Source organism: Ornithodoros turicata, chromosome 5 (genome assembly GCF_037126465.1).
Source record: "Ornithodoros turicata isolate Travis chromosome 5, ASM3712646v1, whole genome shotgun sequence".
NCBI classification, from domain to species: domain Eukaryota; kingdom Metazoa; phylum Arthropoda; class Arachnida; order Ixodida; family Argasidae; genus Ornithodoros; species Ornithodoros turicata.
This window is the reverse complement of record NC_088205.1, coordinates 24,716,235-24,788,323: the sequence shown is the minus strand read 5'-3', so window position 1 is coordinate 24,788,323 and position 72,089 is coordinate 24,716,235. Positions and strand designations below refer to the sequence as shown.

General features: G+C 47.9%; 2 long non-coding RNA genes across 2 annotated transcripts; one reads left to right on the top strand and one right to left on the bottom strand.

The window, feature by feature from the left end:
- Positions 1-27,339: 27,339 nt before the first annotated feature.
- LOC135395400 (uncharacterized) lies at positions 27,340-28,753 on the bottom strand. Its single transcript, XR_010423059.1, has 3 exons — positions 28,404-28,753; positions 27,837-27,928; positions 27,340-27,411 (listed from the first exon to the last, which is right to left on the bottom strand). It is a non-coding gene; the product is annotated as an uncharacterized LOC135395400 (long non-coding RNA).
- Positions 28,754-28,909: 156 nt separating this feature from the next.
- Positions 28,910-30,254, top strand: LOC135395399 (uncharacterized). Its single transcript, XR_010423058.1, has 3 exons — positions 28,910-28,949; positions 29,266-29,381; positions 29,968-30,254. It is a non-coding gene; the product is annotated as an uncharacterized LOC135395399 (long non-coding RNA).
- The last annotated feature ends 41,835 nt before the right edge of the window (positions 30,255-72,089 follow it).

The window sequence follows — 72,089 nt, the reverse complement described above, 5'->3', positions numbered from 1 at the left end:
TACAAAATGAACAATCTCTTGACAAGGTTTTTAAGAACACGTCCACACGCGCCAACGATGCCGACGCCCCTTAACAACACAACATACGAAGTCCAAAACAACAGGGAGATGAAGATCTTCGATTCAGCTAACTAAAACCACGTTGCCGCTTAGTTACGCAAACTAAGGAAGCTGAAGTCGCCGGTGTCGGGCACGCGAACGACGGTGACGCGAAGCGCCATCTATGGAGAGGGTCTAGAACTTTTCTCTGAAGTTTGCCGCTAGGTTACGCTGACCAAACGAAAAGCAGTCGCAAGCATGTTGTCACATCTACAGATTTGTATGGAAATCTAGATTTTCGTCATCTACATCTGCATATCTACAGATTATTTCTCAAATCTATAGATTCTTTTTTAAACTCTTGACATGAGCTACACACACATACATAAAGGAGGAGGAGTGTCGTTGGGAGGAACCCGAGAGGTCTGCCTGCCTGAATAGGCGGCATGTTTCTCGGGAAGGGAAAGGTGGTGGAGAGGAGGAGAGGAAAGGGTGAAGTGGAAGACCGAGCGGAATCCGCTCGGGGGGAGGATAGCTGCGTCCATGGGCCGACTTCAGGGGAACTGTGCCGGCATACGCCTATTACACATCTGAGGGAAACCCAGGAAAAACCCCAGACGGCACAGCCGGCCCGCGGATTCTAACCGCGGACCTCCCAGTCTCCAAGCGCACGCGTTACCGCTGCGCCACCGGAGCTGGTACATACATAAAGATAGTTCTGAATGATTTTTCATTTATTCTCGCTGCATCCACTGGAAGCAAGTTGGCCTCGTGCATTGGCAAGGACATACACGTGACGGTGGTGTGTATTTCCGAGAGATCTGCGAGCCGGCACGTTGCGCGCGGGGACCCTGCGTCCTGGACCGGCTTCAAAGGGAACTACATTTGCGTTAAAGTGTCTGCGGAGAACTGGACAGGACAGTCGGCGCCCAGACTCGTACACGGGTCACCTCCCAGGATCGGCGTGGGACACCATCACCGTAGCCAGACGAACGCGTCTAGTAGCCGTAGTGCGTAGTCGACGCCAACCTATACCCACAAGTGGTAGTAGTGACGAACTGCTTGCCGCAGTCGGCCACGCTTAGGACGGCAACGTCACAACTGTCGCAGGGTCAGATCGCTATCGCAACGTCAAAACTATGCAGGCGCTGGAAGTTCTGCATGAGTGTTTTCCCTCGGTTTTAGACAAATGTCGGCACAGCTCCGTGTGAAGCCCGTCCAGGACACATGGTCCCCCCCGACCGTGTGCCCATATAGTCGGACAGTCCCAGTCGGATAGACCGTGTGTCCATATAGTCAGATAGTCGGTTTAATAGCACCTCAAAAATCACACTTGAGTTTGAGCAATAACCGGTCGTGATATCAATGAAGTTAATGGTAATGGCTTTTGTATGGTAAAAGAATCCCATTTTAAGTCGTTTAGAATCTATATTGCGCTTAATGTTTTGCGCTACATTGCAAAATGTAAGTATACTGTAGACTTGTCATTCGTAAACCAAAAGGGAGATGGACATGGAAACTCGCGATGGAAAAAACCCTCGACCTTCTCACAATAAGCATTTCCATGACATCTCTCAAATATGGCAGCGTAGAAATCGGTGGGTAATTAATAACGCGGAATTTACTGAATTTTTGATGAACAGATTTTTTTGATTGGGTCTTAGCGCCGCGAAGAAACTGTAGCTAAGAGCGGCGTACAGACGTGGAGAGAGGACAGCAGGAAGAAGTGGAGGACAGGGGGGTTAGTATGCGTCCTGGGCCGACTTCCGGGGGAACTCTGCCGACATTCGTCTGGAAAGTCTTCGGAAAACCCAGGGAAAACCTTAGACAGCAGTAGGATTCGAACCCACCACCTCCCAGTCTTCAGCACGACCTTGGTTACTACCAACGAGCGGACGCCTTAGCCCACTCGGCCATGCCGCTGGTTTTTCATGAACATAGACGACCCTTGCAAGAACTCTTCCGGGGAAACACGTATGCTTACTGTAAACATACCATTAGCAAGTTCGGATGTAATAAAATATGACATATAGAGACAAAGGTTTTAGCAAATCGATTGGTGTTCGAGTGCACCGTTATTAACACGGACGCAATTTCTTCACCAGTTGTTGGAGAAATCAGACAAATTAGCAAACGAATTGTTGCAGAGCTCATTAGTAGGAGGCAAAAATGTCGCGTTGTCTGTAATGCGAGAAGAATATTCATTCAACACGGTTGGTTATATCTACCTTACTATTAATTAGAACACCTTGCTCGTTCACAATGGACACAATGTTCGGGGTCGTGTGAGACCGATTCTAAGCATAATTAATTACCTTGAAAACGTTCCTTTGGCTTCCTGCAGATTGAACGACGGAATAAAAAAAATGCTGCTCTTTCGCTGCTTTCAGTATCGCTTTTAAAGTTTCCCTCTGTCTACAGCTTTTCTCACTCACTTTAATCCAATTGTCAAATTTTTATTCTGTGTGCCATGTGAAATAGTCCAGATGCCAAAATTCTAGCCCGGGTTACACAAATTAATCCAAGTGCAAAAAATTCATATGAATTAATCCCAGGTCGATTTAATCCAGCGACGTCGAAAATTAATCGCTAAGGTATTTAATATAACTTATAACTTGGTAATCAGGAAAGTTAATCAGGACTTCTTATCATCTGTGCGAAAATCTCACATTCTTCCTATTCCTACTTTTGCACGCCGATTTTGTTACCGTAGTAGTACCATCGTAGTCATATTCCAAGAATTGCGGGACACCTCCTTAAAGTTGGCTTCACCTCCGTACTTAGCGCCCTCCATTGAAGCTATGCATTCCATCTGCTTTTGATATAATATTCGTTAGCCCTGAGGGTTAGAGACAAGTGTCCACATCTTGGCGTGACGACGGAAGGTTTCTCGGCTGTCTGACACATGTTTTAGATCTCTGAGAGCATTCAGATACACACTGAATCAAAATAGCTCACATTCAAGCAATGAATTCAGTCCCAAGCGTCAAAAAGGAAAAGAAACGTAATTTATAATTTGCAGGTGACAAAACCGCTTCATCACCAGTGGCGCTGAAATACGAAATACAAATTAACCGTACCCTGAGCCTCGCATGCATGACATTCTCGGGTAAACAGAAACAAGCCTCCGCCACAACTTCCGGTGCCACGAAGACTTCCGGTCCTTCCGCTCGGAACCAGCCGCCATGCAGACACACACACACAGAGAGATACGATGATGAAATGGGGCTGACGCCGGGCAGCAGGCTGGGCGCTGTTCCAGTGCCACTTGTACGTGATGACAGATGATGATGGAGTCCGGTAATCAATGAGTCCGGTCCCCGCCATGCAGAATTATGTCTTGCGCTTTCCTGATTTGTTGAAAACGGGAAGCGTACGACGTTTTGCGGCAATTGCACAAAAAGGCATACACTACCCTCTCTCTCCTCAAATGAGAAGCGATAACTGTATCAGTTGGCACAGTGGTTGGCGCAGAGCGTGTTTGCCGTAAAATCGGACGTCGTTTTGGCACCAAACCGGAAGCGGTGAAAACGGCATCTATAGGTCGTGATGGAAGCTCTGTCATCCTCAGACATTGCACTTCTTTAGTGATCTATAGGCGCATACGACCCTCGCTCTCCTCAAATCAGAAGCGAACATTTTCCCCTGGAAGGGGGGGTTATGTTTAATGAATTAAACATACACGCCTTCCAGAGGAAAAAAAAAAAAAAACAAGAGAACGGAAAGGTTAGCCATGATGTAGGCTTGCTATTCCCAAAAGCTTACTAGCAAAACAAAACAAGATAAAAGCAGCAGGTACACACATAATTATGAAAAAATACAGAAAAGAAAAACAGCTCCTTCACCAAGCGCTGTGCAGACAGTCATATAGGACGTATCAGAGAGTGCCCAAGTGTTTAGATTTCCGAAGGAATCGTGTCAGCGAAGACGTGACTTCGGCGTGCTGAGTAGGGCCAAGTAGCACCGTGAGGAGGGGGGGAGAGCCGGTATCAGCGGGTGTCGGCATTTTTTTCTTCTATTTGTCACTAAACCGGAAGCGGTGAAAACGGCATGTAGGGTAACGTGGCGCTACCTGAAAACGGTGGCAAGTTGAGGACTGTTTCGGTGTTTCGCCTCGTATTTTCTTAGCAATAATTGTTTTTCGTCTGTGACACCAGTGTGAGCGCAGTCGTTGTCTGGACTTCGAAGTGGCGTGTTCTTTTTCTGCACGGTGGCTTTCTTGAAAAACGTCTGGCGCGTTTCTGCAAATGTGGTCGAGGTAAAAGGGGTCTCTTTTTGTCCTGTAACTAACTTTTGCGAGTATTGCCTTCTAATTTGCTCACTTATGATCGTCGACTGATAAAATATCACCTCGCCGTTGTGATGCTGTTTCACTGCCCTGTGTTTCCATGTGCATTACTCGTGGCTGAGTGTTTCCGCTTTCGGAAACAAAAGGCAAAATTGAAACCCGGCATTGCGGGGGAAGCTGAGGACAGTCGCGCTCGTCGTACACCCTTTATTGCTCACCGTTAGATGTCACGAAGAATTTGCTGTTGTTTCCTGTGCATGTTCTTGTGCTAACAAGCTGCGTGGGATCTTTTCAGATACCTCGACGGTACAGGCGGGTACAGCTCGAAGCACAGTTAACTTGAACGCGCCTCCGACCTGCGGAGCGGGAAGAGAGACACCCTAGCGGCACTCGGGCGAAATGAAGGGAAATAATGTTTCGACTGTCCCACTTCTGCAGCTGTGGTGTCCGCCTTGCCAAGAGCTGTGGACTCGGCATTGCATTACCATCAGCAGTTGTTATCATCGCGACGTTTGTTTGGGTTTGCGGCGATTATGTAGAGGTGTATGCCGGCCGATACAGCAAGCATGGGATGCAATTATCTCATTGATATGATAACTCTATATGATGCCCGACAGATCGATTTGGCTAGCACTGATTGTAATCATTACAGGTCAACTCAGTTCTTTCCTAATTCATTGTGAATCCAACAAATTTTCCACGAGAGTCCGTGTGTCCTCATTTGTTTTATCACAATGCTGAAAATGTCCCACACAGTGAACGCGACCACCTTCGCCTGTATCAATGAGATAACAGCATCGCATCCTTGCGATATTGGCCAGCATACACACATAATCGCCGCAAAACCAAGCAAACATTGGTATGATAACAACAGCCGAGGGTAATGCGATGCCGAGCCTGCAGCTCATGGCAAGGCGGACACCCCCTGCAGCACAACTGGGACAGTCGAAACGCTTTTTCCCTTTATTTCTTGTAAGCGTCGCTAGGGTGGCTCTCTTCCCGCTCCGCGGGTCGCGTTCAAGTTAGCTCTGCTTCGAGCTGTACGTCATCCCAGTTACAGTAATGATGAACTCGCCAGTGCAGTAGCGGCCATAAAAGACGGGATGTCTTACTGCGAAGCAGCCAATATGTTTTCTATCAGGAAGTCAACGCTTGTGCGATATGTTAAACGGTCAAAGAAGACGCCTCAAGTAACAATTGTAGACCCGGGAAGACCTCCTGTTATCCACCGGAAGACCGCTTTCATCCAAATGATGTGCTCACTAAATCGAAGTTTGGTAACATTTTGGGACAGGTGTGGGCTTCTGTAGTTACCCGAGCTAATGCCTCGAGCGGCTTTGAGGCGACAGGAATCTTTCCGTCCAATCGATTGCGTGTGCCAGGCCATAAGTTCGTTCCTGCGCATATGGAAGAACCCCCTCTCCCACCCACCCACCCCCATGAGCTCTGCGCTGCAAATAGTGGTATGTACAGCTCCCCGCAACCTTAACTTGAACGCCGCTTCGCGTGGCGGAGAAGGAGGAGAGACATCCTAGTGGGATTCAGCTGAACTATTGGGAGAGCGCGTTTCTGACTGTTCCACTCGGGGTGTCCGTTATTGCTCAAACGCCTCGAAGGCAGGCCGGCGTTGCTTTCCGAAGACGCTGTTATCGGGATTGCGATTGTTTGTGTTGCTTATGTGAGATATATGCTCGATGATATCGGTAATCTCGGCGATATTCGAGGCATGGCCGCGTTGACATCTAAGAATGATTGTGTGCATCCGAATGGGTCAGCAATGATGCTGTATCAACTCGAGACGAAATAAACGAAGATAAAACAACTTTATTTTGTGATTGTGAAGTTTCATCTCCTTGAGTGGCGATGCTCTACACCATTGCTGATGATAACAAGGTGAAACGAGGATAGAAGCGCATCACACATTTATTTGAGTCAGAAAAGAATGAAGTGAAGTCAGCCATAGTATGTGGCAATTGAAACAGGGCAACTTGTGCCTTTCCTTTTCATGTCGCTACATTTGCAAGTGTTCTTGATGGTCAATACATCCTTGCACATATTCGGACTGCCCCGGGACTAATTAACCCATGCATTGAGATGCTGCCCAGCAGTTTGGGGCATTCAGCCGTCGCCGGGTAAAGAGCTTCAAGTCCTTTGGAGCTGTATGTGTTACTTTTCTCTCTGAAGTCGTATGTTAAACGTTATAGCAGTTTACGCAGACTACAGGTTATATCTATGCGGATCCTCTTTACGCAAGGATGTACTGTCTGTCAAGAAACGCAGGTGTAGCGACATGAAAATGCACAAGTTGTCCTGTTTCAGTTGCTGTTTCGGTGCCCTATGTCATAATGCGGACATCAGTGCCCGCACCTCGTACAGCTGACATAATTTCTACTTGATTTATTTCGTCTCGAGTTGATACAGCATCATTGTTAATCCATTCGGGTGCACATAATCATTCTTATCTGTCAACGGCGGCCATGCCTCGAATATCGCCGATATTACCGATATCTCCCAGCGTACATCTCACACAAGCAACACAAACAATCGCCATCCCGATAACAGCGTCTTCAAAAAGCAATCCCCCTTTGCCTTCGAGGCGTTTGAGCAACAACCAAACACCCCTACACGCGAGTGGAACAGCCCGAAACGCGCTCTCCCAATAGTTCAGCTGAATCACACTAGGGTGTCTCTCCTCCTGCTCCGCCACGCGAAGCGGCGTTCAAGTTAAGGTTGCAGGGAGCTGTACGCACGAAAGCCAGCCACAGCATTGATCGTACATGCGCTGCTTTTTACGCGTACTTTAACGCAGCGTGCTTTTCCAAGCACACAAACTGGATCCACTGCACAGTCTGCAAGGTGTGGTACCACGAAATGTGTGTCGAACATTTGGCGAGGCTTCCTTCACGTGCGGGAGATGCGCGTGATGGAATTTTAGTGATTTCCTGTGCGTCTTCAAGATCCCCACACCAAGTTTTTTGATGTCCTCAACTGAACCATAGGTTGGGGTAAGTTTATGAAAATATGTAGCCTGTCGTGTTTGGCCGGTACCAAATAAATATCTGGTTTAGCCCCACAGTAATTTGTGAATCATTTCTCAAGGGTTTGGGTATTCCGTTAACGAATTATGGTACAATTTATGCGATCATTCCGGTTGCTATTAACAAAATAGTTGGAACTGTCTTCAACATAGGTCACCCTACCCTATACCATAAGTTACCGAGAGAAGTTTAAATTACATTATACAGCCATACAAAACTGCATTGCTACAATGGTTCAGTTTTGTACATAGCGGCGCTAGTATAGTAGGCGTGTTGGCGTGTGTGAGTGATCGCGATTGGAACGCAGACCCAAGCAGTCGAGTGCAATAGGGGAGGACGGGTAGGTGGAAGGCCTTGAACAGCCTCGTGGAACTAAAGAACATCGATAAGACACATACCGTCCACCCCTATTGCACTCGACTTTAAGTACATTGTGCTGCTTGGGGAGCTGTTACCATCAATATCTTTTTACAAGAATACAGTGAGCTTTCCCTATAGCGTTTCCGAAAACATGATAAGCCAATCACTTGATTCCTTTGGACTGGCTGACGTCACGTAGCTGATATCTGATTGACTGGCAACGACATGGATCCCTCCGGTTCAGACTCCGTATCGCTGTCCGATAACCAGACATCAGCAACGTGACGTCAGCCATTCGAAACGAATCAGGTGCCTGGCTTATCACGATTTTTCGGAAACGCTATTGTGAAATTTCTAAGTCTCCCTCAGCTCCCTTATATCAGGTCGATATCACGTCGTAAGATGCAACGACATTTTTTCACCTAACGTGTCAAAAAATATATTTAAAAATCTATTTGTCTTAAGATTATGACGTGAAAGGTGTTTATCTTCCGCGAACTTTTGCCATGATACATGCAGGATCACTGTGATCAACTTTCAGTTACTGGCAATTGAATTTTCTGAATGAATAGCATTCCGGTAGAGGCCCCTTGTGACTGTCACAGGCCAGTAACAGCCACAAGGGGCCTCTACCGGAATGCCTACAAGGGTTTTAAAGGTTTTCCTTTCTCATGAACAGTTTTTATTACGTGTTTCAAGCGGATGAGGACGCCTGCATAGGCGTCGAAACGTCCTTTTTGTTACCGTTGATTTCTTGTTGCGGAAGCCAGTGTAACAAAACGATAAAGACCATGACTCTTAGTTTTTGGTCTATTTTCAATTTCGCCAAAGTGTTTGCACAAAGTTTAACTGTTCAATTGAGGAGCAGCCAAATTTACTGTCGTCAGTAAACAAATTCATCTAGCTTCTAAAGGAAAGAAAGAAGAACGCAACGTACTAACACACACACGGTCCCCCCCGACCGTGTGCCCATATAGTCGGATAGTCGGTTTAATAACACCTCAAAAATCACACTTGAGTTTGAGCAATAACCGGTCGTGATATCAATGAAGTCAATGGTAATGGCTTTTGTATGGTAAAAGAATCCCATTTTAAGTCGTTTAGAATCTATATTGCGCTTAATGTTTTGCGTTACATTGCAAAATGTAAGTATACTGTAGACTTGTCATTCGTAAACCAAAGGGGAGATGGACATGGAAACTCGCGATGGAAAAAACCCTCGACCTTCTCACAATATGCATTTCCATGACCTCTCTCAAATATGGCAGCGTAGAAATCGGTGGGTAATTCATAACGCGTAATTTACTGAATTTTTGATGAACAGGTTTTTTTGATTGGGTGTTAGCGCCGCGAAGAAACTGTAGCTATGAGCGGCGTACAGACGTGGAGAGAGGACAGCAGAAAGAAGTGGAGGACAGGGGGGTTAGTATGCGTCCTGGGCCGACTTCAGGGGGAACTGTGCCGACATTCGTCTGGAAAGTCTTCGGAAAACCCAGGGAAAACCTTAGACAGCGGTAGGATTCGAACCCACCACCTCCCAGTCTTCAGCACGACCTTGGTTACCACCAACGAGTGGACGCCTTAGCCCACTCGGCCATGCCGCTGGTTTTTCATGAACATAGACGACCCTTGCAAGAACTCTTCCGGGGAAACACGTATGCTTACTGTAAACATACCATTAGCAAGTTCGGATGTAATAAAATATGACATATAGAGACAAATGTTTTAGCAAAGCGATTGGTGTTCGAGTGCACCGTTAGTAACACGGACGCAATTTCTTCACCAGTTGTTGGAGAAATCAGACAAATTAGCTAAACGAATTGTTGCAGAGCTCATTAGTAGGAGGCAAAAATGTCGCGTTGTCTGTAATGCGAGAAGAATATTCATTCAACACGGTTGGTTATATCTACCTTACTATTAATTAGAACACCTTGCTCGTTCACAATGGACACAATGTTCGGGGTCGTGTGAGACCGATTCTAAGCATAATTAATTACCTTGAAAACGTTCCTTTGGCTTCCTGCAGATTGAACGACGGAATAAAAAAAAAATGCTGCTCTTTCGCTGCTTTCAGTATCGCTTTTAAAGTTTCCCTCTATTTACAGCTTTTCTCTCTCACTTTAATCTTTAAATATGAATTAATCCCAGGTCGATTTAATCCAGCGACGTCGAAAATTAATCGCTAAGGTATTTAATATAACTTATAACTTGGTAATCAGGAAAGTTAATCAGGACTTCTTATCATCTGTGCGAAAATCTCACATTCTTCCTATTCCTACTTTTGCACGCCGATTTTGTTATCGTAGTAGTACCATCGTAGTCATATTCCAAGAATTGCGGGACACCTCCTCTTAAAGTTGGCTTCACCTCCGTACTCAGCGCCCTCCATTGAAGCTATGCATTCCATCTGCTTTCGATATAATATTCGTTAGCCCTGAGGGTTAGAGACAAGTGTCCACATCTTGGCGTGACGACGGAAGGTTTCTCGGCTGTCTGACACATGTTTTAGATCTCTGAGAGCATTCAGATGCACACTGAATCAAAATTGTTCACATTCAAGCAATGAATTCAGTCCCAAGCGTCAAAAAGGAAAAGAAACGTAATTTATAATTTGCAGGTGACAAAACCGCTTCATCACCAGTGGCGTTGAAATACGGCACAAATTAACCGTGCCCTGAGCCTCGCATGCATGACATTCTCGGGTAAACAGAAACAAGCCTCCGCCACAACTTCCGGTGCTACGAAGACTTCCGGTCCTTCCGCTCGGAACCAGCCGCCATGCAGACACACACACACATAGAGGTACGATGATGAAATGGGGCTGACGCCGGCCAGCAGGCTGGGCGCTGTTCCAGTGCCACTTGTACGTGATGAGAGATGATGATGGAGTCCGGTAATCAATGAGTCCGGTCTCCGCCATGCAGAATTATGTCTTGCGCTTTCCTGATTTGTTGAAAACGGGAAGCGTACGACGTTTTGCGGCAATTGCACAAAAAGGCATACACTACCCTCTCTCTCCTCAAATGAGAAGCGATAACTGTATCAGTTGGCACAGTGGTTGGCGCAGAGCGTGTTTGCCGTAAAATCGGACGTCGTTTTGGCACCAAACCGGAAGCGGTGAAAACGGCATCTATAGGTCGTGATGGAAGCTCTGTCATCCTCAGACATTGCACTTCTTTAGTGATCTATAGGCGTATACGACCCTCGCTCTCCTCAAATCAGAAGCGAACATTTTCCCCTGGAAAGGGGGGTTACGTTTAATGAATTAAACATACACCCCCTCCAGAGGAAAGAAAAAAAAACAAGAGAACCGAAAGGTTAGCCATTACGTAGGCTTGCTATTCCCAAAAGCTTACTAGCAAAACAAAACAAGATAAAAGCAGCAGGTACACACATAATTATGAAAAAATACAGAAAAGAAAAACAGCTCCTTCACCAAGCGCTGTGCAGACAGTCATATAGGACGTATCAGAGAGTGCCCAAGTGTTTAGATTTCCGAAGGAATCGTGTCAGCGAAGACGTGACTTCGGCGTGCTGAGTAGGGCCAAGTAGCACCGTGAGGAGGGGGGGAGAGCCGGTATCAGCGGGTGTCGGCATTTTTTTCTTCTATTTGTCACTAAACCGGAAGCGGTGAAAACGGCATGTAGGGTAACGTGGGGCTACCTGAAAACGGTGGCAAGTTGAGGACTGTTTCGGTTTTTCGCCTCGTATTTTCTTAGCAATAATTGTTTTTCGTCTGTGACACCAGGGTGAGCACAGTCGTTGTCTGGGCTTCGAAGTGGCGTGTTCTTTTTCTGCACGGTGGCTTTCTTGAAAAACGTCTGGCGCGTTTCTGCAAATGTGGTCGAGGTAAAAGGGGCCTCTTTTTGTCCTGTAACTAACTTTTGCGAGTATTGCCTTCTAATTTGCTCACTTATGATCGTCGACTGATAAAATATCACCTCGCCGTTGTGATGCTGTTTCACTGCCCTGTGTTTCCATGTGCATTACTCGTGGCTGAGTGTTTCCGCTTTCGGGAACAAAAGGCAAAATTGAAATCCGGCATTGCGGGGGAAGCTGAGGACAGTCGCGCTCGTCGTACACCCTTTATTGCTCACCGTTAGATGTCACGAAGAATTTGCTGTTGTTTCCTGTACATGTTCTTGTGTTAACCGGCTGCGTGGGATCTTTTCAGATACCTCGACGGTACAGGCGGGTACAGCTCGAAGCACAGTTAACTTGAACGCGTCTCCGACCTGCGGAGCGGGAAGAGAGACACCCTAGCGGCACTCGGGCGAAATGAAGGGAAATAATGTTTCGACTGTCCCACTTCTGCAGCTGTGGTGTCCGCCTTGCCAAGAGCTGTGGACTCGGCATTGCATTACCATCAGCAGTTGTTATCATCGCGACGTTTGTTTGGGTTTGCGGCGATTATGTAGAGGTGCATGCCGACCGATACAGCAAGCGTGGGATGCAATTATCTCATTGATATGATAACTCTATATGATGCCCGACAGATCGAGTTGGCTAGCACTGATTGTAATCATTACAGGTCAACTCAGTTCTTTCCTAATTCATTGTGAATCCAACAAATTTGCCACGAGAGTCCATGTATCCTCATTTGTTTTATCACAATGCTGAAAATGTCCCACACAGTGAACGCGACCACCTTCGCCTGTATCAATGAGATAACAGCATCGCATCCTTGCGATATTGGCCAGCATACACACATAATCGCCGCAAAACCAAACAAACGTTGGCATGATAACAACAGCCGAGGGTAATGCGATGCCGAGCCTGCAGCTCATGGCAAGGCGGACACCCCCTGCAGCACAACTGGGACAGTCGAAACGCTTTTTCCCTTTATTTCTTGTAAGCGTCGCTAGGGCGGCTGTCTTCCCGCTCCGCGGGTCGCGTTCAAGTTAGCTCTGCTTCGAGCTGTACGTCATCCCAGTTACAGTAATGATGACCTCGCCAGTGCAGTAGCGGCCATAAAAGACGGGATGTCTTACTGCGAAGCAGCCAATATGTTTTCTATCAAGAAGTCAACGCTTGTGCGATATGTTAAACGGTCAAAGAAGACGCCTCATGTAACAATTGTAGACCCGGGAAGACCTCCTGTTATCCACCGGAAGACCGCTTTCATCCAAATCGAAGTTTGGTAACATTTTGGGACAGGTGTGGGCTTCTGTAGTTACCCGAGCTAATGCCTCGAGCGGCTTTGGGGCGACAGGAATCTTTCCGTCCAACCGATTGGCGTGTGCCAGGCCATAAGTTCGTTCCTGCGCATCTGGAAGTATAGTAGGCGTGTTGGCATGTGTGAGTGATCGCGATTGGAACGCAGACCCAAGCAGTCGAGTGCAATAGGGGAGGACGGGTAGGTGGAAGGCCTTGAACAGCCTCGTGGAACTAAAGAACATCGATAAGACACATACCGTCCACCCCTATTGCACTCGACTTTAAGTACATTGTGCTGCTTGGGGAGCTGTTACCATCAATATCTTTTTACAAGAATACAGTGAGCTTTCCCTATAGCGTTTCAGAAAACATGATAAGCCAATCGCTTGATTCCTTTGGACTGGCTGACGTCACGTAGCTGATGTCTGATTGACTGGCAACGACACGGAGCCCTCCGATTCAGACTCCTTATCGCTGTCAGTTAACCAGACATCAGCAACGTGACATCAGCCATTCGAAACGAATCAGGCGCCTGGCTTATCACGATTTTTCGGAAACGCTATTGTGAAATTTCTAAGTCTTCCTCAGCTCCCTTATATCAGGTGGATATCATGTCGTAAGATGCAACGACATTCTTTATATGTGTGGCTTCACCTAACGTGTCAAAAAATATATTTAAAAATCTATTTGGCTTAAGATTATGATGTGAAAGGTGTTTATCTTCCGCGAACTTTTGCCATGATATAGGATCACTGTGATCAACTTTCAGTTGCTGGCAATTGAATTTTCTGAATGAATAGCATTCCGGTAGAGGCCCCTTGTGGCTGTCACAGGCCAGTAACAGCCACAAGGGGCCTCTACCGGAATGCTACAAGGGTTTAAAAGGTTTTCCTTTCTCATGAACAGTTTTTATTACGTGTTTCAAGCGGATGAGGACGCCCGCATAGGCGTCGAAACGTCCTTTTTGTTATCGTTGATTTTTTGTTGCGGAAGCCAGTGTAAGAAAACGATAAAGACCATGGCTCTTGGTTTTTGGTCTATTTTCAATTTCGCCAAAGTGTTTGCACAAAGTTTAAATGTTCAATTGAAGAGCAGCCAAATTTACTTTCGTCAGTAAACAAAAAATTAATGCAATTCGTCTAGCTTCCAAAGGACAAGAGTAAGGAAAGAAGAACGCAACGTACTAACCAGCTCAGCATCTCACAGCCTTAGAAAAAGGGTGGAGCAGTTATACCTTTTAGGAGGTAATAGTTTTCGCATATGTTGTGCCTAAAAGGTTGCAAAGTTCTACGTGCTAGCTATGAATGATAGGGTTACCGCTTCTGATTCGGTGAGCGAGGGGGCGTACGCCTTTTTGTAGCAATTTGATTGCATGATAATTGCTTTTATCACCCTTTTACACCCTTTATCAGACGCTATGTTGACCTATGTAGTAACTGTAGAAATTACCACCTTTTCACACCCTTTTTTCTTGGAGTGCAGCAGTCCGACGTTTTCTCTGTTTCATACGCCGTGCATTCATTTCATCAGCGCGTCTACGATATATGCGCCCCTTGGGCGTCCAGACATATGCAAAACCATTTTCTTTCCACTTTTTCATTTTTTGAGCAAATTTCCTGACCTCTCGTGGGAACAAGAGAGCTGTTCTGATGGGAAGCTTTTATCACTTTCAGTTTAGTTATCTCACAAGGGCGATTCCTTGTCTGCCGAATCTTCATTCGAGCCTAAATTTTAAGCCACCGTTAGGCGTGCCAGTTATACGGTATACTTAGGGTTCCGGGTTTCCAGATTTGTCCGAAAAGATTCGAAAAGGGTACGGCAGCAAAATTTGAAGCAATTCGGATTTATTCGAAAACCTCCGCGTTTGTGGACTCCAGTAATCGAGAATTTATCAAGGAATGTCATGCATTGATGACTGGTAAGATCGTTTCCTTTGGTGTCGAGATTACCTCGCATCGCAGGTTACCAAGCCCTGCGACAAGGAAGGGTGACCCTGTTAAACCAAATCCATCGTGCAACTGTCTTTCCCGAAGCATCTGCGCGGAGCATCCGTGTAATGCGGTGAACACCATCCTTTCCTTGCGGTAATTCGCCATTGGAGTCACTCAGCACGGTACGGTATTTAGTGCACTATTCGACATGAGGGCATTTTGATGGCACTTCAGCCATTTCTCAGGTCTGCTTGGAAAACGTCCAGCGCTTATGATTTTTCTTTTATGTGAATTGTGCTCCCCCAGCAAAGTAGACAGAAGAACACAGGTGGTACACAAACTGTATTCATCAAATGGCAGCTTGATACTGCAACATCGACAGCATGATCGGACGCAAGCGAAAGCTGCCTAACGATTATGTAGAGGAATACCACTCCGATGCGTTTACGTCGCCAGGTGATCGTGTCATAGATGTCGTTGTCTGGCTGGTTCCGCAGCGTAACAGTGAGCGTTTTGTGGAGGCGGCGTGTGATTCTTTTTTTGTGAATATGTCGTTTCCCAGCTAAAGCTTTTTCTCCGAACCTTGGATATTGACAATAAAAAACGAAAAACTCTGAATCTTCGGAGCATAATAACCTAAGAAAAAGGAACAATGTGCAGAATATGAACAAAAAAAAAAAAAAAACTCGGGAAAACCCGGAATCCTAGGTATACTATACCCCGTTCGGTGGTGGCGCTGGTGAAAGTGCTCGCCGTTGTCGGCCCGTTCGCACTGACGCATAAAGGAAAGCGTATGGCATTATCTATGGATTGTCCAAGAACGTTATAATGTCATTTAATCAACTAATATTAATGTTCCAAAAACAACTGCCTTTATTAATCGATTAGAACGTAGATTTTTTAAACTTATAAAATATATATCATTACCTCAAAGAGAAATTGGTAGTTTAGCATTTAGAAGACGACGTAAAGAAGTATTAATTAGAGTACCACAAGTAAACTTTCAATGCAAGTGGTTGGTAAACACGTAAAAGTTAACACTACACCGATATTAAGGTTATTCCATCACCTGAGATAGAGGCCATACAGAGGAAGTCAAGGCGAGCTCAAGGCTGTCAAGGTGTCTACCATGGTGAGCTGCGCACAGGAGGAACAACATTTCAGAACGCGCTCGGTAGATATCGTGAGCGTCGTTAGGTGACGCTGGCAGGGCGCGGAAACAAAATTGCGTCTCCTTGCCTCTCCTGCTCGCCCCTAGAACTCAGTCTCGCTTCCCTGAAGCGAAGCTTATTTAGTGATCTTTAAAATCGCCATTAAAAAAACAGTATCAGGTTGTAACAAGTAAACGACACGGACACAGAACGCGGGACTGACGAACCAAGGAAGTTTATTCTACACAAAATGTTCAGCTCAAATACCATGCTCCAGCGCCGCCTTCAGCCTATGGTTGGCTGTTCACATACGTTATCATTCCTACATGTGCTCTATTTCCTGTCTGTTTCTTATTTTTGAGCCCGTTTTATCAGACCGATAGTTGATCTGTTAAGGTTCTTCGCGTGTTCTTAAAGATTTTTCAATCTGATGTGTTATGTACAGAAGGCAATAGGTACATCTTTCCTGCCCTCTTTATTTGCATTCCTTCTCGATACTAAAGTGTATGCCTATCTTATTCCCTTTCAATAATATTGTTTACCATTCAAAAGCGCGTGACACCCATGACATTGCCTCAAATGCTCAGCATTAATGTATCTGGGCGTCTGTCATATGTACTCCAGGTCGCATTTAAGGGGAATGCAATATACAACCAGACCTGTACGCATTTAGAGCAGGATGTCGAACCGCAAAATCTACGGGTTCGGTTCGGGTTCGCGTTGTTTGGATTTCGTTCCGGTTCAGTTCCAGGAGTCCCACCCTTCTATTTTCTTCTTTTTTTTATGGAATAGCATGCCGACCTTGGTCTGGCAGGCCTTTCCTTTTAATAAATGTATATCGCCCCCCCCCCCGGTTCAGTTCCGGTTCGCCGCCTCGAACCGGTTTGCGAACCGGTTCAACGCCCTCGTTTTATATCTCCCATGAACTGTTTTTTATCAGGAAATGCGTGTCTACTATCTTACTGCTGTTGTCTGCAGTGACGTTTTTAGTGGCGAGACACTCCCTGTAGTGAGGAGAACGACCTATCTTAACAAATTTCATGTGTTATGAGCAAACCAGTTTGATTTCCGCAGGGCAGGGGTTATTCTACAGAAACAGCTTTTAACTTTTACGGAACGCAAAAAACAATCTATCGACCAGGGTGGCTTAGCCATTTCTCTCTTCATTGATTTCTCTAGAGCTTTTGATCGTGTCAACCACGAAATTCTTCTTTTTAGCCAGGTATGGGATCACAGGACCTGCGTTTCGTCTAATTGCTAGTTACCTTGAAAACCTGTCACATACTCAGGAGGCTTTCTCTCAACCTGTTGTTTCGAATATTGCCATACCACAGGGACCTATACTAGGCCCGCTTCTCTTTTTACTGTATATTAACGACCTCCATGAGCACATTGAAGTTTCTAAAGCGTTTTTTTTTTTCCAGATGACACTACGTTACTATTAACTGGCATTAACTGGTAATATAGATGATCTATCGTTAAAATTAGATAAGGACATTTACAATCTCGTTTATTGGTGTCATACTAATAAATTACAGTTAAACGCAAATAAAATAGTGCCCGTGATTTTTCATTCTCATAAGCATAATGTTGTCACGCCCACTTCACTATCCCTTCTGGGAAGTTCATTACAATTTCGTCATGAAACCAAACTTTTAGGAGTCATGTTTGACAGACATCTTCGTTTTACATTACACGTTAATCATATTATCCGCAGGATTTCATAGTGTTCTTGTGAGGACCCGAAAGTTTTCCCATCGTCTATCTTACTCAATGTATATTATGCCATTATACATTCCCACTTATCTTACTGTGCTCCTGTTTGGGGCTTAACTTACAAAACGCATCTTCGTGCTCTTCAGGTATGTAATACAGAACGGTGCTGTTAGGATCACGTTTGGTTTGCCATTTTTCTCTCATGTCCCATATCATGACATTCATATCCTTAGAGTGCACGATATAATTTCTTAAGAGTGTACTCAACTTGACACACCGCATCTTAAAACTTAATCTTATCTTGCCAGAAATTAATTTTAGTCACCTCAGTTCGAACCAACGCACGAGGGCTGGAGTGGCTCGTAAGTTGAACTTACCTTTGGTGAAAGCGAACTATGGGAGACTGTCATTTTTGTTTCGAGAATTCTGTGAGTGGAACCAATTGTCTCATGATATAACAAGCAACCGTCATTTTTTTTCTTTATTTAGAAATCTAGTGAGGCACGTATTAACTCGTAATACAGTTTAATTTGTCTGGTTTGATTAGTTGTTATCTCTTGAATCCGATTTATCTGTCCTGGTTTTGTTTGTTTTTCTTTTGTCTTATTCTATTGTACCTTGTATAGCGTAACCTAACTCCTGACTAGTGTTCTATGTACATTTAGCTGCTTTTAACCGAAAGGGTCATGGATGTATCCGCCGAGAAGTCTGTTTTCCTTCCCTATACTCGGAAAAAATGCCAGACTTCATGACCAGGCAATAAAGAGGGTGTCCCATCACCGGTTCTTGGGAGTAGCTATTGATGCACAGCTTTCATGGGCTGCTAACATCAATCATATTAAGGGCAAAGCCGACGCACGAGTCAACGCTATACGTCGTATAACGGGCTCCCGTTGGGGAATGTCGACGAGGGCCCTACTCTCTGTACCTAATGCACTGATACGGCAGACGCTGGCCTACCATCTACCCGTCTTACATGGGATATGCGACTCATCTGAGAAGATGCTGCAAAGCATTTTAGCCAAAAGCCTCAAGGTATGCCTATATGTGTGCCTCCTGCCGCCACTAATGTACTAGTTATTGCAAAGGCCAGAGAACTTCCAATAGGCATTTTGCGAGCGCAGAAAACAGTGCGACACTATATCCGTCTCTGCACGCGGCATCACAGACATCCACTAGCGCGCAAAGTTATGCGTCTAAACTCTCGTTTCCTCACAGCGACTGCTCCACATCATAGAGCTTTGCCAAAAGCAGTCCCTCCACAATCGACCCAGAATCCCCCTTGGACATTAATGGTACCTAAAATATGTGTAACTGTGCTTGTGTGCACCGAAGGTCAGCTCTGCCATCCGCTGCGCTGAGACAGTACTGTCTATCCATTATGGAAAATAACCACAACAGGACAGCTATTTTCACCAATGGATCGACGACTGCAGCTGAGTCTGCGTCTGGCTTTGTTGTCCCCGAACACAACAGGGAAGGAATGACACGTCTATCCCATAGATCATCCTCAACAACGGCAGAACTAGTCGCCATACTACTCGCTCTTCAATATGTGGTTCCATACCCGTCTGCAGCGTAATGGATCATATATAGCGATTCAAAGGCTGGACAACAAGCAATGATATCATTCCTGCGTAATGGGTGTATGGTACCCGTAGTCCATGACATTCTGACAGTGTACATGCAATCCAGGGACGCTGGCCGTCAAGTCATACTTCAATGGATTCCTGGACACGAGGCATACGGGGGAATGCAGAGGCAGATGAAGTAGCGGATCTAGCACATCCGTCCTCATCGAATGATCTAGTGCCGTACTCCATTTGGAGTACGGCCATGTGCAAGACATATTGAGGCCTCTTACACAGACTATTGGCTACAAGGCGAAGGGAATTCCTCGTTGCTCCATCAAGTTCACCCGGATCTGAAATATAGAGTTCCGTCCACGTTACCTCGGTCTATCCAGACGCTCTTGCACAAGTTTCGTCTGAACGTGCCATACGGGCGCCAATTCCTCCATAAAATTGGGAATACTGATTCAGCGAACTGTACACTTTGTGCAACCGTGGAGGCCACTGAGCACGTTCTCATGCATTGTTCTAGACACACACCTCAAAGGGCTATCATGAAATGTGCTCGCGACCGACTGGACAACCGGAACTCTGACCTCGTAAAAGTGCTGGGTCCTTGGTCACCTGGCAAGAGGGATGCTGCCCCCTCAGCGCTTGTGACATTTATCCAGAGGTGTGCGTTGGAGTCAGTCTATGAGGACCATGTAATTCGCTGTGCGCTACGTTAACAGGTGATTTTGGCCTTTGGCCGATAGTTATCGCGAAAGTGTGTGTGTGTGTGGGGGGGGGATCTGTTTATGGGAGTATCCCCATTTGTCCTGTGACGAATTCAACCCCTCCCTGGTATTTTTCTTCATCAACTTCAACATCAACACTTTTTGCGAAGAAACCTTTAACCGGGATTTTCCCTCTGGTTCCTTCAGCTCTATGTTAATTGTACGTATTATATGAATGAATGAAATAAATGATCGATTGATTGATTGAGAAAGAAGAAATGGATGTGCACTTGCAAATATCGTCCACGTTGATGAAGCTATACTGTCTGTCCCCCAATAGCGCTTTTTTGACACGCACAGTGCCAGCAAGATACACATGAACGAAGCCAAATAGGATGGACAGTATTTTACATAGACGACGGCACTGAGCCGGTGCACTGCATTCGCAGTATGGATTGATCTGGAACCGTACTGAAGCATGTCGAAAATAACTCGGCCAGCCTTGCTCTGCCCGGGCTTACAGCAGTGTACCAGCTAATCCACAACATAAAGGCAATGCGTCATGACACATTTACACTACTAGAAAGCAAGACTACATTTATTTTTCAAACCACCACCAATCGTACATTCACCGTTCTGCGTATGCTTCTCCACTTCTCGTGTTTCTGGGCCTTTCTGTTGGGCCAATGCTTAATTAATCTTTTATTCGTCTTATAGAGCCACACAACTGGTATACACCATTCCTGCTTCATTCGGTGGACAATGGCAGGCCACTCACTTACCAGAAATATAGCAGTTGCTAGCAGAGGACGGTCGTGACGTTTGCTTGAAAGCCCAGCGTTTGACAAGCGTCCGCGTGGCGCCTCCTTTCTGAAGAGTAGACGCCGCAGTGCGCAGGATGGGGCGCTAGCCGCGGCGCTCACAAGGACAACAGCGCTTTAACATGTTAAAAAACACGCTCAAAGCATACTTACTATACGTCCTCGTTTGACTGGCGTGTCGTCGTCGTCTTCCACGGGCCGCCACATCACTCCCCCCCCCCCCCCCCCTCAGACGCGGAGCGGTGCATACGGTTGAGGTCCGCGTCGATACCATGAAGAAGAGAATGAGGACGACTCGTGGATGGTGGACGACTGGACACACGGCTTGTGCTTGTGGCTGTTGATGCAGCAGCAGCGAGATGGCGGGAACAAGACCGTTGCCGTCCGGGCGGGTACCGATTGAGTTGTTACTGATTGTGTTAAGCGGCGCTCAGTGCGTTTTGTGGCGTTGAGTGATCGTTGCTGCGTTGCTTGTTGCTGAGTGTTGCTCAGTAAGTGCGTTGCCTTGACTAGAATTCAGGGACACCTCCTCTGATGCAGGTACTGCCTGATAGCAGAAGAACGTGTAAGAAAGCTAACTTGAAAGAAAAGTATCAAGCGAGAAGAAAGGAAGATGGAAAGAGGCGTGGGCAGACGAGAAAGGGAGTTTGTACATCAGATATCGCGCGCGGAGCCCGGCTATCAGCAGCAATTGCCCAGCGCAGAATGAAAACGTGATGAATCACAATGAAAAAATGGCTGTAATCAGCTCTGATAAGTTTTGCCAAGCTTTTCTTTGCTGTAATGCCGCTCAGAATTCTGGGCTGCTGCTCGTAGCGCGTGGAACGGTGTGATTACCACTCGTAAGGCTGGTTCTGATCCTTTTTTTTTTTGTTCTCTCTGTGGGGAATGGGGATACCGTCTACGATGAGAAATGTGTGTCCTGGGGCGACTGCTGAGGGAAATGTGTCGCCATATGTGTGACAGCGTCTGAGGAAAACCCCAGAAACTATCCTACATTATGATGAAAAGAAATCATACTCTCTAAGCTACGAAAACGAATTCAATAACTGCACTTCACTTTGTTACTTGCACCTTGTTACTCCGTGATCACTGTATCGTACGCTTCAGTTTGTTCTTGCCCTTATCATGAGGACATTTCAATGCTTAATTCCAAATTTTGCGTGTTACAGTCTCTTCCCGGCACCATCAAGAAGGTTTGTCGGTTACCAACGCCCTCCCCTAGAAAAATAAAAATCAAGCGGAAGAGCGCTTATTTTCAGAACATCTAAAAGTGGCAGCAGAGTCACGTTCTACACAAAAAGTGATTGGTAATTATATAAGTAAGGTAATTGGTAATTATATAAGTAATATAAATAAGGGCCAGAGTCAAAGACAAAAGGGAGAGAGATGTAATCGCAAACTGTGGTGATGAGATCGTAGGCCAACGGACGTCATATCAAAGTTTCCTTTCGTCGCACCAAGAGTAATGTTTCTCGCAGATAATCGCCATTCTTCTGGGATTCTTATGGGCGTCTGATTCGCTGTATTATAAAATGGGTGAACACGATAGATAATTTTAGGAAACCGTTCATATAACGTGGCTTGCCTGGACCAATCAGTGGATAAGATTCTGACTCTTGTATAACTGCAAATTGGCGCGGCAAGCATGATAACCTTACAAACCGTCTGCTAAAACTGCTTTTATGCGCTTGCTATTGATAACGTGAAATAAGATACTTCAACTAGCCAGTAACGACAGTCCTCGCAGTCCTATATGAAGGTACTTTGTAATATGCGAGAAGCGCTAAAGAAAAACACGGATGCAAGTACAAGTTTTCTCACTCGTCGGAAGCACTGTAATGCTTAATCCGCAGTCTCCGTGGGACGTGCATTACTTGATATGACAGTTTGATTAAAATGCATGAAAAGCCTTGTGAGTGCGAACAAGAGCACATTCTTAAGGATGAACAAATAAAATTTAAAAAGAGAAACAAGAATCTCGACTGCACGCGCCTTGCTGTTGTAAAAGTAGGGGTTAAAGATGCTCTCTCTGCTGTTGTTCTGCAGTGTTAACACCGTGGCATGCTGCAAACACGTGCCTAATCCAGCCATCCTAAGCCATCCAGGAAGAAAATTGTGACGCCTTTGCCTTGCCGTAATCTCAAAACTCTCTTCATAAAAAAGAAGAAAGGCATGACCTTCAAATCGAACCAGGGAACATGAAAACTAGAATCGAGACCACTGAACCAACAGCCCAGAATGTTGTCATCGTGAGGTACCCCGACGCAACCGCTTCGGAAGGCACACTGAGTAGTTCTTACTTCTTTCGTCGCAGAAAAGAAAAGAAAAGAAGGCAAAAACTGGGGCACACAGTCAGACATGTACAAAATACCGCAAAAAAGTATTTGAAATAAGATACAGAATACATCAGCGAAAATGTATTTGAAATACAGTACAACTTACTTACGAATAAAAGTATTTAGAGTATAATACTAAATACTTGAAAAGTAATTAGGATACTCACAAGATACTTTCGTACTCGGCATAAAGAACAGACACCACGATAGCCTTTATAGCCGTTATTCTCTGTTTCGGCAACGCATTCGAAATAGGACCTCATGCAGATAAGGCCAAGGAAGTAAAGGCGCAACCTTCGTGTGGGGCTCCATCCAGAGATGTGATCATGCGCGCAGCCAACAGTGACTGAAAACAACCCTTAGAAATCGTCTCACTACATGGTATCTTTCAAAACTGAAGGAGGTCAGCACTCAGGTCAATGGCATATCCCAAAAGCAGGTCCGGAATTCACCGAATTCCAGAAGCGGTGAGACCATCGACCTGAGAGCCTCTTCTTGCATGGAAACCGGCCAGAGGTAAAAGTCCCGCTTTGTTTCTGGGTCACAGGAGAGTTGTAGGGGATCCCATTCCACGCATGAGTATAGAACACCCAGGAGGATTAACATGTGTCCAGCTACTCCGTACACGCAGAGAGAACAAAAATTGTCAGGTCATCTCTTGACTGCCCTACCCTGACCTGGCATCGATATGAGGAGGATAAGGGAAACGACAGGGCACTTCCGAAAAAAAATAGATTACAAGATACATTTCTTGAAAAGTAATTAACAAGATACAAAATACTGAAAAAAGTATTTAAATTACTGTATTTAAAATACAGTCGACCCGCGTTTATCCGGACGGCTTCGTTTCCTGTGAAAATGTCCGGATAACGGGGGAACCGGATAAGTGAAACACGAAAATCCAGAGTGATCCTAAAAGGACACCTTTATTGACCATTACACAGAAAACTATCCATTAGCATCTGTTTCATTCTAATACACGCATCCAGTTCTTGAAAACCTTTGCGAATGGCATTGGCTTGCGAAACATTGTTCTGTTGCTCGAAAAATAATAGAGCTGTTCTCAGTGCAGCCCGCGCATTTTCTACCGTCACAGCTGGTGCATCCATGCTTTCATCATCTGATTCTTCTTGAACACTATCGGAAGCGACAACACTAACGATGTCGTCATCTATGGTTGCAGCGCAGGGGTCCTCGTTGCGGACCTTCTCAGTCTGAAATGACCAGACTGCTCAGTGGATTACTTTTGTGTAACGTGCGAAGTCGGAAAGGGAGAAAATTCTTCCTAGCAATACGGTCTTTGTGTCAGTAAAAAGAAGGCCACGACCAGGGTTCTCGACCTCGCTTGACTAGGTGTGGGCCAAATGTCATTCCTGGACAATAACCGGATAACTGAAGCCGATTGTTTGGTATTACCCACTTCTGTTCCCTTGAATTCTCGTCCGAGTCCGGAAGCTGAAGTCCGGGTAAACGAGGGAGAAATACATGGGGAGAAATCCGTCACCATGCTTTTTTGTCCGGATAGCGCAGGATCCGTATAAATGAAGTCCGGATAAACGCGGGTCGACTGTGCAATACTCAAGATACGTACATGTCTGGGCACACTGCAGTTGCACTAAAGGAACCGTAGAAGACAGGTTCACCTTCCGTGCATGACATGAACGCTTTCGAAGAGGACAACACCTTGTGGGGAACACATTGCTTTCTCGATAATGCAAGCACAAAGACACGCCAATGAAATTGAAATGGCGAAAATAAGTACCACAGGAACAACAACAAGAAAAAAGGGGAAAAAAAAAAGAAACTGACGCGCTTGGGTTTCCATTCCAGTTGTTCACCATCGTGGGTCCCTCATAGGATACCCAAATAATACCTAAATGTTAACCATAATACCTAATACTTATTTACTTATTTAATATAAATAATACCATAGAATACCTAAATGTTTACACGTCGTTCTAAAGCTGAGGGACAAAGAATATTCCAGGTGAAATGCTTAGCTTCAATGAAGGGCAGGGTGTACGCCGGTCAAGTCAACTTGAGGAGGGGCAATTCTGGGAATGACTGAAATATCGGAAACACTATTAAAATCACAACACCTAAAAGCCTGTTGATATGGCGAGTGTAACCTGCAGCGCTTCCAATTGAAATGACTACCTGCATGCCCTTGCGCGAAGCCTCAAAAGGGACTATTTGATGAGTTCCGCATCAGTAGGGAACAAAGGGTGTTCAAGCCACATGCCTGAAACTAGAGTGAATGATCTACTAGTACATATATACTAGGTGCGTTACTTGAGACTGACCAGAATTTTATTAAATTCGCGGTTTGTTTTTCTTTCCGGAAGTCGTTGAATATATGTATTCCTGACGGGACCTGCTCAATGGTGGTGGTGTATCACTAATTAGTGCAGCCGTTGATTACTTTTATAATGAATCTTCATAATTCTCGAAAACAAGTTGAGCGCCCAATTCCATATTTGTAGAGCGCTACCCTGAGAAGTCTAGTCAGCAAGAATCGGAACAGGAGCACTTTTCTGTGCCCTTAAAAAATGAGCAAAATGCACTATCCGTTGCGCGAGTTCTGCGGCCGCTTTTTCCTATAACTCTCACTGTCACCGCTTGACAACACTGACGTCACGCTGCCCCTCAAAACATGCCCCCCCCCTTCCTAGCGACCTTGTTTTTTTTTTTTTTCGTTAAAATCTGATACAACGTGATGATGATGACACTTATTGAGCAGCAGAATCGGTGATTTCATTTTTGTTATCTGCCAGGTTTTTTACAGTAATGCATTGGTAGTTTTAGTGCGTGACGTTTATCACATCAAATCGCGAACTGTGTTGTGAGGTGTTAGAGATTAAGCGAGATAACAACGGAAAGAAAATCAAATACGGCATGTTTTATGATAATGTTGACTGAGAAACGGCATCGCTATTTCCCTCACTTCCAGGGACAAAGCGGGCTGTTCCGTGATTTCGGGAACAACCTGATGTCAGTTGAGAAGGGGTGACACCGAGACAGCGAGAGGAGAAATTGGCCGCAAAACCCGCACAGTGCTCAATTATTTTGTATTTTCGCACATTTTTTTAGAGCGCAAAAAAGGCGCTGTGGTTTCGGTTCTTGAGGGGTAGGTCCCTCAGGGTTGTGTTCTACATCTTTGACGTTACGTAGTCAACGTATTTTCATTAATTATAAAGATTAATCACGAAAGTGAATTGACGGCTGCGTTATCTGCTGATACACCACCACCTTTGAGTAGGTCCCGTCCGGAATAGATATATTCAATGACTTTGAGAAAAAAAAATTAAATCGCGGATTTAATAAAACTTAGTCAGTTTTACGTCACGTACCCTGTATACATGAGAATAAGCACGCATGGTATTGTTAACATATTCATTATTTTGTTATCTAGAACGAGTTCACCTGTAAGGAGATTACGGCCTTGCGCAATGCTGCATGAGAACGAAAAATCTGGCGAGTCAGGCAATAAAGGAAGTTTAAGCCACATGTGCGGAATTTATGTTAAATGATTGACATGTATCTACACTGCAAGAAACACGTGTGGGAATTTATTCAACTTAATTCCCTTTACCATTAGGCGCGTCAAAGCTGGCCCGCATCATTGGTTCCGTCGTCGACCTCGAAGGAAAATTTCATGAATTGTGTCTTTACAGGGAACAAAGGACGTTTAAGATGTTACCTGCGATGTTATCTTCGAAAGATTGTATCTCATTACGGCCGAAGTCTCATTACGGCCGATGTCTCAATACGGCCGAAAGTCTCAATACGGCCGATAATCCTTTAATCCCCAAGTGTCTCATTACGGCCAAAGTCTCAATACGGCCGAAGGCAGTCTCATTACGGCCGAAGATGTCTCATAACGGCCAAATGTGAAAATGTGTATTGTAACCTGCATTGATATGCAATGTCGCAGCCAGGTATGGATATATATTCAGCAGGGTATAAGGCATGCACTGTGCCCTTAGGGCCCTTATCATATTTATATACACATATTGCGAGACAAACGGTATGTTATCATACCACAGCACAATGCAACATATTGTGTAATGTGTACTCCCACAAGGTAGTGTTGATGTTGCTGTGAAGCAGGCTACTATGTGGAGTTAGATACTTGTAGAGAGCTAGATGAATATTGGCTTTGTTGTGACGCTTTTGGAGCCATCCTACAGTCACTGGCCAAGACGGAACACCTATCTCAGTCGATGTCAGTTTATTTCCATTCGCCTTACAATTGTACAATTCTTGCTTCTGGAATGAGTAAACCTGCAAGAAGGGAAGAGCAACCATGAATAGGCTAGAATATAAAAAAAAACAAAAAAAACACACACAAGCATTTGTCTCTACATGGCTGGTTTTAATGTGCACAAGCTGCACATGTGTTGATACGTGTCTGTTATTTCATACAAGGTTAACATAAATCTTCATCTAGACAAAAGAATGACAAGCCTTAAAATGTGACAGGTAAACACAGGCATGACCATGATATGAATATAGGTTCAGTAGTGCATTCCTTTAATGGAAACATGTGAATATCAAATAGTGATACATTACAATTCATGAAATGATGCATGCATAACTTTCCATTTCTGGTTTCTTTTTTATAAAGGTAGTGCATTAATTAACATTCGTGCACTACTACAAAATTTCTCACTTCACAACAAAACCTTATGATGATCTTAACAGCTCACCTCTTCGGCCAGGACTCCCTGGGCAGCAACATCCTATTAGCCATGTTGTTGTTTTTCTTTTTCGGAATCCTCCGTGCAGCCACATACCATGCCTGGAATGGAAAACCAGCTATAAATAACAATGTATTTGAATGACTTCCTCTTGAAGTATTTATTCTAATCAGATATGCTTTTGTGCCTAGTATGGTGCGCGAAGGCACATGAGTACAATATTTGCAGACGTTCGACGTAAGCAGTTCAAGGAGATCAATTCAAGTACGCCGACTTGCGCTTTTATTTTTGAAGAAATACGGCGGCAAATTTTAACAAATTAAATATGGCTCACAACGATACGAGTAAATGCTGCTGTACGGTGATGCATTGTCGGTATCTTATCGTCTTCGAATAAATTTGTTGTTCCTAAACGCGCAACCAACTAGAAACAACGCAAACCTACGAACAGATACCGAGTTACATCTATTACAGGCACTTCGGCTGTTTTGATTCATTTAAATTACTCGTATGAGAATCCAACTATGTGTGGACAGCACACTACTAATCCAGACAATCTACGAAAGCGTTACTCACCAGAATTCCTGCTGGACTTGGTCTTGGTCAACACTGCGCGATATACGTTGGGGTTGTGGCGATTCATTCAACTCGATTTTTACCGGAACAACAGGCGCTGCTCGAAAGACAACGACGGAAAATAGAGAGCCGCTATAAAGTCCGCTAATTTGCACATTACAGCACTACAAATCGATATATGAACACGTCGTAAACAGCAACCACTCGCTCACACAAGAAACGAGGTACCCAACGTTGCTAGACACCATCCGAACTCCAAAGTGAGAGTAGCAAAACAACAAGATATCAAAACACGAAAGGAAGAGTATTTATCCCCCCTCCCTTCTATAGCATGCAAAACGTGATTTGCGCTGAGATGAACATATATGTTTATGACGCGAGTAATTTTCACTTTTCACTGATCCAAAGGAGGTCACGTGGGGATTGCTTGGCGTTTGCGAAATTAACAGCAATGAAAATGGCGAAACGAAACTTGTGAATCGTGCATTTGCTATTCATGGTAGCTGCCAGAAAATCGAATCAAGCTTATGGGACACTGGATTACAGGTATGTTGGCATCTTTTTCATTCCTGCATGTCATATTGTCATTTCACATTACATTATACGTGAATACATGGTGTCATGTCATGGGTGTCGTGTCTCACGATGCTGGGGAAGTAGTTGCATGGGGAAGTGTGCATGGTTGTAGACTTTTAATTTTTGATCGCGTAATCGAAATATCGGCACCTTCCGCATTGTGGCTTGCATGTGACCAACCAAGTGCTGTTCCCTTACTAGCACTTCCTGCAAACGACAAAACGAAACATATGGGAATGTATATTTTTGATTACTCATATATAACAAGAAAATGTATCGTTTTCAGGTTGCTGCCACTACTCCATGTGCCCGCAATTGTCTTGCGTGTATGATTACACTAACGACGTCGCCCACCACGGCGGAAGTGTTTTGCGTACACGCGTTTCAGCATGAAGCCTGCAGGTAACATCTGATGCTTACCCTTCGGGTATTCTGAATTTACATATTGTAGCTTAGAGGAATTCCGAATGCCCAGAGTGACACACACTTATAACATTGTGACATCAGTGCAGTGGCATAAGCCCTAATGTAGTGCCCCACGAAAATGAACGAGGGGCAGTGGTTTATCCAGAAACCCAAGCACGAGAGGGGTGTTGGAAAAAATTGTGGGGGGAGGTCATCATTATAGTTACGTCATTACAGCTTAACATATCATTACAGACGTATCTGAAGCTGAAATCACAAGGGCACCCCCTGTAGGGGGTGCACAGGCAAAAAAGTTAGGGGGCTGTAGGGGGGTCTGGGTAAAGCACTGACGAGGGGGACTCCTCCACCCCATGTCAAGCCTCATAAAACACCTCCTGAAATACTTTCCTGGCTATGCAGCTGCATCATTATGACGTAATTGTCATTGTTGTTCATAATTCTTGAATATGTTTTGAATATATGGAAAAAAAAGTCTGCTTGACAGCATATGTCTCATGGTCATCATCAAACAAAAGCATATGTCATTTTGTTCTGTGCCTTATGTACTTTTTTTCAATTTCAGGTGGACGTAAATTGTAGAAGGCAGCTAGTGGGGGAGAAGATCATGGTCATAGGTCATATGGCTCCTGGAGCTCCCAGTGGGCTCCCTTGTGGAGTACTTTTCAGAACACACACACAGTTCGCTCACAGAACCAACGAGTAGGATGTTGCTTGAATACTGAGAGAAAATGGCGTAACACATACAAATATCGTGTGACACATATGACAATAAAAACATTTTTCACGAGGGATGCATGAAACACTGTCACAATATTGTGTGCATGAACCATTGTGTGTGACACAAGCCGTGGGGGCACACCGCCTCGGACACATTTTGGAAAGCATAAAACACAGTATATACACAGCTAATATGGTGGATGCTTCTTTTTTCTTTTTGGCCGTTATGAGACATCTTCGGCCGTAATGAGACTACCTTCGGCCGTATTGAGACTTTGGCCGTAACGAGACACTTGGGGATTAAAGGTTTTTCGGCCGTAATGAGACTTTCGGCCGTAATGAGACTTGGGCCGAAATTTATGTTAAAGAATTGACGATCATCTACATTATAAAAAATATGCGTGGCACTTTGTGCATCTTATTTAGTTTCACCATTAGAGCGCGTCCAAGTTGGCTTTCACGAGGACTCAGAAGCCACATCTATCTCGATGAATGAAAATTTGATGAGTTTCGCCTTGACAGGGAACAAATGACATTTAAGCCACAGGTCCGAAATTTATGGTAAATGATTGACATGTATCAACACTACAACAAACACGTGTGGAAATTCGTTTATCTTAAATACCCTTACCACTAGAGCGCGTCAAAGTTGGCCCGCATAATTGGTTCCGTCGTCACATCGACCTCGACTTCATAGGCAAGAAAGAACGTTTAAGCCACAAGTTCAAAATTTATGTTAAGTGATGGACAATAATCTACACTACAACGAACACGCGTGGCACTGTGCAAAACGGGGACTCCTGTAACGGTAAAGTAAGTCTGAGTGCAAGGGAAAGTCATCTGCTATTCACATATTAAGTGCACAGGCGATCGCACAGCATTACCGCAACTCAATCAAACCGAACGCCATGCAGTATGATATAGATCCAGTATGGCATTATTAAGCCGAAACTCTGACGCTCTTGCCCTGTCGTTACTCTCATAAGTCCCTCTACAAAAAAAAAAAAAAAGAAAAAAAAGAAAAAGAAAAAAATAATGAAAGGAAAAAGAAAACTACGCAGACCGAACCAAGACCGTCGAAGTTTGCGACCAACGTCTTCACCACTGAGCTCACACTACCATTTTTTTTTCCACCGCTTATTATGAATCATGGCGCTACGTACAAGAATGACATGAGTGAATGTGTGGCGGCATTGCCAGCGCCATCACATCAAGGCGCGAATAATAAATAGCCTTGCCTCGCTCAGCCCGAGCTCTCGCTCTGACCTGGCAATTCCACCGCCATGTTGTTGCCTGGTCTCGTTAGTGTTCAGTAGCACTACGGTGGTGACCCGAACAATACCTTGGACAATACCTGACGGACCTGGACATGGCAGTCGTCAATTCCTCCGGCTTCTCGGAACTGCCCGCTCCGCCTATTTCCCAGGTCAGCTTCGAAAGCTCCGCCCACGCCTTGTCTCAGCAGGTTCGTCACCTTACCCAGCTGGTCGCAAACCTTTTATGCAGACCAAGATCATCAACTTCCTGCCGCGCTGACCATCGCGCAGACTCCCCATCGGTTCCTGCGCGTTCCTGCTCCCGAACCTCCAGCAGACTTTGTCACTACCACCACCGTTTCGGCGCCGATGCACAACGCTGCCTCCTACCTTGCTCGTGGTCGCGACAGCCGAAAACCCTTTCCACGACAAGCGCGCCCGAGTCCACCAGCAGCAGCCTTTTCCACATCATTGACCGTACCACCGGGATGCGCTTCCTCGTTGACACGGGCGCGGAAGTAAGCGTCATACCCGCCGACAAATTTTCACGCCAACCCCGACAGCAATGCTTCAGCCTAAGAGCCGCCAACGCCTCTACCATACCCGTTTACGGCTAACGGTCTCTAACCCTCAACATCGGGTTCCGAAGAGAGTTTAGGTGGCTTTTTCTTGTCGCCGACGTCACCCAAGCAATTCTCGGAGCAGACTTTCTCAACAGTTTCAAGCTGCTCGTTGACGTCAACGGCAGGCGCCTCATTGATCGCTCAACGTCCCTGTCAGTCTGCGGCCTTAACCTCCCTGCACCACCATCCCGAGTACTATCTTGCACTGCGCCGGACGTCCCCTTCGCCTCTATCCCGAGAGATTTCCCTGCGTTGACTCAACCACCCGACTGGACGAAACCCGTACAACACGACGTTGTTCACCACGTTTCCACCCGTGGCCCACCAGTTCACTTCCGCCCGCGGCGCCTCGCACCCGAAAAGTTCCGCGTGGCAAAGGCAGAATTTGACCACATGCTTGAACTTGGTATCATCAGGCCATCATCCAGTACGCCGTTCACCCAACTTTTACACCATTCAGCTGAACGGCCGCGAGGACACTGTTGCCTTAGAACGGCTTAAGCCGGCATACGTCGACGCTGTACCACCGTTGCCGCCCTCCTCCGTGGAGCTACTGTACGACTCACCCTCCACGGCAGGCTGTCCGCTCACTACTCCAACTACTCTTCCCCCACCATCGCCTCCTCGGCTGTCTCCCCGACTCAGGCCGCCCCGACAAGTCACTTGGGCTCCCAAGCTCGTTTCTATTCGCCAGCTTCCAGCGCTTGGCTAGGGGGGAGGCCCTGTGGCGGCATTGTCAGCGCCATCACATCAAGGCGCGAATAATAAATAGCCTTGCCTCGCTCAGCCCGAGCTCTCGCTCTGACCTGGCAATTCCACCGCCATGTTGTTGCCTGGTCTCGTTAGTGTTCAGTAGCACTATAAATGAATAACAATATTTACATTATGTACAACTCATTGAAAACTGCTGCACATTAACATAATACGGCGACAAAATGGGACAGCCCGTTGATATCGCATTCAGGAATTAAGGTACAGACGCTACGCAAGCCACACTGAGCCCGTCAACATTTCTTTTGTCGTGGGAACAAAATTGGAGCGTCCCACAGTTGCGCACAAGACAAATTCAACTTTGACGTTTTTTTTATTGCGTGTTAGCGCCGCGAAGCAACTGTGGCTATGAGCGACGTACAGACGCGGACAGACGGAGAGAGGACAGCAGGAAGGAGTGGGGGACAAGGGGGTTAGTATGCGTCCTGGGCAGACTTCAGGGGGAACTGTGCCGACATTCGTCTGGAAAGTCTTCGGAAACCCCGGGGAAAACCTCACACAGCACAGCCGGCGGTAGGATACGAACCCACCACCTCCCAGTCTACAGCACGCGAACCCACCACCTCCCAGTCTACAGCACGACCTTGGTTACCACAAACGAGCGGACGCATTAGCCCACTCGGCTTGGTCAACTTTGATGTCTTACATGCGCATTTTGTGGAGAACCCATTGTTTTGACCAAGTACAACAAAAATAGCAAACCAGTGCATTCTGCCAAGAAGTCAACACGGCGAAAATAAGTCCTCCAGGAACAAAACTGTGACGCTCATGCGCTTCCATTCCACTAGTACGCCATCGAAGGGCCTCTCGCAGCAACACCCGTGTGTGGTGGTTTCTTTCTAAAGCACAGGGTGAACAGATATTCTAACAAAACCAGATATAATGCATTGATTCAATGGAGGGCAGCGAGTACGCCGGTCAAGCCAACTTTAAGAAGCTGTGTCCCGCATTTCTGGGAATGTGAGTGGGCGACAGTACCGAGATCGGTGCGTAAGCGTGGATGCTGTTTGTCGCCAGAGGATGACCATCTTGAAGCAGGTGGAGGCCGTAAACTGAACTCCCTGTGTTCTCTTTGCGTGTCCCAGGTGGAACTGGGGTCCCGGTGCGATTTGTCTGCCAGAAGGTGGTTCGCCTTCTGGTTTGCCGAAAAATTTAGGGTGATGAAGGCCGAATTACGCCGAACATGGTGTTCGTTGTTCGGGTCACCAAATGTAGAGATGGTGGTGTTCCTCTACACGAGAACTGACCGGCGATGATGGAATGTCCCAGCGGGCAGATGTGCGTGGCCTCACGCTAGGACGGTGCCGGTAGATCTGGCTGCCAGGGCAAGGCGCAGTAGCGCGCGGCAGCAGAGGCGCGTCGTCTTCTCATCCTTCTTGCACCGTGTGCTAGTTTATCCTTTTTCCTAATACTTTTCCTTTCTTGCTTATTTATTTTATTATTCTTTCATTTCTTTTTCTTTTTTCTTTGCGGAATAGCAAGGCGACGTCCCGTTTGGCTGACCTTTCCGCCCTTTTTTTCCTTTGGTCTAATAAATATAGCCCCCCCCCCCCCCACACACACACACAACATAGCCAGGTGACAAAGGCACTTGTTCAGTTCCTGCGGATCTGTGGCATTCTGGGTGAACTGTTATCAATTTCGTGTTTGTTTTTCTGTTTGTTGCCTTTCTTTTTCTTTTCTTTCTTGGGAATAGCAAGCCGCCGTAGCGCCTTCCCTCCTATCTTTTTTTTTTTATATAATAAACATATCCCCCCCTCCCCCCCGTTTCGTTGTGAACCGGTTACCGCTATTATTTTTCCGCTTCTTCTCCGGTTCGGGTTGAACAGTGTTGTGAAAATTTCGGTTCGGGTTCGGTTCCACACCCTGATTTAGAGTATTGTATTTAAGATTATGTATTTGAAATACTATTTGTGGTACCTACTCTGACTACTTTTTGGATCGCCTCTCAATTTTTCCATTTTCTCTCTCTTTTACATTGACATGCTTCCTCTCCGGGAGTTTCCATTCCCGCGTCCATTCGACCCCTTGCATTGACCTTTCTAGAAAATCCAAATTCAATATCAAGGATTTTATGATGTAACAGACTTCTGACCTAAAAGTTCTAACCTTCTAGGACTCCCATACTTTGGCAAGATTCTACTCTTTCTCTTTGTAATGCATGACAGCTTGGTCATGACTGCCGCAGGCCTTGTTGGGGCTTTTGTATTTAGGGACATAAAGAGGTCATTCTGCTGGAGTTGGCAGTTGGCAGGATGGAACCAATGAAGGAGGCGTGTTCACTCCCCGCGTGTTGATTCACCCACCTTCGGACATTTTTCGAACACGTTTCGGAAACCGACAATAAGTTTTCAGTCAAATGCAAGCTTTGCTTACCCAAGAAGATGCTTTCGATCGGGAAGACATCAGACTCAGGTGTTTCAAACGCAAACGTGCGTGAAACTCACGTTCACGTGTTTTCCCACGATGCCTACCGAAGTATCTTAAGTGCATCTTAAATACTTTCGAAGGTATCTGCTTCTCTAACTTAATTACGGTAATTACGAAAATTAATTTTGGTAGTATTTGCTATCTTATATTAGATACTTTTTCGGGTATCTTGTACAACAACAACAACTTTATTTCAGGATGATGGGTGGGGAGTTTCATCGCCGGGGGCGATACTCTCTACCCCATGGCTGGAGGTGAAGCGGGGAATGAAGCAATGGGTCCGTTACAATGAGGATCGGAGTCCTGTGGCGTCCAAAAAGGCGAACAGAGCCTTGAGGGCAGAGCGTTGGTGAGCTGGATGCGGCCAGGGACCAAGCAATTTTGTGAGGGAGAGGAGGCGGGAGTCTAGCTGGTTGAGGGAGGCGGAGAGGCGCATTCGATGAACTAATCAGGCGTCTAGACGAGAGATATGTGCCGGCATGCGGACAGCGAGCGCTGGGTCAACTCTGCTCAGCATGGCGGGGGGTGGTATGTCAGCGGTCCGTTGGCGGATAGCCAAAGGAGTCACAAGCCTTCGAAGTATGGACCGTCGATCGCCTTTCAGTAGTGCAATACCCGTCCGTGTCCGAGACGAGAGTGCTGCTTCGGCGGCGCTGTCCGCCAGTTCATTGCCTTCGACACCGCAACGGGCGGGAACCCATTGGAGAGCGAGCCTATGTCCTGCTTCGTAGACACGTTTGTAAGCGGTTAACACATCCATAACCAACGGAGCGGAGGAGCCTCGTATGCCAGAATTTTCAATTGCTTGCAGCGCAGATCCTGAGTATGTAAAGACCACCCAATTCCGGGGGGGGGGGGGGGGAGGAACGATGTGCTGCAAAAAGAAAAGTATGGCGTAGAGTTCCGCAGCTGTGGATGATGTACAATGCCAAAGGCGACAGCCTTGAACTACACCTTCGTCGTGGATGACAAATGCTGACGCGGACTTGCCATTTCGAGATGCGTCATCGGTGTAAGGGGCGGTAGAGGTGGAAAACTTCGCGTCTACGAGAGCATAAAAATGGGCTCGAAAGACTTGAGGGGGAACCTGAGCTCGGCGGACCTGGAGGCCAGAAAGACGTGCGAAGGTGGGCGGCACAGGCATAGACCAGGGGGCGTTCGGCGGTGTGACAGTCCTAGGTGTGAAGCTGGTGAGAGCGTGGTGTGTCCTCTGCGCCACGCGATGAAAATCACTTTCATGACGGTATCGAATTTTCCTGAGGAGTGGGTGACGGGGAACGTGCGCACGCAAACGTAGGAAGTGTCGAGCCGTTTCCCGCTCACCCAGGACCTCCATCGGGAGTGCTCCAGCTTCAGCCAGGACTTGCCGTGTTTCAGCCATTCTTGGAACGCCAAGGCAGCGACGAAGGCTTCGGGCGAGCAGGGTCCGAAGGATATTTAACGATGTTGTAGAAACCCTATGCAAGACTGGATGGCTGTAAAGCACAGTCGCCCTCACCAACGCCGCGTGAACGGCTAAGAGGGAGCGTTCATCACAGCCCCAGGCGCAGCCAGAAAGTTGTTGAATGGCAGGAAGCCATCGCTGCACTTTGGTTTCAAGGTGCTTGATGTGGCGAGCCCAGGGCCACACCAAGGAAGCGATGGGAACGCACAGGCTCGAGCCTCCGTGCACCAACCCAAAGAGGGAAATTACTCATAGCCTTGTGGGTGAAAGGGAGCTCGACGCACTTTTCGGGCGAAAGGTCCATTCCAAGTTGCGTAAGGTACAAATGAACGTTGTTTAAGGCTTGCTGTAAACGGCGCTGAAGGGCTGGTCGTGACTTGCCTACTGTCCAAAGGGCAACGTCATCAGCATACTCGGAAAATGCTACCTTGCGTGGAACTATCGATTTAAGTCCTGCCATTGCCACATTAAAAAGTGTAGGACTGAGAATGCTTCCTTGGGGTATGCCTTGATGAACAGGGTGCTTGGGGCTATGGCCGTGGGATGTGCGGACAGCGACAGTTCGGTCGGTAAGGAAATCGTGAAGCCAGCTGAAAAGTCGACCAGATACTCCAAAAGACCGCAACCCTTGGAGGACACAGATGTGCGAGACGGTATCATAGGCGCGCTTAATGTCCAGGAAGACCGATATAACGATCCGCCGATGAGCACGAGCATCACGGGCGAAAGGAGGATGGGGCATTTGGGGGTTTGCCTGGTTTCAGGATTGGAACAAGTAAAGCCTCCTTCCAAGTAGATGGGACGGATTCCTGTCGCCAAGACGTATTCTAAACATGAAGGAGAGCTTGGAGTGACGGCTCGTCAAGGTTTCGCAGGGCGGCGTAAGTGATTTTATCTGGTCCCGGGGACGATCGCACATTGACAAGTTTCAACGCGGTCTTCAGCTCAATTAGAGTAAAGTCGCGGTCCATAACCTCCGGTGGACGGGGCCAGTCTTGGTGGATTTCTGCCTGCAGGCTTGGAACGAAACTGTTGTGTACTGCAGACGTTGAGGCAGCCGCTGGTGTCGTTAGGACGACGGAGAAATCTGTCGCGAGCGTGGTTTCGTCTACACCCTTAAGGATAGCGAATGCGGCGAGAGGATTATTTTGTGGGGGCGCATCCTTCAGAGCTCGAATTGTCCTCCATATCTTTGTGGCGGGGTCAAATGGTGAAAGGTGTTGACAAAACTTAGGCCAGCGCTCCCGGTCCTCTTTCTTAAGTTCTCGTGTTACTTTAGCTTTCATCCGGCGGTACGCCACAATATCACGAAGCTGCCCAGTTCGGCGGGCCGTTCTCTCGGCTCGGCGACATAATGCTCTGAGGTGGTTAATTGCTGGAGAATGCCTGACGTGACCTGCGACCCGTTTACACATGACCACCGCGTCCTGCATGGCGGAACGAATGCCTTGCAAGAGGGCCTCTGAGGACATGCCGGTGTGCACAGATGTTCGGAGGCCAGCACGAATGAGTGCCCAGTTCGTAAAAGGGATCAGTCCAGTAGTGGGTGACAGAGGCAGTCTTTCGTGCGAAATATAGATGGGAAAGTGGTCACTACCTCGGGTGTCGACATCGGTAGCGCACGACACGTAGCGAATTATGTCTGCTGAGCACCAGGAAAGATCCAGGACATCGAGTGACGTTGGTGATCGCATATAAGTTGGCTGACGGCTATTTAGGAGGCACATGTGAGCAGTCTTCATTGCTTCTAACAATCTCCTCCCCTGTCCATCCGTTCTACGGCTTCCCTAGGCCGTATGATGAGCATTGAAGTTACCCGTACAAGAGCTAAGGATTCCAGTGAACTGAACAAGCGGTGGAGGTCAGCCCACGGAACCTAGGGCGCGGGACGTAGATAGATACTGACAACGGTTAACAGCATGTTCCCAAGGCGGATCTTACAGGAGACACAATCATAAGATCGATGACAAACTGACCCTATGGGAGCAGCAACGAGGTCATTACGAATGTATAACGCTGTTCTGCTCTCAGAGGATTGATGAGATCGATAACCAATAACGCGATGTGCTGCATCCATGCCATGTTCGCATACAGCTATGAAAGGAAACTTGTACTGGTAAAGATGATATTTAAAATCTGGGAGCTTCTTACGTAGGCTGCGAGGATTTCACTGCATCGCGATGGCCTTTCTATACAGTTCTATTATGCAGAGAGAACGATAATGCCTCCAATGCCAAAAGCGCTTGAACCTCGGGCAGTCGCGACGCACCAGGAAAGGCAGCGACAATTGCCTTGACTGCCGTGAGCACAGCAGAGAAGAGTGTCAGATAGGGGACAGCTTCGGTGGTTGGTGGTGCCAACTGTCGTCTCATGACTGATGGGTCTGTTACACTGGCGTAAGTGCGGGTAATCTGCCTTGAGGGACCCCGGTGTGTCGGGTGGCTAGTGCTGATGGGCTTCGTCGCGGTGGCGTTCTGCAACCTCCGTTCGCCTTGTGAAGACCGGGGTGGGAGTGTAGGAAAGTCGTGGTCATCCGTACGAGGCGTGACGGTGGCACTGCCGCCCCTGGGAGCGTCAGGAGGAAGGCGTAATATACGGTCTTGATGTCTTTTTGTGGCGGCGGCTTTCACGGGACATAAAGAGAAGGATGCAGGATGGCCGGATTTACAGTTGGCACAATTTGGCTCTCTCTTATTGTTGCAGTCAGATCGGTGGTGAGGCCCAGCGCATACGCCACACCTAGTAGCACCTCTGCAATTTCGAGCAAGATGGCCAAAGCGTTGACACTTATAGCACTGCATGGGGACCTTCTATGTATTCTTGAACGATGAAGGTCTGAAACCCGAGGGCAATTCGGTGTGGAAGAGGGATTGTGGGTTGAAAAGTTAGGATGACGCTAGGTAACGGGGTGAACACATCTCCGCCATCTTCTGCCATGGAGTGCCGAACTTGTCGCCTGGCCGATATAACCCCTGCGTCTTTCAGGTAGAGAACGAGATCGTCATTGGAGTATTCCTTAGGTACCGCATAAACCTTACCCATATCTCTGGCGTACGATTGACGTACTGTAGGGGATACAGGGGATTCCAGCTAAACACTGAGCTGACAAAAGATTGCGGGCAGCCGCTTGAGACTGGACGGAGACGAAGAGAGATCCATCTCGGTGGAAACGGTGGTGTATAACCTGTTGTTGGGCTAGCAGGCGTGTTTCGCTGGCGAATACATTAGGGTTGACCTTCCAGAAGGAGTAGTCACTAGTTGCTGGTCGAAACAGTATGGGAATACCGCCGGCTCGGTTCTTCCTGCAGGTGACTGTGGTGAACCAGTCATGATGAGAAGTGGCGAGGTTTCCATCGTTCAACTCATCTGTCTGCTGAGGAGCTGCCGGTACCGAAGTGTCCATGGTGTTATCGGGAACATTCACGGCCTGTGGATTGTCGGCATCACCAGAGGAAGGGCTCTCCACCCGTTGTCGTTTGGCAGGGCTGACGGGGACCTGTTGACCTGTGGGAAGTGTCATACAGACGTCGGAGCTCCCGCCCAGATTACGGCGGGAGGTCCGTGAAACGTTAGATTGCTATTTGAAAGGTATCTTGTACATGTCTGTATACAACCCCTGCCTTGCATTCTCTGAACCAATCTTCATTCCTAATATGGCACTCCTGCTTCCTTTCTTTCTTGATTTACTTTTTTTGTATTAAGGACCTCAAACTCACGTTTTCTTCGAAATCACACTTACTAATCTATTTGCCACTGTTTTTTAAATCCTTGTTGACCTATGGGGTAACCCCATATTTTTTCTTATCACCGTCATCACATTTCTTTGCCCCCATCCTAAGGTTTTATTAATCTATTCAGAATGTCCGGTATCAACTTTTTGGGTAGCTGGCTTCTTCTAGTCTTTGCAGCCGTACTTCGCATCTCGCCTTCATCATGTGAACGCTGAGTGTGTATTGAACTATGCATTAAATAGGTCCTGCGTTAAATCGGTCGGGTAGAGTCTGTGATCTGCAGGTCGCCAAAGGGGCGCTCCCTGACTGGACATGTCCGTCTGACGTATTCTCCGATTTCCAGAGACAGAGAATTCCGGCATACTCTGAACATCCAGCGCATCCTCCTTCCATGTATTACATCAATTTGCACAGGAACTACTGACTCTACCAGTTCGCATCGTATTTTTCGGCGTTACTGTCGGCGACAAACAAACTGCGCTTCAGTTTCGGAACCGACCTGTACGGATGCGACAGTCCCTTGCTTACTGTGCCCAGCCCCCGCTATGATGGAGAATGCAGTAAAAAGAAATGTGCTTGATGAAGCTCCGCGTCTGACACCCGAAACTTGGAAGATTACTTTCTGATCAAAATGTCATAGGTTCTGGTCACGTGACGGAGAAACACGTTGTGCAGTTCAAATGTTAGCAATGCATATGCCACCGTTACGGCTTATGCCCTTGTAGCACAACGGCAACGGCCGACACCGTCTTAGAAGGAATCGCTCGGCATATTAAAAGGGCTACGTCTTTTTTTTTTTTAATTCCGTGTTAGCGCCGCGAAGCAACTGTGGCTATGAGCGGCGTACAGACGTGGACAGATGGATAGAGGACAGCAGGAAGTAGTGGGGGACAGGGGAGTTAATATGCGTCCTGGGCCGACGTCACTATGAGCTGTGCCGACATTCGTCTGGAAAGTCTTCGGAAAACCCAGGGAAAACCTCAGACAGCACGGCCGGATTCCAACCCGTGTCACCTCCCAGTCTCGGCGTGGAAAGCGATCATCTTAACCACTATGCCACGGGAGCTGGTGAGGGCTATGTCGCTGACGGTTACTGCGAAGATCATGTACACGTTGTACTGCGCTGTACTACACTCAGCGACTTCATATGGACATTCGCGAAAACAGATAAGCAACAAGTAGTTTCCGGAACCACTAAAACACGCCCTGGGATGACGCAGAACGAAAACTGGTGCAGTTAGTGGGACCTTTATAAGTTACTGTTTTCTGGACGCTGCAAAAGTATCAGGACCTTCATCGATCGCTGTCGCATATTGAACTCTAAGAGTCCCAGCCTCAGCGTGCACTCTTGGGTGAGGCTTGAAAATAGTAATGCCTGCTGCATTACAAGAAATTAATGTGAAACACAAAAGAAAAAAGAAAAGGAACAACAGTTACAAAACACCATAATCCTGTTGAATTTCGGCAGTCGTTATCCTGTACCAGCTTATGTGATTTTGAAAGATTTCCAATCCTATACCCAATTCATGTTTCTGACAGAAAAGAAAAGTTACCATGCTTCAACTTCCTTCATTCTACCATTTACGCAACGGTATGTCAAAAGGATTAGGTCTATGCTATATGACTAAGTCGGAGGACTGAAAGCAACTTTTCTTGGGAATAGTTCACAGTCTCGGTAGGGCGAAACGTGATCTTAATAGCGGCTGCCACACCATTTATGTATGCTTTCACTATATTGGCTTAGTCAGTTGCTCATATAGAAAATGTAAAACGGACGGTACGTCTAACAGCATGAAGAGAGAGAGAGAGAGAGAGACGTGAAATATAGATTAAGCCTTCTGTTCGACAGCGTTCCAACGTAGCCGTAGTTTGCTATGACGGTAAAAAGAGAATAAAGCGGAATTCTCTGGCTCGTTATCGCGTTTCGTAAGCTCCGCCTGTTTCCACTGCGCGTGGAGACCTTTCAAAGAGACGCACGCTAGAGAGCATGCCCTACTTGCTGGAGAGCTTCGTGGTAGATTAGATCAATTTAGGTGACAATAACTGATACGGTGGCATAACGTAATACAAGGAGTGTTTACCTAATTTGTCAGGAAACAACTTGTCAAAATAAGTATTTGTGTTTTTCAGTTTACCGACTCAACAGCTCATCTCGCATTACACTTCCCCCAGTTTCCTTTTATCGACTTGATCCCAGTGATGGCCAGTAGTTAACTACATGTAGTTAAACTACTAGTTAAACCACTTGATTGTAGTTAAAAAGTTGTTACCAACTACTTGCAGAAATGTAGTGTGCAACTACTAGTTAAACTACTATTTCGAGTAGTTAACTACAGTAGTTAGGTTACTGGCAGGCGCCAACTACTTCCGATTTTGCCGCAAGCTTTACTTTTGCTTATGTACTTTTTTGATTGTGCTTCCGACTTTTACCTTGAGCTACTTGTTTGATGAGAACGGAGGTGTAGATCAATAGTGCCGTGCATGTGTGCTAAATCTTCACTTTCATTGCTGCTTGTGATTCATGCATGTTTAGGTGTCCAAGAACACTATAGATGGGATTGGTGTTGAGGGAGAACGTTCAGAAGTTAGACATGTAGTCAAAATATATTGCAGTAGTTAAAGGAGTAGTTTTAACTACCTCCCCTGAAAAGTAGCTGAAGTACTAGTTAAACTACTCCATCGCGAAGTAGTTAGTTGTTATAGTTAAACTACTGTAGAAGTAGCTAGTGGCCATCACTGCTTAATCCCCAGGGGAAACAATTCTTCTGGCTGCTCGTCAAATCAGGTCATCCCAGCTTTTTTCATTTCATCATTAAACAGCGCCTCCGCCTTTGGATTTTTTTTTTTACATATCGAAATAGAAAATAATCTGTGAGAGCTATAGGTCTGCATTGTATGGTAGCACCTGGTATATTTGTCGGAACCCGCATTGGTGAATTACAGCCTGAACTTTGATAGACATGTGCACTGGTGTGTTGCCATACAGCAGCACCACGGATTTTGAGGGCTTTCATCGCACGTTCTCTTTGATAGCCTCTCGCAATGACGTCATTACGAGGACATAAGCCTCTCCTGTTTGTGATAATCTCCTGTGACATGAATTATAGCCATAAAAGTCTTTTATCATACCAGAAAATAGTTGTCATGATTTTTCCAGTAGCCTTTTCAATGAAAGATGAAAGATGAAAGTCACTGAAAAGGGTAGCCAGCTGTAGGACTCGAACCCACATCTTCTGGATTGCCGGTCCAGGGCTCTACTGAGGCTTTGTGTGTATTTATCCCTTCTATGTTGTTCCAGCCTCGGAACATCAGTTCTTTCACGTAGACTTTTCAACCTTCAATTTTTAGAGGTTAGGAAACTCTTCTGGTTCTCTATGCATGAACTGCATTTGCGACTTGGGAAAATAATTATCGGGTTCCATCTTGCACTAACCTTGGACGTGTCCAGGTTTTCATGAATGATGTTTCAAGCTGCTCCTGCTTACATTCCTGTCTCTTCCGCTACTCGGGAAACTTTCATTCGCAGATGTGTCAAAATCAAGCGTGTCACATTGTGGCACATTTCTTCAGAAGTTCCCTCACAGAACGCCCAGTGTGATGTCATCTTCAATCGACTGTCTTCCCCAACTACTCCAAAACTTCACGCCGTTGTATCAAGGTGCAAAAGCCCTATAAACTGGACACCATGCGTTCAAGCATGTCGTTTGGCTTCTTACCGTCTTTTGCAAGAAATTTTATAACTAATCTCAACTCTAAATTTAGCAGCTCCTTATAATCCACAGATCTACACGTGCATTTCACATGCTGACGCTCAATAATTGCAATCGCACTGAACCGAGATTGTAGAGGAACGTGAGACACAGTGAGCCATGGGGCAGAGTGTTACGAAGGGCCATGGTGTTACACTGCCGATATCTGCCTCATTCGGGAACGGTAGAAAAGCGAAACTGTAAGTGTGTCGGTCAAACAGTGCGAGTCTTTGTCAGGTAGGCAAATGATGTCACGTCATTTGCCCAGCTCTGTGACGTGACATGTGTGACACTTGACGTTGCCCACCTCTGTGTGACCGACAACGGCGAACGCTTCCACCACCACCACCACATCACGTCGACACTCGGGGGTACCCGGGTTCGAATCCCTGGGGCAGCTGTGTTGTCTGCGTTTTTTCCTGGGTTTCCACAGATGCTTTCTGACATATGTCGGCACAGTTCCCTTAGAAGTCGGCCCAGGACGCACGTTCCCCCAGGGCGTCAGTCGTGACGTGCCTCTTAATAGGAGCGATATTTTTTATTAAGCAATTTGCCCCCCCCCCCCACACACACACACACACGGTGCGCTCCCGTCAGCAGACGTCTCAAGTCCTGCTACACGTTCGAAAAAATGGCTAGGAAGCAAGCGAGCTGGTGAAGATGATGCATAATGTAAAACCCCGAGACTAAGGAACACGAAAGGACAGACTTCGTGTTTGTGTCTGTCCTTTCGTGTTCCCTAGTGTCGGGGTTTTACATTACACGTTCGAAGTTGACTTTGCATCTATTAATACGTCGTATGCTCTCGGTGTCATACTCCCCCACTGGTTGTAGCACGCTGCACGAGCCTGGGGCACACATTAATAAGTGTTAGCAGTTTACATTTTCGTAATTTGTCTGAGTATCCTAAGAAAAAAACTAGCCTTTATTTTCTATGACAAGTATAAAGCAAGATTTGTTCGGCTGCTGTCCCACTATACTCTGTTCACCTCGCGCTTAAAAATGGGTCACCAGGGGACGCCACCACCGATACCTAGTTGGTGTTCAGCAGCAGCACGGGCCTCTCAACAGGTTCCCTACAAAATCCGAACTCTCAAAATAGCCATTCGGACGTGCGTTCCCCCCCCCCCCCCCACACACACACACATAAATGGGATGATGATGTGGTGGGTGCCCACAAGCCTATTAGCCCTCCACAAAGGCGAAGGTCAAGGGTTGACAGGTAGGATGAATGTTTTTGAGGATGGGGGCGTCGAGGATCCATGTAATACGAAGGAACAGAGTACTTCAATGTGTGTCAGTATCACGCCACGCACCACCAGTAATTTTATAAATTTCTAATAAAACTGGCTGTACTCTTTTGCGCATTGCAAAAGGCGTATGAAAGGCGATAGCATTACCAGCATTGCAGCATATGATAAGGACGACGACTCCATTCTGGATACGAAAGAAGCATACTTTCGGGATTTTTTGCAGACCGGCAACACCCTATGGAAACGGCACGATAAAGGAAGCTGTCAAATCAAAGCTCAGCAACGTACGTGATGTAAGCCGATTGACTTATCTTATTTTCCCAAGCGTTATCGTTGAGAACTTCCGATCTGCTAAAACTTGGTATTAATGCCTAAGGCCATGAACCTGAACCTGCCACCGTTCACGATCACTGGAACGATTCTTCTTCGTCTGGGTGATCTTCAATTCTAGCGATGCAGATAATGAGTTTATGGGTAGAAGGATATGTAGTCAATGTGTGGCGCACACTAGCATGCACGAGTCAAAACGACGGTTTTCGGAACTTCGCTTCTCTTTTTTTCTTTTTTTTTTTTTTTCAGCTATAACAATCGTAGCGGGTAACGTACTTTTTATTGTGGTGTGGTCAATGCTACATACCCTTTCTATTTGTGACAAAAAAGGAAAAAGAAAACGTTATGTTGACTTGGCGGGTTTAGAACTTTAATTCATGAAATTAAATTTCTCTAGTATATACTCTACAGGCAAATGTCTCTGATAAAATTTTTTCTGTGACGTGCTTTCTCCATTCTTTCTTTCTCTCTTATTTTTTTTTTCAGTCGTTGCTCAAACAGTCTGTACGTGTGGTGCACGGGGTGAGAAAATGTCCAGTCACAGCTCTGGATAAGTGAGCGGTGTTCGTGGCGGTGGTGATGCTGAAGGAGCTCGCCGTTGTCGGCCTCACAGATGTGGGCAACGTCGCAACTGACGCCCTGGGTAATGTGCGTCCTGGGCCGACATATGCCTGAAAGCGTCTGAGGAAAACCCAGGAAAAACCCCAGACAGCACAGCCGGCACCGGGATTCGAACCCGAGTACCTCCCATGCCCAGCATGGCCTTGACATGACATGGCCAGCACGCTAACCATTGAGCCAACCAGTGAGCAATTGTCTGCTCCCCTGGAATGACGAGAGAATAAACGTGCGAACAAACGCATAAACGATTCGTAGACACAAAGCTATCGCGCTCGTCATTCGCTTTTAGACAGGCATAGTTCATATACTTATAATGCATTGCACCGTTGATGTCTTCTTATGTTCTCGGAGTTCCTCTTGTCTACCGGTTTGCTCCAGACGCTGTAGAGTCGTACTCTGAATTTCAATAACCACTCAGTCAACACCGACTGTTGGTGGAACGTAGAATCTACGTTGTCTAATGTTGACTAATGTTGAACAATGTTGAATGTAGAATCATAACGCTGAATCAACGCTGTTTCAACAGTACCTGGTCAATGGTGAATTGTGAACGTAAAGCAAAACGTTGATTTTCCATGAGCCACTCAACACTAGATATACAGAGCAAATATTTTCGCTGATTCTACACTGTACCTTCAACATATTGTCAACCTTTATCAGGAGTGGAAAAGTCGTTGCTTCTTCAGTGCGCATCAGTTGTTTCTCACTGTATTTTATTCCTACATTCTATTCTGCCGTTCGCGTGTAGAGTAAGACCTGTATGACGTGGTATTTATATCACTCATGCTGCCATTAATAATATTTATTTATTTTATACCCTCATAACCATACACTCCTGAACAATCGCACGTATTCAGTAAACAGTGACAAAAACATATTTTAGCTTTTCCACACCATTATAATGATCGGTCACGGAGGTAGAGGAATATAACAAGAAATCAATTTCCCAACAAGCGCGAGCCGAGCGCAACCGCAACCACGTCTGCCTCATCGCCATCGACATTCTCCAACCGCCGTTTCAAACAGTCTAGGCTGGCGAGTGGTGAGGCACGTCGGATCGCGTCGCCGTGGCAGTTCGGCAGGATGGACATTGCATTTTGTCACACGGAAAGGTCTTTAGAACTTCAGCATCATGCGTATTTTGTTCTGCAATCTCTGGAGCATCGGGGCGGTACTTGCCAATGTGGTGAACAACTATGTTGAGCGTAACAGCGAATGCCGTAGTGTGCGAGAGGCAGCTTTCTTTTATTCTCCGGCTTTCAACTTTCACGGGTGAGTGTTCTTTCTTCCTTTTGCCTTACTTAAGATTTGTGCATTCTTGTTTTCTCAACGATCACATGAACCTCCGTTCGAACCTCCATTTTGTAGCATATATATATATAAGTTCAAAAAAAGACGCGGAAACAGATTTTAGGGAAGTTACAAACACTAGTTTACTACATAGCGAGACGTTAAAAAGACGTCAGGACAAAAGATGCGTAGCTGGTTACACATTACTTAAATAGGTTTAGTACATGACGTCATAATCGGTACGGGCACGCCACAGGCGTTTATGGGTTTATATATATATGGGTTTTCTCCCTTATTATAATTCGCTGGCTTGCACTGCGGCATTGAGGAGTGCCCAGTCACCCTCCCAGGTGCATATCGCTCGCTGAGCGACCCCTGGTTTGCCAATTCCGCACGATGCGCAGCTACCCAGAGCTGACGAGCCGCAAACACGGCGAAACACGTCTCCTCTGGTGCTGTCGCATCGTTCCATGAGTATCCATTTCTCTGCGTGCAGCCATAGAAGCCATCTTAGTCTGTAATTTTGAATCTCAAACACGTCTAGTGCAGTGTTTCCCGAAGTGTGGTCCGCGGAACCCTGGGGGTCCGCGAGAGTGTCCGTGGGGGTCCGCGACCGTCTCTCACATATCAGTGAGGATTTTCGTCCCCACAAACACGCGCTCATACATGCTGCCCGATTTAACACCCAGAACTTCTAAAATTGCTACAAGCATGCTTCAACGGCTAGCTTCTAATTTCTGATAGAAAAGTCCTGCAATGCACGTTTGTCCGCGTCATACACATACAAACAAGAAGAAGAAACCAGTCCGGAATCGTTTCTGAAGCTCTATCGAAAGCACGCAGCAGCTGACGAGGTTGCTGGTTATGCACTGGCTAGCATGGGAAATACAGTGCGTCATATCGTTTTGCTTCGAGTTCGAACTGACTGAGAGTGTTCCTGTGTTTAGCGCATTTTAGATTTGGCAGCCTGCGGACCTCTTGTAGCGATGGTGGCACTACAAATGATACCTCTGTTTGGTATTATCAATCTTGAGAGTTGACAAGCAGTGCACCATCGAAGAAAAAGTACGGAATGGCGTAGCACTGTGTTATCTTGGCTGGAAACGAAGCAGACAAACATGCCATTGCGTACCCTGTATACCCTGTCGCGCATATTAAACGCGGTCTGCAATGCAGTGTACACAGCGCGTATCCCGGTATATTTGTGTGTGTGGGGGGGGGGGGGGGGGTCCGTGAATTGGTTCTCATCGCTTCTGGGGGTCTGTCACCGCCAAAAGTTTGGGAAACGCTGGTCTAGTATCATTTATTTGTTTCTTTAATGACTTTTTTCCCTTATTATATTTTTTGTTATTCCGTGTTGGCGCCGCGAAGCAGCTGTGGCTATGAGCGGCGTACAGACATGTACAGATTGAGAGAGGACTGAAGGAGTGGGGGACAGGGGGGTTAGTATGCGTCCTGGGCCGACTTCACGGGGAACTGTGCCGACATTCGTCTGGAAAGTCTTCGGAAAACTCAGGGAAAACCTCACACAGCACAGCCGGTGACAGGATTCGAACCCGTGTCACCTCCCAGTCTCGGCGTGGAAAGCGATCATCCTAACCACTATGTCACGGGAGCTGGTCTTATTATATTGTTACAGGTTACAATAGGTCTGAGTACAATATAGTCCTTGCAGTCCTAGTTCCACAGCTCCACCGTTCGTGGTCCCGTGCCCCCAGTTGCCTGTCTCGGGTCACGTGCCCGTTTGCACAGCCGTCATCGTCTTCGGCTCCGCAACACTACTCCCCCTCCTCTCCTGAAGGATGCGGAGCGACATCCCGAGGGTGTTGGGTGTTGGCAGGGCCTCGGTACGGCGCCAGACGGTCGATGTGAACTACTACAGGTCTGGATCGCCCCGGACGTCTGAGTCGGTACACGACGTCATTCAGCCGCTTCATAACAGTGAACGGTCCTTGCCACGGCCGCTGAAACTTCGGCGAAAGTCCGCGTCTACGCACCGGGTTGTACAGCCAGACTAGCTGTCCCTCCGAGAACCCACCACCGTTCGCACGAAGGTCATACCGGGTCTTCATGCGTGTAAACGCCTGCCGCATGCGATCCCTAGCGAACTTGTGGACGATGTCCAACCGTGCGCGTAGCGTACGAAGATAGGTGCCGGTGCTGGAGGCAGCCTCTGAGTCAGGCGTCGGACCAAACACGAGGTCACTCGGAAGACGTAACTCTCGACCGGTGAGCAGCATCGCTGGTGTCTCCTGGGTAGCCTCGTGGACTGCTGTTCGGTAGGACAGAAGGAAGAGGGGTATGAGGTCGTCCCAGTTCCTGTGATTATCGGCCACAAACAGGCTCAGGTGTTGAAGTATCGTGCGATTGAACCGCTCGACCATGCCGTCCGACTGGGGATGGAGCGGTGTCGTGCGAGTCTTCGTTATGCCAAGGCAACGGCACATGCCTTGAAACACCTGCGACTCGAAGTTCCTGCCTTGGTCTGAATGCAGCTGCAGCGGGGCTCCGAAGCGTGAAACCCACTCATTCACTAGCGTTTCCGCCACCATGACAGCTTCTTGATTCGGAAGACAATATGCCTCGGGCCACTTCGTGAAGTAATCCATGATGACCAGGATGTACTTGTTCCCGCGCGTCGTCACAGGCAGTGGTCCTAGGATGTCAAGGGCCACTCTTTCGAACGGTACTCCAGCGGCGCACTCCTGGAGCATACCCCTTGTACGTGTGCGTGGCCCCTTTCGCGAAGCACACAGGTCGCAGAACCGGCACCACTCTTCGACGTCCCGCTTGTACTCCACCCAGTAGTACCGCGCTCGGACTTTTGCCAGTGTCTTGTTCACGCCGAAGTGGCCCCCCGCAGCGCTGCTGTGAATCATCTTCAAAACTTCCTTTCTAAGGGCTGCTGGCACTATGAGTTGACGCTCGGCAGTTCGCCCATCTGCGGACTCCCACCTGCGGAAAAGGAGGCCGCCGTGCAGTTCGAGCGATTCCCACAGCGACCAGTAGCTCTTTAGCTGCTCAGACTGACGGGACACTTCCTCCCACGGTGGCCGCGCTTCCAAGCGATGACAGGGCCGGTGTTATCGTCGGCTTCCTGCGCCGCCCTCATGGTCTCGCGGTTGGCTTCGGAGTCGACTCCCACTGCGCAGGCCGCTCGCGTCGGCATTCGTGTGATCCCGACCTCGACGGTGTTTCGCAGTGAAGTCGTACTCTTGCAGTGTCTGTAGCCAGCGCGCCACCTGTCCCTCCGGATTGCGAAAGGAGAGAAGCCACTGTAACGCCGCATGATCTGTCCTGAGAGTGAAGTGACGCCCGTATAGGTAATGGTGGAAATGCTGTACCGCCTTGACGACTGCTAGCAGCTCCCGCCGTGTAACACAATAGTTTCTCTCAGGCTTACGGAGCGCCCTGCTAAAGCATGCAATTATCCTCTCTTCACCGTCTTGCACTTGCGATAGGACAGCCCCTATGCCGGTCAGGCTTGCATCAGTGTCGAGGACAAACGGAGTATTTGGAAGGGGAAATGCAAGGGCAGGCGGCGACGACAGGCAGGACTTCAGCTGGAGGAACGCCTGTTCGCACGGTGGTGTCCATTTGAAATTCTGTCCCTTGTCCAACAGTTGGTAGAGGGGGTCTGCAATCTCTGCGAAACGTGGGACAAAGCGACGGTAATACGAACAGAATCCGATGAATGTTCTGAGGCTGGGTTTGTCCCTTGGAGCAGGCCAGGACTGGATGCAGTGAACTTTGGCAGAGTCGGCTTGTACACCAGCTGCTGACACGAAGTGTCCGAGGTATACGACGGAGGGCTTTAGAAAGTTGCACTTTTTCGGGTTGAGTTTGAGGCTCGCCGTACGTAGTCTCTGAAACACCCGGCGCAGGCGATCGATGTGTTGGTCGAATGTCCTGCTATGCACGATGTCATCGATGTAAACCAGGCATACCTCGGGAGGAAGGCCGGCCAAGACAGTTTCCATAAGTCGCTGGAAGGTAGCAGGCGCATTACATAAGCCGAATGGCATCACTTTAAACTGCCAAAGCCCACGGCCGGTGGTGAACGCAGTCTTTTCCTTGTCCTCGGGAGCAACCTCCACCTGCCAGTAACCGCTGCGCAGGTCCAATGTAGAAAACCATGCGGCTCCAGCAAGGGCATGCAGGGTGTCGTCGATGCGCGGCAGAGGGTACGAGTCCTTCTTGGTAACGTTGTTCAAGCGCCTGTAGTCCACGCAAAACCGTGTGGAACCGTCCTTCTTTTTAACGAGCACTATAGGGGAGGCCCACGGGCTGGACGATGGCTCGATGACATCTTGATCCCTCATGTCGCTGATCAGTTTGTCGACCTCCTTGAAACTTGCCAGCGGAAGTCGTCTGGGAGGCTGCTTTATAGGGGAAGCTGTCCCGGTGTCTATGTGGTGCAGGGCTGCCGTTGTTCTGCCGAGATCTGCCGCTGAGAACGAGAAGACGTCGCGGAATTCCTGGAAGAGTGCACGTGCCTTCTCCGCCTGGTCCTGCGTCAGCGGCGGTTGGGAACCCTCGATCAGCTCATCGATGTAGTGCAGTAAACTTGTATTGTGCTCCATGGCAGCAGGAGGAGGCGCATGACCCCCGGCCCTCTCTTCTGTGAACTGTATCTCTACAACTTGGGAACACTGCCCCAGGCGTTGTCCACGCCGAAGCACAATTGGTGAGGGAATTGCGTTAAGAACGCGAACTGGTACTGCTCCTTCGCCATGATGGACGAGACCGCGGGCGATCATGAGCCCAGCGCTCGGGGGACCTTCCGCACAAGGCTCGACGACACAGGCGTTCGGGGCTTGCCCTGACGACATCCGTCCCGGTATAAGTAGTTGCGCGTAGAGCGGCACCGTGACGGTGCGGCGACACACGACGTAGGAGGGGTCCGCGTCAGGGTCCCTACACGAGCGGAGGGCCAGTTGCCGGTCACCGAGGAGGAGGGTACCATCTCGGAGGTTCAGCACGCAGTTGTACTCCTTCATGAAATCGTAGCCCAATATACAATGATCCGTGATGTTGGCTACTAGAATGGCACGCCGAAATTCATGTCCCGCAATGGACAAGCAAACCGTGGCGACCCCTTCCACTGGTACGGTGTCCCCAGCAACCGTGCGTAGATTTTCCTGAGGTGACGAGTGCAGCGTCACCTGGTCTCCTTTCGGGAGACTAGCCAGGAAAGACGAGCTGATGAGGCTTATCGTCGCACCAGTGTCAACTAACATCCTACAGTACTGTCCATTCACTTGTCCATCCACATAGAAACCAGCAGTCGAGGGCGCTTTCTGAATAATCTTGAGAGCTGGGCGACGCCCGGTACGCCCAGCTGATCTTAGTTTCCCGACCCCCCGGTGCCACCACGCCGCCCGCGGCCGCGCCTGAACCTAGTGCGTCCTGGGTCACGCATTGGTGGGACAGACGCGTCGCAGGTGGCCTCGGCCTCCGCAGTTCCAGCACGTGGGTGGCTGCGCAGCCCGTATGTCGTACCACGGTGTCGGTGAGGTAGCACTGTGGTCTTCCACTTCGTCCAGCACACTTCGAGCTAAGGCCTGGGTCGTTCTGGCTGCCTTCTTGGCCGCGTCCACTTCCAGCGCACGGGTTAGTGCAGCCCGCAGCCCGGTCGAGCCCGCCAGTCGAACGCCCTGCTGAACGTCGGGGTCGGCTATAGCGTCGACGAAGTATCCCACGGCGACGGTGTCGACGACATCTTGGGCGCAGTCAGCAAACACTATTCGCACTTTCCGCTCAATATCATACGCCAACTCGCTCAGAGATTCCTTTGACAGCTGGACGCGGCTCCTGAGTTGGGCGTGGTAGAGGCCCCGCTGATGACGGTCCCCGAAACGATGCTCGAGGGTTGCGATCAAGTGTGAGTAGCTACGGCGCTCGGATGCAGACAGCGCTTGAAGGACAGAGAGCGCGGTGCCTCGTAAGGAAGAGACGAGGTGGCTCGCCCGCTGCTCGCTAGTCCAGCCATTAGCGTCCGCCACGACTTCGAACTGAGCTAGATAGTCGCTCCAGGGCGTTTCCCCGTTAAACTTGTCTGGCTTTGCGGTCCCACCGGTAGAGGCGCCGGCAGGTCCACGTGGCACGCTGACCGGTCTTATGGCGTCCGTGCTCTCCGCCCCATGCTCCACCGACGTAGGGGCCCGCGTATCACCATCCCCGTGTGGCCGCTCTTGTGGCCGGTCCTGTGGTGGACACATCATCGAAGCAAATTCGGCTCGCATTTGCTCCATCATTCCGCGCATGTTCTCACGAAGGAGAGTCTGCAGCTGCTCCTGCGTGACGAGCCCCGTAACTTCAGATCGCTGGTCAAGGGGCGCCGGTGGTGGTGATCGCTTTCGTCGGCGAGGGGGCATACTTGGGGTGTCCCGAAGTATCCCACTTCTGACACCAAATGTTACAGGTTACAATAGGTCTGAGTACAATATAGTCCTTGCAGTCCTAGTTCCACAGCTCCACCGTTCGTGGTCCCGTGCCCCCAGTTGCCTGTCTCGGGTCACGTGCCCGTTTGCACAGCCGTCATCGTCTTCGGCTCCGCAACAATATATATATATATATATATATATATATATATATATATATATATATATGTGTGTATGGGTGTGTGTGTGTGTGTGTGTTTTCTTCCTGTCTTCATGCCTGCACATATCTCTCGTCAAGATGCCGCATTAGTTCATCGAATGCGCCTCGACGTGGCCTTCACAGCACAGTGGCGTCACCGCTTCAGACAAGTTGCCCCTCCCCACTGCGGTGCTGTTGAAGATCTCGAGCGCATTCTTCTCCATTGCCCACACAACCAACCTTCCCGAACCGTACTCTCCGCATCCCTCAACGAGCTAGACTCCCGCCCCCTGTCTCTCTCACAAAATTGCTTGGTCCCTGGCTACATCTAGCACACCAACGCTCTGCCCTCAAGGCTCGATCTCTTCACCTTTCTGGATACCACAGGACTTCGATCCTTATTGTGAAAGGGCTCATTACTTCATTCCCCGCATCACCACCAGCAATGGGGTAGAGTATCGCCCCCGGCGATGAAACTCCCCACCCATCATCCCGTAATAAAGTTGTTGTTGTTTTTCTTCGTCTTCCTTTTTGCGGCGTAGCGCAGCCAGTGGAGGACAGCTCAATTGTTGTGGTTGTGCTTGTACATAACTTTAACTCCATTCTCATATCTCACACCTAATGTTTTGCGTCTAATGGGGTAGTGTACTGTTCTCCAGTGGTGAATCACCCCAGGTCATAGTCACGATTTGTTTGTTGTTGCTGTTGTTGTTATAATACATTGCTGCACGCTGGGACCCCACCACTCTCTTGATTATTGCTGTGGAGGGTGGGGGGGGGGAGATGTTTATTTAAAAAAAGAAGAGGAAAGGTTAGTCAAGCAAAGAGCCGACTTGGTATTCTAAAAATGCGCGGTAGGCACAATAGCATGCGCATGCGTATTTAGGCAGGGTATGTTGCTATGTACATACAAATGTCAATATCTGCACCACTACACGTAGTGAAATATGACTAGTACAACAAATACCGAGCTCTATTCAAAGCTCACCGTACGAGCTCGAAAGAGGAAACAAAACCGACGCACGAAAAGAGCAAATGTGGTGGACAGACGAAAGAAGGGACCCCTACTGGTGTCTATCGACGTCACCACCCGCACAGTGACGTTTCTTCGGTAGTCATCAAGTGCCAACCGGGCATTAAACCGCGCATCTCCGTGACTATGCTGACATCTGTTGTGGTGCACCGTTTCTTTTCTTTCTATCTTTTTTTTCTTTTTTAAGTCCGCGATTCCTTTCTACGTTGCGTTGTCGTTCTCTTCGCTGTCGAGACGTGTGACTCGAAGGTAATCGTAATTTTAAACTCCAAAATGAACTCTCCTCATTTTACCTTTCCTTTCAAGCATCGCGAAAATCGATCGGCCCTTGTTTCACAATGTGTCTAGACACCGTCGCATGGTTAATAACTTTTCTCGAGTTACGAAGTGCATGTATAACATCTTCCGAGTAACGTTGATTAATTTCGGATCACTAAAGAACATTATGCCTTTTCAAGCGCACCAGCTATGCCGTCGCGCCTTAATACGGCCCGGAAAGTTACGCAAACATTATCCATCCATTCTATCGACGATATTATCCATGTTAAACGAGCTTATGTTTGCTCAGACGCACTTGCAAACTTTTCCCGCGACCTTTCGGTTGCTTGTGGATGCGGACCTTTTGTTTGAAATAAAGCAATTCGATCCCAGGTGAATTAGTCTGAACCTAACACCTCATTTCTTTTTCGTTTACCACTCAATCGATTAAAGAAAAAGAAATAAAACAAAAATACAAATAAATAAATTAAAAAGAAAAAGAAACCCGCCTTACAGGGAGCCCAGGAAGCCCGTATCACGCAGAAAGCGGAGCACCGCTTTTGTGACACTCCACTGGCTAGCTCGCTGCACGGGGCCAAGGAGTGTTGCGAGGGAAACGTCCGTGCACCCAAGCTCTGAGAGGCGTTACCAGAGCAAGGCCGGATGATGAAGGTGACGCCGACAATGGAGGAGCTGCTGGGGGATGTCGTCTTTACGGCGCAGCAGGGGTAAGTATGAGACGGGCGGAAGCGGCCCATTTTGAAGAGGAGTGAACGGGTGAGGGCAACGTTCAACCAAAGACGATGTAGAAGGAACTCTTCTTCGCCCGTACAGCAGCAGCTAATGACAACCTCCAGTGAGGGGCCAACGGACTACAGGAATGCATGAAGTCGGATAGCGTGTACGAGAAACTGATGCGTGCCGTCATTACTTGGGATGAAAATCTAGGCACTGTCTAAAGCCCGTATATAGCTAGGAAATGTGGCTGGTACAGACAAGAGAAATCCCTAAGCCGGTTTTTATCAGCCATGTTTGTCACCATGAAGGGGGACAGAGTGCAGGAAGTTCAACACGCACTTCTTCTACACTCAGGGCCGGCTCTACGCATGTGCTGCTAGTGCGGCCGCACCGGGCCCCGCACTCCGAGGGTCCCCGCGCCCTTGGCGAATTCCAATCCCGAAGTTAGAAAGCATCTTGCTGGATTAGTCGCCGTAGGGAATAGCACTGTGGAGAGCCTAACAGAGCTACTAAAAACCACAATCACGGAGCTTGCTCTGGACATGAATATCTGTCCGAACGAGCTTTCAGCGATCGTATAGTCATGGAGACGAGTCACCGTCGTCTGCGAGTAGTGATTAAACGTCCCCACGTAATAAATGGGAAACTTTACAATAAAGCGGTAAACGGTCCCACAACTTTCTCAACACTGATTTTCCGGAAAGCGCGTTGCACTTTTTTCTACACGTTCAGGTCTGGAGCCCTGCGCGGATGAGATTTTTGGCATCCGACCCGCATCCGCGCACACGTTACCAGCATTGGATCCGTATCGGCAGCATACACAACAGTTTACATCCGCATTCGATCCGCAAAGCAAAACGCACTACCGCAACCGACCGCAATATCCGCACGTTTCGAAGGACGCGTAAAGACAGCCGGAAGCATGTTGGTATAATCTCGGATGCCTTCATGCTGTCGCGGAGGGACCCACGAAGACAAGCAAAAGTAAACCTTTCAACAAACGCGATATGGAGAGACTTCTGGAACGCGTGGAACGCTACCTCGTCGGTGCTCGCGCGGTTCGAGACGCCAGAATGCCTCCTCCCCCGTCTTGGCCATGCATGGTCAAAGGTGAACCCGAGCATGCATTCGCTCTCGGAGCGCAATACAAATAAATTGCTGGTGGAAAAATTACAGCACGCGGTATATCCGCATCCGATCTGCTACCGATCCGCTGCCTTCGCAGCCACATCCGACCTCGAGCAATCGCATCCGATCCGCACACCGCAGAAAGTGCTACATTTTCATCCGAATCCGCAAGTATGTTGCGGATATCCGCAGATGGGGGGGTGCAGGGCTCTATTCAGGTCTACAGGTTCCAAGTTAGCTGCAATAATTTGGGAGTTTTTGAATTCGCTGAACGGCGATTCGCAGTAGCAGACGAATTCTGACTTTATATATCCACGTAGCGAAGGAGGGAGAGGAGGCAATAAGCAGGCCTTCTGTATCTACGAGGGGTGTTCAAGTCAAACCGGGACTTTTCAGTTTTCGCAAAAGTAAAATGAACTTACAGGCGAGCAATTAGATTTGTTTTTCAACGTGATCTCCAGCTGCACAAATGCACTTGTCCCAGCGTTTCACGAGGGCTTGGATGCCAGCAGCGTAGAAATCCTTACCGACGCGTAACACTTATGATCGGACCGCATTCTTGACCTCGTCGTCGCAGCTGAAGTGGCGGCCCCCAAGGAACGCCTTCAGTGACCGGAAGAGATGGAAATCGCCGGGGGCGAGGTCTGGACTGTAAAGGGGATGTGGCAGCAACTCCCAGCCAAGATCCTGTAAGGTGCGTGTCGTGAGATGCGCGGTATGCGGAAGTGCATTGTCGTGTAGGAGGAGGACTCCCCTGGTGATAAGGCCCGACCGCTTTTGCTTCAGCTACCTTATGCACATCCCTGAGAACCTGGCAGTAATATGCACTATTGATAGTGGTACCACTGGGCAGAAAATCAACATGAACAACGCCAGCCTTGTCCCAGGAAACCGTGGCCATGGCCTTACCCGCAGCCGGGGTGCTTCGGAACTTCTTGGGAGCTGGCGAGCCCGGATGCTTCCACTGTTTTGATGCGCGTTTAGACTCAGGAGTGAAATGGTACACCCACGCTTCATCGCACGTGATGATTCGGTCAAGGAACGGCTGTCCTTCAGTGTCGAAACGGTACCTTAGCTTTTGGGAGATTTCTTGTCTTCTCTGCCGCTCAAACAAGGAGAGCTGCCTCGGGACCCAACGGGCACTAACTTTTCGAAACTGGAGGTGTTCATGAATGATAGTGTTCAACGTTCGCACAGAAACGTCCGTCTTTCGAGCGAGTTCGAGACATGTTATCCGTCGGTCCTTTAGGATCAGGCGCTCCACAAGTTGGATGTTCTCAGGAACTCTGGCACTGGGCTCTGAGCCGCCTCGGCAAGGACTGTCCTGCACTGATGCACGGCCGTCTCGGAACCGTTTGCACCACTCAAACGCTATGCTGCGGCTAAGTGTATCGTGGCCATACTGAGCCTGAAGTCTTCTGCGAATTTCAGATGACTTTACGCCTTCATTCACGAGAAACTTCATGACAATTCGCTGTTCGATGTGCGCGCTCACCTCGTTGTCGGCCATCTTGTCCAGCACGTGTCTTCTGTTTTGCACAAACTTTGGACTACCACGTGGTGAACGCAGAGGCCTGTCGCGTGTGAAAATGACGAAAAAGAAGCAGCGCGAGCCATTTGTACACTCAGGAGACAGAAAGTCCAGGTTTGACATGAACACCCCTCGTATGAGACGTTGGTCGAGCACATCTACTCCATAAAACATGGCTGTGTTCGTGTGTGTTTCGGAATGAATTACTGTTGTTGTTTGTTTGTTTTTTTCGTGATAAGGTACCCCTCGAACAACATAGGAGGCTATGGAGCACCTGAAGGCGAAACAAACTTCGACAAGAACACATAATATCAAGACCATTCGAGAGACAAGAGCCCCTTTAAAGACTGATAACTTTACTACTGAAACTGTCAAATTATTTAAGGATCGGCTTGAGAAGAGCAGCTCGGAACTTGACAGGCATAACGCACAGTACCAAAAGTTCATATCTCAAGAAGAAGCTAGTTCTGAATATCTGACAATAGCTGAGTATGAAGATCAAGCTGTTGGAATGCTGTCGGCTTTGCAAGCGCGTTATAACAGAATACAAGCCCTAATGACAGCTAGGCCGCCAACTTTTCGTGTAGACAATGACGCGAGCCAACGTTCTGAGGTTGGGATTAACGTCTCAAAGCTCCCATCTTCAGGATACCTCCAATCAACGGAGGCTATAGTAAATGGTCAGCGTTTTCGGAACAGTTCAAAGGAATGATTCATGGCAACCCCAAAATCAGCGCTTGTGATAAATTTCATTGCCTGCTATTACATTTGTCTCGCTTCCTGCGTCTGCAATAGCGAGGTTACCAACTGCAGCTTATTTCCTGTTACGTTGATGCTATACATCTCCGAATAACAACAAATACACTGATGATGATGATGAATGGGGAGACCACCTGGGTTGTGGCCCACTATCCCAATGCCGACATCTTCCAAAAGAACGGTTTGGTGACGTGAAGCAAATACAGCAATGACATCTGCAGAAGATACGAAATCTACCTTTTGTTAAGTCAGCCGACCATTTTCGCGGGCTCAGAAGTCTTTATGGTCGTGCAGAAGTTCACCGACGAAGCTCTCAAGCAGTCGGTGTACCGTCCTATATACGTCATATGCTGCTATGCTAACTGAAATTAACCGTCAGGGGCTACAACCGTCTATACAACCGTCAGCGGCATCTGTACACTATAAACCCAGTGACGGACAAGTGCCGTTTGATCAACTGGCACGACATCCCAGCTGACGGCAGGAGCCAGAGTGTAGCGGACGTATTGAAGGGTTACTCGTACCACTGATAAGGGAGACACATTGTGCCTCTCGAGTTCCCTAACAGAAAAATGACCTCCAGGTTTCGCAAAACAAACGAAAAGAAAAAGGAAGGAAATGCACCAAGAACATCGAACTTGAAACACTAAATTTTATTGGCGTGCACATACCTTTAAATTGTATCCAGTACATCATCGTTTCCCGAATGGAAAGCATACACGGTTCCCTAATCCGAACACACACATATACGGAGCACACGTTGCACGGACACACAACCCATCCGATGCACCAGGCACTCACTGGCAGGCAGTCGCCTCCAAACATCCAACACACAATCCTCGAAACTTCGAACACTCTGGCACTGCAAAGCTCAATCAAGATCATCCTTAGTGACGAACACGACAGTTCCTCAAACGAAATGACCGACGAACAATTGTCCAAGCAAGTGGCACCAGACACGCTTCGATGTGAAATTTTGCATACGTATGTGTGACCGTTGAGACAGGAAACAACCTGTAAAGAAACCGAAGTGAATATCACGGTGGCATTGTTCCAACATGAATGAACCACCATTTTGTATCTCACGTCCTTGTGATCGATACAGTCCCACGGTTACGTATAACGAAAGAATACAATTAGCCTAACTTGTAATGTACGGGATTAATAGCGCTATAATCAGCGACGGGTTTAATACAGTCGCAATCCGTATTCGTGCGGATCAAAAGAACAAAAAGGGAGTTTCTGCAGAGAGAGAGAGAGAGAGATCCTGCAACATTTCTTGTTTGGAAAACTCCTTCTGATTTCATGAGAGTTTTATGCTATTTGAGGGCTGTTCTCCGCTATGGCTTGCGTAGTTCACATGAGTCAGCTGCTAACGTCGTTGTAGTGCGTCGTGGACGATAAGGTTGGTTCGGTTTCGGATTGCAAATTATATTTTTCGGGGAAGGGACGCTTGAAACAAAAAGTCGGTTGGACACTGTTCTTTCCCTTTCACTCGTACCACCGAATATTTGTTGTCAGAAAAGCCGAAATCCCGGAACGTGGCCTTGCGAAATCCCGGGATTTCGGGAGATGAAATTATGCTGAAATTCCGTGATTTCGAGGTCCACGGATCCCAGGCTTCGAACCCTAATCCTGAAGATATCATACGCAAACATCCTTAATTGTTTCCGTGTGGCAGATAAGATGCATCTGAGATGCTTACGAGTGACTCAGACTGCAATAATCCGCTTATATGGATACGCATTTCGTAAGCAAGTCAAATAAATACTATTCTGTTCAAGTCGAGCTACTGTTCGCTGAATCTTTTATGACTGACATTTACTGAGACTTGCATCCTACGTCTGTGTTCACTGTGTCGGAGTCTCCGAAGCATTGAGCTACTTGGAATGAGACTCCCAGAGCGGACCAAGCTCAACAAGAACGGCAGTCGAGCTTATTTTGTTATTTTAAACGAAGTACCTATCTCTGTTAGGGTTACTGTGTTTCAATAATCCTGTGGAAATATCGTATTTCACTTTTTCTTTCATTAAATATTCATATTACTTTATGCGAATATAATGAGTTCAAGTGAGAGTTTCCAAATGCATGGATTGTGCGTAATGGAATGGTTAAGATACACAGAATAATGACACAATAATACACAGAAGAATAATGGTTAAGTGTACAAGACACTCTACAGCGTGTCTTCGTTTTTTTTTTTTTTTTTCTCTTGAACGTGTAATTGAGAAATACACTTCTAAACGCAAAATAAAACAAATCAGTTATAAAATAGTTAAGATTCCCGCTTGTAACGCCAAGAATGGGAGGTGACCCGGGTTCGAATCCAGAAACCGGCTGTGCGGTCCCAATATTTTTCATATGTTATCTTCGGGCAGTTTAAATGAGTATGGAGGGCACTTCAAATATATATATATATATATATCTTTTTTTTTTCACCGCGTGATATGAACATACTACCTTCAGGAACTGTCACACAAGATATTTCCTTTGGGAAGCGCGCATTTCCAGAGAAAATTACTTTGCAAGAATGCGCGAAGTGGCGCCGAACTCTCCCAGCTCCTTCTAGCGTGTTGTGACGTCGGCTCATCCCAGGACTTTTATTGGCTGGCGAGAAATGTCTGCTTCAGCCCGGGAGCAAAGCGACAGGTCGACTGCTCTGTGTCAGACTCGGGACGTGCAACGTCAAATACAAGCGCAAAGAGAAAGATAAAAAAAAAAAAAAAACACGGCGCACACCTCTCTATTGGGCGGATGAGATGACGTCACAGCCGAAGGAATAGACTTTTCTCACCTTGAGATTTGAAAGCTTTCGTGCACACCAGGATTGAGCATTGCGCTCGTACTCCTTGTGCGACTGGAGCTCTTTCTCCTTACAATTTTTTTCCAAACTTTCCGCGCTCCTGTAAGACAACTGCTGGGACAGTTCCGTGTGAAGTCGGCCCAGAACGCATGGTCGAATCATAGCAGTATGGAAAATAGTGTGTGGTAAAGAAGAGCGCTCGGTAAACACACCAAAGAAAGCGAGAGAGAGATTCCAGGGGTGTACCAGAGGTGGTCACTTGAGGTGGGGGCTTGTAGACACGTTAACAGCAACACTGGTGAAGTTGGCTGAGGAAGCATTTTCAGACCCTTAGAGGGGGGGGGATATGTTTTTGTGGAAAAAAAAAGAGGGAAAGGTTGCCTGCGCTACTGCGGCTCCCTATTCCCAGCAAACAAAACAAAAAAAAAGACAAGAAGAAACACGGAATTGGTCACAGTTCACCCAAAACTAACAGGATATCGAATAGATGTATATGTGAAGAAAAATATGGCGGTTATTGTGGCTATTTTACATTAATTCTAGGTATACATTTAGTGCCTCTCTCTCAACCAGGGGTGCCGAAGTGGCGGCCCGCGTGGCCCCCGAGTAAAAAAAAAAAATCCGTCCCAAGCTTCATGAACGGTAGTGGTGTTATCACTGGGCTCTGTATTCGTGCCGTTTGTCTTGCGTTAATTAGTGAGAGAGAGAAAAAATACTGTTACCACTGACCATCTTACTAAGAGACGAGCGGATCCGGTTGGCACACGACAACAGCGAAGACGACACCTGCAAGAACAGGTTCGCTCAAGTTGTTGCGGCTTCGTTTTATTCTTACGTTGGACGCGGACAAGCCTGTTCATGTTCGGTACAACATACGTCTGATAATAACAATACGTGCAACATCGTCGCAACACAGCTGTGTCAACATACGTCTTCGAGAAGGTGCTTTCTGTGATGAACCTGAACCTGCATGCACTATGCACTGTACTGCACTATGAATGACCGGAATAAGTCAAAGTTCCACTCACAACTAACAAACGAACACCTCAACGCAGTAAAGACTGCAATAAATTGTGCCATCGCTTTCACACGATGTTGACGCAATAGTTAAACGTAAGAGGTGCCAAATTTCCTCATGTCACAGGAAATAAAAAGGATTGCTGACCGTATGATTGAGAAACGATACGTAACGCAAACCTATACGTTTTCTGCCGTTTTAAGTTCTGGTTGTGTCATGTATATCAGAAACAGGCTACTCCAAAGCCATGGTATGCAGCCCGCGTATTTCCTACATGACTCAATGCGGCCCGCGGACACGAATGAGTCCGGCACCCCTGCTCTAAACAGTGGCTTTACCCCTATTCGCAATAAACCTAATAAGGGGGAAAGAAAGGTAAAACAAGAGGCTGGAACACTGCCTCCTCTCCCCGCACCTTTCGTGCGCTCTCCCTTGCAACAATCACAAGACAAGAGACAAATTTTATTGTGTCACCACTTCCACTGGGAGACCATCGCGTGGATCATCTTCAGTGGACTCTCGCCCAAGTCGAAACTGCTTAGCGCAGTCTCTTACCGTTGTGTACGACGGAGAGACTTCCCTGTACACGTTGTCCAGTCGCGCTTTAATTTCCTTAGGCGAAAGTCCCTCTTTTTTCAAGAATTTTATCACAGCGCGGTACCCGATTTTTCCAATTTTACTGAAGAGTGCATCCTGGCTATTTGAAATGCCGCTCTCCAACCGACAAAAGCATGGAGAGGGTTGAGGGTGGTGCTCCGGCGTTCCAACAGATGGCGCCACACATCCTTAATCGCATTTTCAAATTCGCGCGCATTTTCTACCTCGGGCCGGAAACTTATGGAACCACCCTCGTATGTATAGCGCCACTATGGATAATAATTATGGGAGATGCGTATAATCAGAGATATGACGGTCGAACGAACGACACGGGGGAAAATTTATTGGCAGAAAGAAGGAAGAAAAAGGAAAGAAAAAGGGGAAAGGTGAGCCAGGCAACACGCCGGCTTTCTATTTAAAAAAAAAAGAGAAGAACAAAAAACGGGGCGGATCAAAGGGAGCCCAGGAGGCACAAATCACGCAGAAAGCGGAGCACCGCCTTTGTGACAGTCCACTGGCTAGTTCACTGCACGGGGCCAAGGAGTGCTCCGAGGGAAACGCACATGCACCCAAGCTCTGAGAGGCGCTGCCAGAGCACGGCCGGATGATGAAGGTGACGCCTACAGTGGAGGAGCTGATGAGGGATGTCGTCTTCTAAGGCGCAGCAGGGCAAGTGGGTGATGGGACGCGGCCCATCTGAACGGGGCCCTGGGTGTGAACGGGTGAGGGCAACGTTCAGCCGAAGACGACGAAGACGGGATTCTTCTTCGCGGGTATAGCGGCAGGCGATCACAAACTCCAGTGAGTGGTCAATGGACTGCTGGAATGAATGAGGTCGGATAGCGTCTACAAGAAACTGACGGATGCCGCTGCCGCAGAGGCGCCGTATTAGCAGGCGACACGCAGACACCGGAAGCGACAATGGGGCACCGGCATGGTCACATCAGGCGCGGCGCGTCTCGCTGCCGCTTCGGCACAGGTGTTTCCGCGTAGCCCTGTATGCCCGGGTACCCACAGAAGGCAGATACGGTGGCCGACAGAGGAGAGCATAGCTTTGCGTCCTCACTCATGAGGACCATCATGAAGACGCCTCACCCTCACCTTACGACGATGAGGTGAGGGTGAGTGAGGCCAGACTACGCTGAAAATTCCTCACGAGGACAGTCGTGAGGCCATCAATAGGTGAGGTACAACGTATTCCGTGAGGCCCTTCGTGAGGAACCTCACAAATGAGGCTGTGAGGCCTTTCGTGAGGGACCTCAGGGATGAGACTGTGAGGCCTTTCGTGAGGGATCTTACGAATGAGGCCGTGAGGCCTTTCGTGAGGGGCCTTACGGGTGAGGTGATGAGTTCGGGCTCCTCTTTGCTGGTGCCACACACTAACGTTAAACCTCGCTGTGACAGTAACAACTACCAAATTTACCAAATTCATCAAAGCACAGCGCGAAACCCTATAAGCAGTATAATGCCGCGCAGTATCATTAGTGCCAACTACGGACACAGTAGTTCAACGCCGACGTGTCATATGAACATGACGGAAAGTTCTTTTGAGGCTCATGTGCCTCCTAGTGACTTGAAGACACGTCAGGCCACGAGGGTATTCACGAGGCGAGGGATCGTGAGGATGAAGGGTCATGAGGCCATGAGGGTCCTCATGAAAAGAAGGTACGTGAGATCATGAGGGCCCTCATCAGGTGAGGGCACGTGAGGATGAGGACTCGTGAGGCCATGTGGGTCCTCATTAGGCGAAAGTACGTAAGGCGCCGTGAGGACATGAGGGCCCTCATGAGGTGAGGACACGTGAGGATGAGGACCCTCATGGTACGTGAGGCCGTAAGGGTTGTGAATAGCCTCATGAAGTGAAGGCATGTTAGGATGAGGATGGTGAGGCCTCTCGGGATCCCGATGCCCTGAGGTGAGGTATGTGAGGGCAAAATTTAAAATGGAATGTGAGGGTGAGGGCGACTGAGGTGTAGTTACTGGTGAGGAAAATTTGGTGAGGGTGAGTGAGGCTAATGAAGTCTGTGCTTCGTGAGGTGAGGCTGAGTGAGCCCGCAGGAATGCCACCTATGGAGGAGAGGTGGGCGTACTCTTGAAGTACCATGGCACGCAGATCACTCACGATGCTCGGGTGGTATGCTCACAGGAGTGCCAAAGACGCCTTGCTGTCTGTGAGGACGACCAACGCGTCGTGCACAGATCTTGCGATATGCCGCAGAGCAGCGAGCAGGCCGAGGAGCTCCGCATCCGTGGAGGACACTGTGTAGGGAAGTCTGAGGGCGAGGGCACGGTTTTCCTGCGAGACGTGGAAGGCCGCCGCTGACGATCCATTCGGTACCGACCCGTCAGTATATATTGCACGGCTCTGCGGGCAGGCCGAACTTAGATGCTCGAGCGCGATCTGGCGGGATACTGCCACAAGCACATCGTTCTTCCTCTGGAGGCCGCTGATACTGGTACAGACCTCGGGTCTGGCAAGCATCCACATCGCTGGGACGTGTGAGGGCTGGGAGAACTGTGCAGGGACGGACCCTTTTAGGCGAACGATAGCACGACCGAAGTCAGAGGCCGGACTGTCCTCGTCGACGTGGCGAAGGTAGTGAAGAGGGTGCCGAGTAAGGTACCGTGCGAGAACGCGTGGGGTTTCGCCGTCCCGCAGGACGTGGAACGGCAGTTCGCGTGCCTCGGCGAGGACAGAGTATGTCTCGGTGGTCGAAGGGACTCCCAAGCAGACGCGGAGGCTCCTGGCTTGGCTGAAGAGGAGATCTCGATTTCTGCTTCGGCGGACGCCATGCAAGATGGGAAGGCTGTACTGGGTAGAACCCAGCACGAGGGATTGGTGGACACGGCGGAGGTCGGAGTAGGACGGGCCTCATTGCGAACCAGCGAGGCAACGAAGAACCGTCACGTAGCTGTTGATGTTGGTGGTTAGGGCGTTAATGTGGCGATACCAGGAAAGGTCACGGTCGCAGGTCGCTTGCAGTGCGGGACAAATGGCAGGGGTGAACCTTCAATGATGAGAGGGAGCCTCTTGAATGACCGAACGCCATGGCCACAGTCTTGCTGGGTGAAACAGAGAGGCGGCGGTCGGTGAGGTACGCGACGACGATATCTAAAGCTCCCTGCAGCCGACACTGAATGGTGTCGCGGCGAGCGGCAGATGTCCATAAGCAGACGGCGTTGCGATATAGCGTGAGACGCGTGTGGTGGGGCAGCAGTGCAGAAAGGGAGGCCGTGATGACATTGAAGAGCAGGGGGCTGAGCACACTTCCTTGAGGAACGCCGCGGCTAAAAGGGTGGGTGTCACTGTCCCCCACAGTGGTCCGAAAAAACAAAAAGCGGTCACTCAGGAAGTCCTGGATCTAAAGAAGGGTAGCGCCTCCGACACCAGCTTCTTGCAGGGTCGCAATGATGGCACCATGGAAAACGCTGTCGTATGCTTTCTTTACGTCAAAGAACACCGCTCGTCATGCGATCTTCAGCTCTTGCCTGCTGCGTCTCAGTCACTAGGTCGATAACATTATCTATCGCCGACCGACCCTGCCGAAAGCATTGCATTACTTCGGGAAAGAATCGCACTGTCTCGAGGTACCAACTCAGGCGGCGAAAAAACATGCGTTCCAAGGTCTTGCAGATAGTAAAGGCAATCGGGCGGAAGGAGCCAATGTAGCGGCGCGATTGGCCAGACTTGAGAAGGGGAACAACCATAGCGGTCTTACATACATTACGGACGTCACCTCTCTGTCAGCTGGCGTTGAGCAGCCGCAAGAGGCAAGCACGACCTCAATCCGGGAGGTTCCGGAGTGCTCTATACGTGACCTGGTTTGACCCCGGGGGTGTGTGCTGAGGGGAGTCCCGCAGCGCACGGTTGAGCTCCACAAGCGAGAAGAGGAGATCCAATGCCGGTTCCGCGGACGAGGCCAACGCAACTGGAATGCCGGCCGAGTCGATGGCCGCCTTGTACTGCGCCACTTCGTTCGCTTGACAGATGGGATGTTGAAAGCTGACGAATGCCCCTGACGCCGACCAAAACAGGGAGGTGGTCGCTACCGAGTGTGTCAGCATCCATGCGCCAGACGAACTGCCACGCTAAAGACGCCGAGGTGAGGTGACGAGGTGAGGTCCAGGCACGACCAGAGGAATGCACCGTAGCGAAAAGTGGGGGAGCCGTCGTTGAGGACACAGAGACTGTGGTCTGCAAAGAGGCTGGCGAGCCGCTCTGTTGTTGATTTGCCAACCGACGCGTAGGTCTTCTGAGACCGGGGTGCTTCGTTTGTTTCGCGTAGGGGCTTTTCACTCCTCGGAAGGCTGGCGAAATGCTCCACAGAAACAGGGGACGATCGCTTGTCTGGCGGCGCAGAGCCGGCCTTCCCCGTCGCCGATGTGCAGCAGCAGCAGCGTTGGCAACTTTACACGCCCGAAAGGTCGCAGTATGTGGTCTGGCACAATTGGCACACTTTGGCACTCTTTATAGCCTTGTGGACCCGAACACACTTTACATCTTCGTGGCCCACGACAGGTCCTTGCATAATGACCATGCTCGGAGGAGACATGAAGGATGGGAGTGCCCTGCTCGTTGATACGATGATGCAACCCTTTCTCCTGTATCGCTGTTAGGATGCCATGGGCGATAAGATTAGGGTTGACATTCCAGAAGGAATCCGAGCCGCTCTAGCACTTGAAGACTACCGGGATGTCCCCTGGGCGATTTTTGTGAGTGACCACTTGAGACGGCGGGTCACCCTGCTTGTCGCCGGCGAGCATGACTCCCGCACGCAGTGCGCTGTCAGGGCCCTGCAGGTCAGGAGCGCCGTCGAGGCCGAGCATAAGCTCCGTTGTTGGTGACGGTGGCCCGTCATCTCCCCCGAATGCACTGCTCCGGCGCCGGGCAACCGGTGACCGGCTCCGGGCGCTGAGCGACTGAACAGACAGAGCGACAGGAGCATATCTCCGGGAGTCGCGTCTCTCTGCCCAGATCCATCCGACGGGGCTGGAAGGAACAGTAATATAGTAGCAGAAATTGAAAGCAGAGAGCAGAAACGGAACACGTCCGTAGGGTCCGAACTTCTTCTTCTGTTATTGCACACACACGGGTAACCACACGGGCAAAATCTTGTAGTCATGTGCAAGAAAAGAACGGCATGGCGGATGCCTCTATTTCTCCCTATATCCATAGCAACCAGAAGACAGCATAGTGTTTGAAATGTTGATTAGGTAATTTCTTTGGGTCATACTTACGATCGGCAAAACTTATTTCTTAACTTACTTAAATTTAGCAGAGAATGCGAAAAAGGAGAGCCAGGTCCGCGACGGCAAATGCACTCGAAATATAAGAACTTTGAAGCTTTCTGCATTTATTTGGTACTATAGCTTTCTCGTTTTTAGAAGAATCTACGTGTATTATACAGTTTAGGGCAAAACAGCATCGAACTTGTAAAGTCCGTGAAAATCTTGGGAGTATATTCCTCTGAAAACTTATCCTGGAACCGCCATGTATCCTCCGTCAAATAAAAAATCTCTAAACCAATTGGGCTTATGAACTGTTACCGCCATGTTCTGCCTCAGAAGGTTAAAATGGTTATATATAATTATCTCTTCTTTTCTACGCTTCGTTATTGCTTTTTAGTCTAGGGCACCACGTGTCAAGGCAACATCAACACACTATTAGTTGCTCAGAAGCAGGCCGTTCTGGTTGTGGCAGATGTTGCTCATGACAGTCATACTCAACGTTTATTTAGCTCAATTTGGATTCTGAAAATAACGAGCTTTCATACATTTTTTCTCATCAAAACCTATTTGCTAGCACTAAAGAATAATAACCAACTTGCATTCTCACTGCTTTCTTTGGAGAGACACCTGTCACAGCGCTCCCGGTGTACTGCAAGCTGGAAAATTTCCGCTTGTAGGACTAAGTATGCCGATCAACTGTTATCAGTTACATTGTGAAAATACACTAAACAATCTTTCGAGCAACGATGTAAATGTTGAAAGTCTTTCAACACCTGCTTCGCGCGCATTATTTTATTAACTCCACAGAGCTTTGTTTTTGTTTCTTTTCCTTTTTGTTTTTGTTGTCCTGTTCTTGTGTTCTGCTTGCTGGCATTTGGTTTGCTTATAGGTTCCTAGCGCTTTCTCCTGTTCTGCCTGCTTAGCTTTACTATATGTTGCTATGGTGGGTATTTATCATCTTGTATAGATCAAAATTATCAAACTGTTTCATGTTGTCCTGCCGACAGAAGTGAAATATTTGGACTATGCCCTCGGTCAAGTGGCTGACATGGCTGCTTTTTGGCCTCGTCCCTGCGTGTTCCTTCACGTAATGCAAATGAATAAAGAATTGAATTGAAGTTGGGGGGGGGGATTTAACAAAGTAAAAATGAAAGGAAAGGTCAGCCAAACATTATCTGGGCTACAGTGGGTTCTAGCGAGAAACATTGGCGTATAGGATGGTAAATAGTAGTGGAATAGTAGTGGCGAACCCTTTCACCAGCACCACCACCACCAACATGTGAGGCATAAGTCACGTGGGAAGCGAGAAGCGCTCGCTCGCAGATTGATTGTTACTCGACGACGACAGACACACATAACACACTCAGTACAAATGACGGCGGGGAAAGATTGGACAACAACAATAACAACAACACTTTATGTCGGCGAGAAATGAACGGCCGGTAAGATGGGGCAACAAATCTTGGCTGCGACCACACAGAGTAATGTTGTGCTTCCACGAGTAACGAGGGGCAGTAAAAAGAGCGAGGAGGGAAATAAAATAATAAATCTGAGTGAAAAAGACGGACACCGCAAAAATTGCGGACTGAGGACTGAGGGGAGAAACGAAACTCGGGGCTCTCATGTGAACAGTTTATCGGGTGTTGAAGAGGAAAATAGGGGAAACTGAAAGCAGCAAGTGTAAACATAAGTAGGGGCGAAGGCGAACAAAAACAAGAAGGAAATTGGGGGATGATGAAGTACGTGGTACCGTAAGCAAAAAAAGAAAGAAAAAAGAGGCAGCTAGAGAGCATAGCAGAACCAAAGGAATCAGGTTCCCCCCGAGGAGATCAAAAGAAAACTCACGCAATAAGTATAAAACGGGCGACCGGGTTAGCCCAAGGAAGACGTGATCGGGTAGGTTCAACGTAATAACAGGTACAGAGAATTTGAACAAACGCCAAAGAACTGGAAAAGCGAACGATGGAACCACCCTTTCGTGAGAAACAGGAGGTGTAAAGGAGATTCAGGACCACGACAAGAAGAAGAGGGTGCTATAAAAGGTGGTGGTGGTGGTGGTGGCGTGCTATGTCCGAGCGATCTGCCTACCGGCGTGACGGCATTTTGCTGGGGGGGGGGGGGGCAATGTTATGTATTCGTGTATGTGCGTGTTGTCTGTGTTCCTTCAATCGGCAATCTTCGTGGAAGGTCCACCTATTTGGGGACTGTTATGAAAGTGTGTTGCGACTTGCGAATGGATGTTTTTGCCCTCAAGTGGCATGAATCAACACACGTACTGTACTCCAATATTACTTTTAATATGATGCAAGCTGCACCGTCCGAAGGGAACGCGCCTTCACAAAGGAAACCGGAGCTGCCATATTGGATATATGCGTAGAAATAACTCGAGCGCATGCTTAGAAGGCCTCCCTTGTTGCGGGAGAACGGGCTCTATAGAGTATACTGTTTTAGTGTTCAGCTCATGGTACATTCTAAGAAAAAAATGTAGAATTTCGTACCCAAGCTGGTAGAACGACAGTACTTCTACCATTTTGGGCCAATCCACGCGTACCTTCTCCTTCGCGAGTATAAGCGACGGCGGCGTCCCTTTCCCTTGCTCCTCTCCCTCACGTTCGCTCTAAGAGAAAAATTGTAGACTTTTCCACCGAAGCTGGTAGAACCACAGTTTCTACTCTGTAGTTTGTTTCTGCTCTGCAGTTATATCCAGAGGATAAAATTGGTTTGTGTAGAAATGTGGTGGCAATACAGCTCTACCGACTTGGGTAGAAAATTCAACCTTTTTTCTTAGAGTGT